At 32.1% G+C, this 72,089-nt stretch overlaps 1 protein-coding gene across 1 annotated transcript; it reads left to right on the top strand.

Annotated features, from left to right (window-relative positions):
- The first annotated feature begins 12,560 nt into the window (after positions 1-12,560).
- LOC139498883 (carboxypeptidase N subunit 2-like) lies at positions 12,561-39,821 on the top strand. The gene is made up of 16 exons (XM_071287470.1): positions 12,561-12,633; positions 18,028-18,225; positions 20,097-20,168; positions 21,318-21,389; positions 22,349-22,420; positions 24,200-24,271; positions 25,231-25,302; positions 27,329-27,400; positions 28,174-28,245; positions 28,557-28,628; positions 29,285-29,356; positions 33,311-33,465; positions 34,283-34,450; positions 36,424-36,591; positions 37,133-37,168; positions 38,109-39,821. Exons 2-15 carry the CDS (start codon positions 18,053-18,055, stop codon positions 37,138-37,140), a joined length of 1,320 nt encoding a protein of 439 aa, XP_071143571.1. The 5' UTR covers positions 12,561-12,633; positions 18,028-18,052; the 3' UTR covers positions 37,141-37,168; positions 38,109-39,821.
- The last annotated feature ends 32,268 nt before the right edge of the window (positions 39,822-72,089 follow it).

The raw sequence follows: 72,089 nt of genomic DNA, 5'->3' as shown, positions 1-72,089 counted from the left end.
CCAAGTAAAAAAAAAGGCCATTGTTACATTATAGTTCGTTTCTGTGTGTGTTACATTTTGATGTTGTGTTTCTGTTGTGTCGTATAGTTCTCTTATATTTGATACGTTTCCCTCAGTTTTAGTTTGTAACCCGGATTTGTTTTTTCTCTATTGATTTGTGAATTCCGAACAGCGGTAAACTACTGTTGCCTTTATTTATGTTCGACTTATGAGATTGAACGCCCCTTTGCTATCTTTGGCCCCTCTAAAACGAACAGCGGTATACTACTGTTGCCTTTATTTATGTTCGACTTATGACATTGAATGCCCCTTTGCTATCTTTAGCCTCTCTTTTACTGTAAGTAAACTACTGTTGCCTTTATTTATGTTCGACTTATGAGATTGAATGCCCCTTTGCTATCTTTTGCCTCTCTTTGACAGTAAGTTTACTACTGTTGCCTTTATTTATGTTCGTCTTATGAGATTAAATGCCCCTTTGCTATCTTTGGCCTCTCTTTTACAGTAAGTAAACTACTGTTGCCTTTATTTATGTTCGACTTATGAGATTGAATGCCCCTTTGCTATCTTTGGCCTCTCTTTTACAGTAATTAAACTACTGTTGCTTTTATTTATGTTCGACTTATGAGATTGAATGCCCCTTTGCTATCTTTAGCCTCTCTTTAACAGTAAGTATACTAATGTTGTCTTTATTTATGTTCGACTTATGAGATTGAATGCCCCTTTGCTATCTTTTGCCTCTCTTTTACAGTAAGTAAACTACTGTTGCCTTTATTTATGTTCGACTTATGAGATTGAATGGCCCTTTGCTATCTTTAGCCTCTCTTTTACAGTAAGTAAACTACTGTTGCCTTTATTTATGTTCGACTTATGAGATTGAATGCCCCTTTGCTATCGTTTGCCTCTCTAAAACGAACTGTATTTACTTCTCAATATATGATAAAAATAAAAGATATTTGATTAACTTCACACGATATCGGAATAGTTTTACAAGAATGAATACAATAACGACTCACAATGTATGCAGACATCACTAATGAATCCACACTCGGTCCAAATTACATGAGTCCTAGACATGACAACTATAGATGTCAATTTGTAATTGATGTAAAATATACTATCGTTCTTTTGTGCATTTTTCCTTTGATATTTTTTGTGATATTTTTTTATATCATGCTACTTGCTTGAGATGGAAAATTATCGCTAGAAACTAAAGAGGCACATGACGTTGCTAATGAAATTGACATAAAATTGACAACGTCCTCATAGGTAAAATAGCGATAAACAGATTAGCATTGGTTATATCAACGGCTTTTCTCGCTTTCGCCGTATACGTACCGACTCAAGCGAGAAAATCAATCTCGTTGAGATGATCAACGATAATCTATAAAAATAATTCGATACTAAGTTAATTTATTCTTTTCAAAATGTGTTATATTTTATCAAAGTTTGTATTGATATTTTTGAAACATTTTGTAAATTGATGGCAAATTTCGCTTTCCCTAATATGCTACAGTTTTCATTTTCTGTTTCTGATTTCAAATAATTGTAATAATTAAAATTGAGAAAGCATGAACAAAATGATATTAAACAATTCATCTAATTTGATGATTTGACAATTTCTTCAATCAAATAATTCATAATTTATTATAAACGTTGAATTCAATAGTGCTTGTTCAAGCATTTATTTGCAATGTGTTACATAGACTTTATTTGCAATATGTACATAAATTTTCATACGTAATAGGTTACATATTTTTTCTATTTTCTTATGATTATTCATACATAGTTTTATATTAGTACGAACCGCTCCTTCTCAGAAAAAGAAATTCGTAAAAACATTTGCCTTGTTGAACCACTGATACGACAGTAAGCATGTGTTACATCCTCGGACCACGCACACACTAGCGTGATATTAAACATATACCATCCCTTCCAACGTGTTATTTCATTAACAAAGCCTCTCTTCAAGTGTTCGGTTGTGTGATCAGTTTTTCCAGTTGTGGTCGTATTGTCAACCATTTAACATGTAAGTAACTTTATACATTTACCTATCTTAACTTATCTTTTATAGCACTCATCATCATTCCCTGCGACATGACACATATGATAACGCGTTCGATCTGTTTTCTGGCCTGAAATCATTCTTAAAAGAGGGACGAAAGATACCAAAGGGACAGTCAAACTCATAAATCTAAAACAAACTGACAACGCCATGGCTGAAAAAGACAAACAAACAACAGCACACACGACACAACATAGAAAAATAAAGAATAAACAACACGAACCCCACCAAAAAACTAGGGGTGATCTCAGGTGCTCCGGAAGGGTAAGCAGATCCTGCTCCACATGCGGCACCCGTCGTGTTGCTTATGTGATAACAAATCCGGTAAATAGTCTAATTCGGTAGGTCACATTCAGGTAAGGAACATATCCGATATCATTTGTGAAACGGTTATTCCATAACGGTCAACCAACTCGTGATGGCGTCCGTAAAATTTACGAAGGGATGATTTCAACTTCACCATTTGGGACTCTTGGTTTAATAGCTTCTTTGTGAGCAGCAACCCTCTATCAAGAAAATCATGATAGGAAATGCAAGCATGGGAATATCGTAACAATTGGGAGATATATACCCCGTATGCAGGTGCTGCTGGAATGTTGCTACTTAGAAATGGAAAGTTCACAATTGGAAAGCTTAAATCATCTCTTTTGTCGTAAAATTTTGTTTTCAACCGACCCTCATTGTCAATTTCTAGATGTAAGTCAAGATATGAGGCCGACTTAACTGTATGTGTAGTATCCTTTATCTCTAGCTCGATTGGATAGATGCGTTCCACATAGTCACCAAATTTTGAATTATTTAGTGAAAGAACATCATCTATATAGCGAAAAGTAGAGTTAAAGGATAGTGCTAACTTCTTATCTTTCTTCCTACGAAGTTCCTGCATGAAGTCAGCCTCATAATAATAAAGAACCAAGTCGGAAAGTAGAGGGGCACAGTTTGTTCCCATTGGAATGCCGACAGTCTGTTGAAAAACACTTCCTCCGAACGTAACAAATATGTTGTCAATCAAGAAATCAAGCATCTTGATAATATCAGTTTCAGAGAATTTTTTGTTCGAATCAGAGTGATCCTTTACAAAGTAGGATTTATCCCTCCCTAAGACAAGATACTTGTATCTACGTTGGCCATTCTTTTTTACGAAGCAAAGCAATACCAACTCTTTCAATTTGTCTTTTAGTTTGGAATGTGGAATACTAGTGTACAGAGTGGAAAAGTCAAATGTTTTAATACTGTTACAAGATGAAAGAGAGTTAGATTGTATGTACTCTGTAAGATCTTTGGACTTTTTAAGTATCCACATCTGATTCACGCCCCCTCTAGAATAGGCAGTTTCACAATAACTTTGAAGCCCGTCTTTGATTGCTGATAAAATAGATGTTAATAATTTAGAAAGAGGTTTCGTGGAGCACTTGGAAGACCCAGCAATATACCGTTGTTTGTAAGGACACTTATGTAGTTTAGGTATCCAATACAGTGATGGCAGATCCAGTTCTTCATCTTTGGTTGAAATTCCAAAGGAACACAGAACAGACCTATGATTATCCAGGATTTCCTCTTTGGGAAGTGTCGTGAGGGTATATGTTGAGTTTCCAAGTGAATTGTTAATACCTAACTCGTTTATCAAGCAGTTAATGTAATGAGTTTTACATACAAAAACGATGTTATTTGGGGCTTTATCTGCGGGGACAACAACATATTTGTCATGGAGGTAGGATAGGTGTTTTGCAACATTTGGGTCTTCAAAGATTGACGTAGCATGGGCATTGATAGACCCATTCAGTTTCTTTATTCTGATTTGTATCAACGACCTCACTGCCTTCATCCATTCGGAAAGAGTGTCTACGTCTTCCCTCTCGCGCTTAGCCCATTGCCTGGCATAATCCGCAACTGAATCCATCAAAACTTCAAAGTTGAATTTCCAATTGATGGATTTAGGCTCACGATATTTCGGACTTGTCGATAACACATTTCGTAGAGAAGTGTTATTAACAATGTTGAGGTCACCGGTAATAACGTGGCCAGCGGGATTATATGTGAATTGGGAACTAGCACAAGTGCAATCGGGAGGTTTAGACTTGAAGTCGTCAATATCGAGATCCTGCAAAACGTGTTTGTAATTGAAAATTTTAGTTGCAATAGGTTTGGTATAGGTATAAGAAATGATTGGTACAGACTGGTTTTTGAAATAAGGAGTTATTTTCGATTGAACTAATTTATGATGAAGGATATTGCCTAAGTTGACGCCATCGATACCTTTGTTGTCAAAGGAAAGATTAAGGAAAGATCTTTTCTCTTTTTTTATCTTTGCCAATGCGGACTGGCTTGAAAAGTCTGTGACTTGCAATATCCGAAATTATAACTGTAATTTTGTATAGGTTTGAATGAGGGTTTGTAACGGTGGATTCCAAACATAAATTGAACAGAGAATGAAGTTTTGAAAGGGGTAATGAATAAAGTTTCGAGCGAATGTGATGAATACCTAACGGCTTTTGTATAAATTGCAGCAATTCATTAATAGATACATCATGCAGAGAAGGTGATGTATTTTATTTCATGCTAAAATCCAAATTTACTCATTACATAATTAACATAAAACATAATTCTACGTAGATTTTCCAATTTATCAAAGGAGTAGGTCCGATAAGGACCGATTTTGGCCTCTAACTTCAGGTTCATCTGACGAAAGATTTTGACCACTTTTTAAATACTTAAGTGTCTATTTCATTTGATTCAATTAGTGTATGTGAAAGATTTTAACTGATTTAGTCATTAAAAACGATCCGTTTCAAGCTCAAATATGAAAAATCTACCAAATATGCCGACAAATGTCAATTTTCAGATGTTTTTTTTGTCAAAAATGAATGTGGCCGCATCCGTGTTCATCCTCAATCTTTATATGTTATGTATTATCATCAAATACAACTTTCATTTCAATACTAAGGATGCACACGAATGCGGCCACTTTCGTTTTACACGAAAACCGTCTAAAATTTAACTTAAATGCTAGAATTGTGAAGATTTCAGTAATTTAGCATGACTTAATGGTGCTAGTACCCGATATATGTGCATTCTGTTGTCAAAAACAGCCCATATTTATGTAGCAGAAGCATTCTACCGTCCAATAAATAACTAAAAAATTACATTTAAACAATTTTGTAAAACTGCTTTATTTTGGGACCAAAAAGGGGTCTTACTGGACCTACTCCTTTCGGCATCTTTTTTATATGTTTTTGGGATACGATTGCTTTCAAGCAATCTGTAGACTTATACCATGGACTCAGGGCTATGCCCTCACGGCAACCGTTTTATTCTAAACATTAAGAAACATCTCAGATTCTAATGATTGCCTTGCTTTAAAAGGTAAAAACATACAAAAGGATTGAACTTAAACAACTTTCCTGTAATGTTCTTCTCATAATCTTCATGTTTGATATTTCCCTTGATTTATATGCGTGTTTTTAACAACACGGAAAATCAGAATTAAGCAGTATTTATATTTAGTGTTTTTATAAATTTAGAAACACGTCGGAGGGAATTCCCCAGTTTTGATAAAATGCGAGAGTTCTCTGAATTCCAATCAATCTATTTCTATCATATAAGAACTGAAATGGAGTTTTTCTTATATGTCACCGTTATGAAACTTATATTTGATATTGTACGCGTATAAAGAAATGGAGAACCATCTAGGTCGTTTAATTATCATTTAATAAACGTTTTTGTCCCAATCACAAGTCAAGCGTTTGTTTATGTAATTATGCGCATGCGTATAGTTTTCCTGACTTCAAGGGGTATCAGATTGAATGGTTGCTCTGGATTCCCCACTCCATTGATAAGTTTGAAACTCATAGGATCCTTTCTATGTCTGTCTGCAATAGAGGGTTATTGTTGTTGCATAATTTTAAATCATATGCATCTTTTTAATTAAAATAAATGTAGTCCACATCTTAAAGGTGTAACTTTAACACCCCTTCAGCCGGAATGGAGTTTTCCATATCATCGTTTCGAGTTGTCTCCCTTCCGTAAGTAACTTCCGTCAAAATCAAAATACGAGAAAAATTAACTCGTTAGATTACGATAAACGTCGTATTATATTAATTTAAACAGAGAAGTGTGTACAAAAAGGAGTCATGCCCACTGACCCAAAGAAAATTAAATATTTAAAGAGTTGGAAATGAGGTTCCTCCTAGGATTAATGGTGATAAGATACGAAGTGAAATACCTTCTCTCACTCTCAGTGACTGCTGTGGAAAATAAACTTGGAATTTATAGTACAAAAATAAACCCAATAAGTACATTGCTCATACACTTGTATACGGAATTGGCTATTTTTAAAGTTGAGTAACTATTCAGATTACTAAAATTACATTTAACATGACTGGCAGTTGAAATAGTTTTGAACATAATACTATCCAGCTACACCAGGGCTGCTAAAAATGCATGAGACTCACGCCTGTTCATGCTTTTTTGCGGCATTATCTCTCGATCAATTGTTGTTTTCTTTGATCTTTTCAATTTTGGCCAAATCTCACGCATTAGCTTTATGAAAAGTTGGCAGAACTGCTATGTACATGTGTCAATGAAAACAATACACCTTATCGCTATTTGTCCCTCATAACTGGATATCGCACAGGTTCCCGTAGAATTTTGACGTCATAGAACAACATATCTGACGCCACAATGTAAAAGTGATTGTTGTATGCGTCAAAAGTTCAAGGGGCCGGGTCAGCCGGGATTAGCGATAAGGTGTATGGCAATCGTATCCCTCAGAGCATTCTGCTCTTTGATTAGATTGTATTCTAAGTGTTGCATTTTTTCCCGAAGTCATTCTTCATACAGTATAGCATGTTATTTTCGCGGGATGTACATTTTCACTTATTTTCGCGGATAGAACAAAATTGCCAAAATAAATTACACCATATTAAAGTGCATATGCAAAGGTATTTATAAAAGTTTTGAATTCGCCAAAACAATAACCGCCAAAATATTTCGTATACCTTATTCAATGGAAATCGCGAAATTTTACACCCACGAAAATAACCCGCTATACGGTATTATATTTACATTTTCATTTGAACAGTTGAACCAAATTTCTTTCTTAACTAAGTTCGTGTGTCAGTTTTTGATCCGTTGATGATAGTCGATAACTCATTTATTGACGTCTCTTTTACAATCTACACTCGAGACAGCACCTTTGCAAATACATTCGTTATCATTTGTTGTGAGGAGTTAACCAGTAGAATGCATACTAAAAATTTTCCTCACAAGATCCTGAACAAAAGTATAAATCGTCATTTACAGTATGTATACGACTTCGTTTTTCTTATATCTTTTATTCAAAAATGATTAATTTCCTTTACTTTCATTTTTAAAACTTTGCAATGAAACAATCACTTCATCACACTTGAATGAGCGACATAACAGAACAAATCACCCATCCGGAGCATCTAAGACTGCATCCGGTGTTTTGTGAGGTTCGTATTGGTCAGTCTTCAATTTTCAATGTTGTGTTTTGTATACTCTTATTTGGCTTTACGTCTTTTTCTTTTTTTTGTTTTTTGTTCTTATAGTGTTTGATAGTTTAAGACCCACCATTTTTTCATAAAATGCCCTGTACCAAGTCAGGAAAAAGGCCATTGTTACATTATAGTTCGTTTCTCTGTGTGTTACATTTTGGTGTTGTGTTTCTGTTGTGTCGTATAGTTCTCTTATATGTGATACGTTTTCCTCAGTTTTAGTTTGTAACCCGGATTTGTTTTTTCTCTATTGATTTGTGAATTTCGAACAGCGGTATACTACTGTTGCCTTTATTTATGTTTGACTTATGAGATTGAATGCCCCTTTGCTATCTTTTGCCTCTCTTTTACAGTAAGTATACTACTGTTGCCTTTATTTATGTTCGACTTATGAGATTGAATGCCCCTTTGCTATCCTTTGCCTCTCTTTTACAGTAAGTATACTACTGTTGCCTTTATTTATGTTCGACTTATGAGATTGAATGCCCCTTTGCTATCTTTAGCCTATCTATTACAGTAAGTAAACTACTGTTGCCTTTATTTATGTTCGACTTATGAGATTGAATGCCCCTTTGCTATCTTTTGCCTCTCTTTTACAGTAAGTATACTACTGTTGCCTTTATTTATGTTCGACTTATGAGATTGAATGCCCCTTTGCTATTTTTTGCCTCTCTTTTACATTAAGTAAACTACTGTTGCCTTTATTTCTGTTCGACTTATGAGATTGAATGCCCCTTTGCTATCTTTTGCCTCTCTTTTACATTAAGCAAACTACTGTTGCCTTTATTTCTGTTCGAATTATGAGATCGAATGCCCCTTTGCTATCTTTTGACTCTTTTTTTCAGTAAGTAAACTAATGTTGCCGTTATGTATGTTCGACTTATGAGATTGAATGCCCCTTTGCTATCTTTTGCCTCTCTAAAACGAACTGTATTTACTACTAAATATATGATAAAAATAAAAGATATTTGATTAACTTCACACGATATCGGAATAGTTTTACAAGAATTAATACAATAACGACTCACAATGTATGCAGACATCACTAATGAATCCACACTCGGTCCAAATTACATGAGTCCTAGACATGACAACTATAGATGTCAATTTGTGGTTGATGTAAAATATATTATCGTTCCTTTGTGCATTTTTCCTTTGATATTTTTTTGTGATATTTTTTTATATCATGCTACTTGTTTGGGATGGAAAATTATCGCTATAAACTAAGGAGGCATGTAGCGATTCTAATGAAATTGACTTGAAATTGACAACGTCGTCAAAGGTAAAATAGAGATAAACAGCACTACAAACTGCTCAGAGTCTGAATTGACCAGTTTTTGTGCTCGACCAGTAAAATCGAGCACACATTTTACTCGACTAGTCTCGATATTGTCAAGACTGTACTTAACTGTACTTAAGTGTACTCGACTAGGTCTCGACTTTACTTAATAAGTCTGATTCAGTACTTGATGATCTTTTTGTAGTCTGAAATAAACTTGACCATGGCTCGACCTGTCTCGACCTGTCTTGACTAGTCTCGACCTGTCTCGACTAGTCTCGACTCAGTCTCAACCAGTCTCGACCTGTCTCAACTAGTCTTGACCTTCAAATTTAGTTTTGACTGGTGTAAATCAGCCCATCTAACTAAATTACATATTGATCTTACACAATTCAAGCTTATTATTTAGGTAGTTTGATTTATTGCTGTGAAATGAAAGAATTTAATTTTACAATATGTCAAAATCAAAATAAAAATTAATATATAAAAATTCAGATAGGCAACTTTTTAAAATCAACTTGGATTTTCATCAAACTATGCAGCTATCTTAGATATATATCAAGCTTACTGAATCCCATTTCATTTAGTTTTTTGTTGTATTGCTGTAAAATTTTAAAATTAAAGTAATCTTGGTAAAAAGAGCAAGGATTTGCAATTCGGACAAAATAGAGATATTACACTTTAAATTTTTGAATAACTTTTTCAAATCAACTTCTTCGATTTTCCTCAAGCTATGCAGCTATGTTAGATATATATTAAGCTTACTGAATCCCAGGTTATTTTGTTTCTTGTTGTATTGCTGTCAAATTTAAGAATTAAATTAATCTAGGTCAAAAAAGCTAGAATTTGCAGTTCGAATAAAATAGAGATAGTACACTTTAAATTTTTTTTATAACTTTTTAAATTCAACTTCAATTTTCATCAAACTATGCAGCTATCTTAGATATATATCAAGCTTACTGAATCCCCTGTCATTTAGTTTTTTGTTGTATTGCTGTAAAATGTAAGAATTAAAGTGATCTTGGTAAAACAAAAAAAGCTAGGATTTGCAATTTGGACAAAATAGAGATAGAACACTTTAATTTTTTTAATAACTTTTTCAAATCAACTTGGATTTTCATCAAACTATGCAGTTATCTTAGATAACTATCAAGCTTACTGAATCCCAGGTTATTTTGTTTCTTGTTGTATTGCTGTCAAATTTAAGAATTAAATTAATCTAGGTAAAAAAAGATAGAATTTGCAGTTCGAACAAAATAGAGATAGTACACTTTAAGTTTTTTAATAACTTTTTCAAATCAACTTGGATTTTATTCAAACTATATAGCTACCTTTGTGAGGAATTAATCTTACTAAATCCCAGGTTGTTATGAAGTTTGGTGTATTGCTGTCAAATTTAAGAATTAATTTAATCTAGGTAAAAAAAAAGCTAGATTTTGCAGTTTTGACAAAATAGAGATAGTACACTTTAATTTTTTTCATAACTTTTTCAAATAAACTTTAGGTTTGGTGTATTTCTGTCAAATTTAAGAATTTTATTAATCTACATGTAGGTAAAAAAGCTACGATATAAGAAATATATCTTTCTTCATTTATAAATGATATTAAATTTTTGTTTTAACCAAAAAAAAAAAGGTGTCTTTTTTAAGATTTCATAACTTTTTCAAATCACCTTAAACAAAATAAACACCTTTTTTTTTGGTTAAAATCATGAACTTTCATGACAATCCTTGATAACCTTTTAAAAAAAGAAATGTGTTCAAAAGTTACAGTATAAATTTATTTTAATCAAATCTTTAAATATTTTTTTGTCAAATTTAATGACATGGCACTATACATGATTTAATTACATCAGTACACATGAGTTTTACAGGTAAAAAGAAAGCCCTACTTTTCTTAAACTCGTGTATTGCTTATCTAGTGAATTAAAAAAGCCTTACGATTGAGATTTAACAGGAAATTGCAACTTTGAATAAATGTTATTTAGAATTTAAAACTCTCTGGTAGATGTGATCTTTTTAATAAGTTTGCCCCAAGCAGAAGGTATTGCTTTATAAATCACCACAAATCAGAAGAACTATTTTAATAATTTCTTTAATGTTTCATCCCTTTTTGATATATTTATATAATATATATCAAAAGGAATAAAACATTAAAGAAATTATATAACTCTTTTATATATACTTTTTCCCAAATTATGAGGAAGGATATATTTCTAATATCGTAGCTTTTTGACCTAGATTAATTAAATTCTTAAATTTGACAGAAATAAACCAAACTAAATAACACCCTATGATTCAGTAAGATCAATATATTGCAAAGATAGTTGTAGAGTTTGGTAAAAATCTAAGTTGATTTGAAAAAGTTAGGAACAAAATTAAAGTGTACTATCTCTATTTTGTCCAAATTGCAAATCCTAGCTTTTTTTACCAAGAATACTTTAATTCTTAAATTTTACAGCAATACAACAAAAAACTTAATGAAATGGGATTCAGTAAGCTTGATATATATCTAAGATATCGGCATAGATTGATGAAAATCCAAGTTGATTTGAAAAAGTTTAAAAAAAAATTAAAGATGCCTATCTGAATTTTTATATAAAAATTTTCATTTTGACATATTGTAAAATTAAATTCTTTCATTTCGCAGCAATAAATCAAACTACCTAATAAGCTTGAATTTTGTAAGATCAATATTTAATTTAGTTAGATGGGCTGATTTACACCAGTCAAAACTAAATTTGAAGGTCAAGACTAGTCGAGACAGGTCGAGACTGGTTGAGACTGAGTCGAGACTGGTTAAGACTGAGTCGGAACTAGTCGAGACAGGTCGAGACTAGTCAAGACAGGTCGAGACAGGTCGAGCCTTTGTCAAGACTATTTCAGACTACACAAAGATCATCAAGTACTGAATCAGACTAATTAAGTAAAGTCGAGACCTAGTCGAGTACACTTAAGTACAGTTAAGTACAGTCGAGACAATGTCGAGACTAGTTGAGTAAAATGTGTGCTCAATATTACTGGTCGAGCACAAAAACTGGTCAATTCAGACTCTGAGCAGTTTGTAGTGCAGATTAGCAATGGGCATATCAACGGCTTTTCTCGCTTTCGCCGTACCGACTCAAGCGAGATCATCTATAAAAAAAATTAAGTTTATTTATTCTTTTCAAAATATATATATTATGTTATCAAAGTTTGTATTGATATTATTGAATCATTTTGTAAATTGATGGCAAATCTCTCTTCCCCTAGTATGCTAGAGTTTTCATCTTCTGTTTCTGATTTCAAATAATTGTAATAATTAACATTGAGAAAGCATGAACAAAATGATATTAAACAATTCATCTAATTTGATGATTTGACAATTTATTTATTCAAATAATTCATAATTTATTATAAACGTTGAAATCAATAGTGCTTGTTCAAACATTCATTTGCAATATGTTACATAGACTTTATTTGCAATATGTACATAAATTTGTATTCGCAATATGTTACATAATTTTTCTAATTTTTTTTATCTTTAGTCATACGTAGTTTTATATTAGTACGAACCGCTCCTTTTCAGAAAAAGAAATTTGTAAAAATATTTGCCTTGTTCAACCACTGAAACGACAGTAAGCATGTGTTACATCCTCGGACCACGCACACACTAGCGTGATATTAAACATATACCATCCCTTCCAACGTGTTATTTCATTCACAAAGCCTCTCTTCAAGTGTTCGGTTGTGTGATCAGTTTTTCCAGTTGTCGTCGTATTGTCAACTATTTAACATGTAAGTAACTTTATACATTTACCTATCTTAACTTATCTCTTATAGCACTCATCATCATTCCCGGCTACATGACACAGATGATAACGCGTTCGGTCTATTTTCTGGCCTGAAATCAATCTTAATAATTTCATGCTAAAATCCAAATTTACTCATTACATAATTAACATAAAACATAATTCTACGTAGATTTTCCAATTTATCAAAGGAGTAGGTCCGATCAGGACCGATTTTGGCCTCTAACTTCAGGTTCATCTGACGAAAGATTTTGACCACTTTTTAAACACTTAAGTGTCTATTTCATTTGATTCAGTTAGTGTATGTGAAAGATTTTAACTGATTTAGTCATTAAAAACGAACCGATTCAAGCTCAAATATGAAAAATCTACCAAATATGATGAAAAATGTCACTTTTCAGATGTTTTTTGTCAAAAATAAATGTGGCCGCATCCGTGTTCATCCTCAATCTTTATATATGTTATGTATTATCATCAAATACAACTTACATTTCAATATTAAGCATGAACACGAATGCTGCCACTTTCGTTTTACACGAAAACCGTCTAAAATTTAACTACAATGCTAGAATTGTGAAGATTTCAGTAATTTAGCATGACTTAATGGTGCTAGTACCCGATATATGTGCATTGTATTGTCAAAAACAGCCCACATTTATGAAGCAGAAGCATTCTATCGTCCAATAAATAACTAAAAGTTTACATTTTAACAATTTTGTAAAACTGCTTTATTTTGGGACCAAAAAGGGGTCTTACTGGACCTACTCCTTTCTGCATCTTTTTTATATGTTTTTGGGATACGATTGCTTTCAAGCAATCTGTAGACTTATAACATTGACGCAGGGCCATGCCCTCATGTCAACCGTTTTATTCTAAACATTAAGGAACATCTCAGATTCTAATGATTGCCTTGCTTTAAAAGGTAAAAACATACAAAAGGATTGAACTTAAACAACTTTCCTGTAATGTTCTTCTCATAATCTTCATGTTTGATATTCCCCTTGACTTATATGCGTGTTTTTAACAACACGGAAAATCAGACTTAAGCAGTATTTATATTTAGTGTTTTTATAAATTAATTTAGAAACACGTCGGAGGGAATTCCCCAGTTTTGATAAAATGCGAGAGTTCTCTGAATTCCAATAAATCTATTTCTGTCATATAAGAACTGAAATGGAGTTTTTCTTATATGTCACCGTTGTGAAACTTATATTTGATATTGTACGCTCATAAAGAAATGGAGAACCATCTAGGTCGTTTAATTATCATTTAATAAACGTTGTTGTTCCAAATCACAAGTCAAGGGTGTGTCTATGTAATTATGTGCATTCCCCGATCCATTGATTAATTTGAAACTCATAGGATCCTTTCCATGTCTGTGTGCTATTAAGGGTTATTGTTATTGCATAATTTTAAATCATATGCATCTTTTTAATTAAAATAAATGTAGTCCACATCGTAAAGATGTAACTTTAACACCCCTTCAGCCGGAATGGAGTCTTCCATATTATCGTTTCGAGTTGTCTCCCTTCCGTAAGTAACTTCCGTCAAAATCAAAATACGAGAAAAATTAACTCGTTAGATTACGATAAACGTCGTATTATATTAAAAACGATCGCAATTTAAACAATGAAGTGTGTACGGAAAGGAGTCATGCCCACTGACCCAAAGAAAATTAAATATTTAATGAGTTAGAAATGAGGTTCCTCCTACGATTAATGGTGATAAGATACGAAGTGAAATACCTTCTCTCACTCTCAGTGACTGCTGTGGAAAATAAACTTGGAATTGATAGTACAAAAATAAAACCCATTAAGTACATTGCTCATCCACTTGTATACGGGATTGGCTATTCTTAAAGTTGAGTAACTATTCAGATTACGAAAATTACATTTTACATGACTGTGCAGTTGAATTAGTTTTGAAAATAATACTATCCAGCTGTACTAGGGCTGCCAAAAATGCATGAGACTCACGCATGATCATGCTTTTTTGCGGCATTATCTCTCGATCTATTGTTTTTTCTTTGATCTTTTCAATTTTGACCAAATATCACGCATTAGCTTTATGAAAAGTTGGCAGAAATTCTGTATACATGTGTCAATGAAAATAATACACCTTATCGCTATTTGTCCGCCATTACTGGATATCGCACAGGTTCCCGTAAAATTTTGACGTCATAAAACAACATATCTGATGCCACAATGTAAAAGTGATTGTTGTATGCGTCAAAAGTTCAAGGGGCCGGGTCAGCCGGGATTAGCGATAAGGTGTATGGCAATCGTATCCCTCAGAGCATTCTGCTCTTTGATTAGATTGTATTGTAAGTGTTGCATTTTTTCCCGAAGAGAACAAAACTGCCAAAATAAATTACACCATATTAAAAGTGCACATGCAAAGGTATTGATAAAAGTTTTGAATTCGCCAAAACAATCAACGCCAAAATATTTCGTATACCTTACTCAAGGAAAATCGCGAAATTTTACACCCGCGAAAATAACCCGCTGTACGGTATTATATTTACCTTTTCATTTGAACAGTTGAACCAAATTTCTTTCTTAACTAAATTCGTGTGTCAGTTTTTGATCCGTTGATGATAATCGATAACTCATTTATTGACGTCTCTTTTACGATCTACATTCAAGACAACACCTTTGCAAATACTTTCGTTATCATTTGTTGTTAGGAGTTAACCAGTAGAATGCATTAAAATTTTCCCCACAAGATCCTGGACAGAAGTATAAATCGTCATTTACAGTATGTATACGACTTCGTTTTTCTTATATCTTTTATTTAAAAATGATTAATTTCCTTTACTTTCATTTTTAAAACTTTGCAATGAAACAATCACTTCATCACATTTGAATGAGCGACATAACAGAACAAATCACCCTTCCGGAGCATCTAAGATTGCATCCGGTATTTTGTGAGGTTCGTATTGCTCAGTCTTCAATTTTCAATGTTGTGTTTTGTATACTCTTATTTGGCTTTACGTCTTTTTCTTTTTTTCTTTTTTGTTCCTATAGTGTTTGATAGTTTAAGACCCACCATTTTTTCATAAAATGCACTGTACCAAGTCAGGGAAAAGGCCATTGTTACATTATAGTTCGTTTCTGTGTGTGTTACATTTTGGTGTTTCTGTTGTGTCGTATAGTTCTCTTATATTTGATACGTTTCCCTCAGTTTAAGTTTGTAACCCGGATTTGTTTTTTATCTATTGATTTGTGAATTTCGAACAGCGGTATACTACTGTTGCCTTTATTTATGTTCGACTTATGAGATTTTATGCCCCTTTGCTATCTTTAGCCTTTCTTTTACAGTAAGTATACTACTGTTGCCTTTATTTATGTTCGACTTATGAGATTGAATGCCCCTTTGCTATCTTTTGCCTCTCTTTTACAGTAAGTATACTACTGTTGCCTTTATTTATGTTCGACTTATGAGATTGAATGCCTCTTTGCTATCTTTTGCCTCTCTTTTACAGTAAGTATACTACTGTTGCCTTTATTTATGTTCGACTTATGAGATTGAATGCCCCTTTGCTATCTTTTGCCTCTCTGTTACAGGAAATATACTACTGTTGCCTTTATTTATGTTCGACTTATGAGATTGAATGCCCCTTTGCTATCTTTTGCCTCTCTTTTACAGTAAATATACTACTGTTGCCTTTATTTATGTTCGACTTATGAGATTGAATGCCCCTTTGCTATCTTGTGCCTCTCTTTTACAGTAAGTAAACTACTGTTGCCTTTATGTATGTTCGACTTATGAGATTGAATGCCCCTTTGCTATCGTTTGCCTCTCTTTTACAGTAAATAAACTACTGTTGCCTTTATTTATCTTCGACTTATGAGATTGAATACCCCTTTGCTCTCTTTTGCCTCTCTAAAATAAATTCTGTGTGTCCAAAATGATATCTTGATTTACCATCATCGAAAATTTTAATATCAGAAAGGTACAAAGTCATTGAAACTTTTGGTGCTTATATTCTAAAGGAAAATAAAAATAATAGCATAATAACTGTATCAACTTTTAATTGCTCATGTTATAGGACTGAGTTTATTTCTTGCATTTATTGCCCGAGGCAAAAAATTCTAGAAGTATCTTTTAACCAAATAACCAGTTTATCTGAATGGCTGTTTTAATTTTTTGTATAATTTATTGTCCTTATGTTCTAAGTTACGGACCTGCGTTTCAGCATATAGGTTGCATTTCTGTAAATACCGACAATGCAATTTCCCATAGGAACTCCTTTTACGGCTAAAACTATAACACTTTAACTATAAAGCTTTGAAAAATGTTTTATCTTAGAACGGAAAGTCCATATGCACTACTGTTTCTTAAGAATATAACCAATCCTCTATGTTCGTCTGTTTCATCATGACGGCGGATATATAGATTTGAGAAGAAGTGGTATAAGTGCCAATGTGACCTCTCCCCATCCAAGTGACCATTTGTAAAAGGTAAAACATATACAAGCACCCACCCATGTCCACTCTGTTATTTTGTATCCATCTGATGAGTTGAGCCTTTTTCAACTGATTTCTATAGTTAGTTTTTGTGTTGTACTGTTTCACCAATGTTCAAGGTCAGAAGGAGGGTTGGAAATGTGATAACATGATTAACCCAGTAACCTTCTGTTTGTATGTATTTTTTGTACATAAATTAGGCCGTTTTTTTCTCGTTTGAATTGTTTTACATTTGTCATTTTGTAGCCTTTCATAGTTGACTATGCGGTTTGGGCCTTGCTCATTGTTGAAGGCCATACGGTGACAAATATTGGTTAATTTTTGTGTAATTTGGACTCTCGACATTTGTCATTTCGTGGCCTTTATAGATGACTATGCGGTTTTGGCTTTGGTCATTGTTGAAGGCCGTACGGTGACTTTTAGTTGTTAATTTTTGTGTCATTTGGTCTCTCGACATTTGTCATTTCGTGGTCTCTTATAGCTGACTATGCGGTTTGGGCTTTGATCATTGTTGAAGGTCTTACGGTGACAATTTTTTGTTAATTTTTGTGTCATATGGTCTCTTATTGAGAGTTGTCTCATTGGCAATCATACCATTTTTTTAAATGGATAGCGGGAGACAATTACCCTGTTGACGCACCTGGTCTCACTGCCTTTGGAAGAGCATTCGATCCACTCAGGGATTTTATAACTTATTTGTCTATTCGTAATCGAATTGCAATATTTAAACAAATGTAAATTACTGTCACCTTTATGTAAATTACCATAGAAACAATATTTTTTTCCAAATCTTTTTAATGTGTTTGAGCTTTTGATTTTGCCATTGCATTAGGGGCTTTTAATTTTGAATTTTCCTCGAAGATCCGTATTTTTGTGATTTTACTTTAATGTAATTTAACATTATGTTTTAGATATAAAGAGAAGAAACTTAGAATCATGATTTTAACAGTAATAGTTATTGTAATCGTCAGCTTACTAGAACACACGTATGCTGTACCATGTATTGGATTCCAAAAATTCACATGTGATTGCACAGGAACAAAAGTCGATTGTAGCTCCAAAGGTTTAACAGCAATACCTGAAGGTGTACCTATAAATACAACAGAGTTGTAAGTATGATATTTAACACTAGCTTCTATTGATTTTTTAGTTACTCATTAATTTGAATAATCTGATAGTCAGCTGTCTATTTAAATTCATGTTTAATTGTGATGGATTTATTTTGGATAAATGACTAATGTTCCTGAATGTGGCGTTTCAAGTTTTATTTTGAAGTCGAGGTTGATGACGATGGAGATTGTTTATCAATCAAGTTTAGTTGAATACTATGAATTCATTAATGTCTGTGAGTAATTATGTTCGTGGATAATATTATATTTATAAATATTATTTTCATGAATATTTTAGCATTGTTGATATAAGACCGCATTCAATCATATCCTATATAAAATGTAACGTGTTTAATATTTGAATTTGTGGTTTGCCCTTACTCATGAAACCCAGAAAAAAACTGTTATCACATTCATCAAAAGGAATTCAAAGTAGGCTTTATTAACTACAAACGAAGCTTTTGTGTTATCTATTCTTTAAATTCCTCATTAAAACTTTTATTTCTCATTTTGATATCACCGACCCACTGATCTCGTAGTAGCGTGTTCGCCACGGCTGTATGATGTCTTGCGTAATAATCCCCGTCCGTCCGTTTCATACCAACGACTATAACATTCGTATTAGCTGCTCTTTGCTTCATACGCTAGACAAAGAAGCAGTTGACCAGACGGATTATTCTCATTTAACATAAACATGAGGACAGTGCGAGATTGAAAGATATGTGGCATTTGAATCAAGGTAAAAAAGAGAGTATTCTCTTGAAATAAGTTTTCAAGAAGAATTTTCGTATAGGATTTCACCATTAACGTACTATTAACTAACGAGCTTTTACCCGTTTCACTAAAAATCTCTTTATCCACATTAGGTCACAATCAACGTACGCAAAAATGATTCTTGACGCGAATGTTGTGAACGAAGTTCAAGAAGCCAGTGTTGTACTCCCTAAATTCATGTTATACTTTATCTGACTAAAGATTAATCAGTAATATTATTTTTAGAATCTTAAGCTACAACAAGATATCAACGGTAGCAGCAAATGCGTTTGATTATTGTGTATCGTTGGAAATCTTCTCTTCCAAGGCTATAATAGGATGACGACTTTCGAATATATTTGTCTCGAGTATCACTAAAGAGATAAGTAATGTCGAAAGGATTATCTAGTGCAATGAGACTGGTACCGTTGATAATATTAGTATGTAACAAACGCTTACTATTCACGTTTTATGTCGGGGAAAATTCTCTCATTTCGTCGATCAAATTGATACGTAAGGAGATACAATTCCACACTCAATCTAGCGTTAAGCAATCGTCTTCAAGCAATTTTCTTTGACGCGAATATATGACTTCATTGCTGAAAATTATTTTCTCATATGAATAAAAGTAAAGGATCTAAGTTATGATTGAAAAATAGTTTTTCAAATATCTCATTTATATTGTACCCAAATTTCCTCGTAGTTAATCAATATTTTTGTTCTTCGAAAAATTGAATAGTAAATGAGTAAAAGTATAAGCAGTTTAACAGACGGATTGTTCTCTAACAACACAAACCTGAAGAGAGTGTAAGTTTGAAAGATATTTATCATCAGTATACCGGTTAAAACAAAGATGCTTTTTCTTTTTTGAATAATATTCAGAAGTTGAAGTTCAGATTAACGTTCTAAGAGATAACCAGTCTTTTAACATTTCACACACGATCTCACTTAATATAATGTGTGTTTATGTCAAAAAAGGCAAAACCGACAAACGCAAAAATGATTCCTGTTGCGGACCTTTCTGATAAAATTCAAGAATCTAATCTGCTAGTGTTACCCTCGCATTAATTATGTGATACTTCATTTTACTAAAGATTAATCAGTAAAATTATTTTTAGAAACTTAAGGAGAAACAGGATTTCAATCATACCAGCAAATGCGTTTGAGGATCTTGTGTTATTGAAATCTCTGTAAGTCTTATTGTTACGATAAAAAAACGAGATAAACTATTTAGAATAATCGAACTCTAGGGTCGACTTTAGATAATTGTTTTTTTTAATTAGCTACTTAAAAGTTTGACAATTATTGTACCTTATCTATCTCTTCATGCAATGCTCTCATTCCTTGTCAGGGGTTTACTTTACATTTGGTTTTTGTGGTTTTATCATTTCTTGAAAGTCTGTATAAGGTTTTCAACCTTCATATAATTTTGCTTGAGTTTTACTTAATTAATGTCGAAATGTGTATCTGGTGGTTTAAAATTGATCACGTGAATATTGTAACTGTGTAACCTACGCTCATATTAGCGTGTCCCTGTTGAGACATTTATCTTCATCCATCGATCAAATAATATACACTAGAAGCTATGCCGGAGCAGAGTATTTTCTGAAATTACAATCAGTCCGAGCTCAATCTAACACCAAGCAAATATCTGCAGTCCACCTTTCTTTGAAAGAAATATAAGACATTAAGGCTGATTTTTTTTTTAAATGCTAAAACAAACGGAACAAAGTCTTGATGGACAAACACAATTTTGAAAATAGCTCATTTATATTGTACCATGCATTCTCCACAAATCATGTCACGATAGAGAACGACCGAAATTATAACTTATTGAACTCTTTGGTCGACATAATGATTTGCACGTAATTTAACATCCTCATCCCGAGGATGGTTATTGCAGTGATGATGTGTGGTGCGGTTGGCCATGACGTACATTAATAATTCGCTAGTTAATCCCTATAGGTATCACCATCTGTTAGAAAATTGATACCGTGAATATTGTTACTATGTTACCAGCGATGACTATTCACGTGACCCGGATGGGACAATTCACTTCTACCATCGATCTAAAAAAAAAAAACAACACTAGAAGCTTTGTCGCAACAGAATATTTTCTTAAAGTACAATCAGTGCGAGCTTAATCCAACTTCAATCCAACGTCTGCAGTCAACCTTTCTTTGAAATAAATATTAGACATTAAGGCTGAGAAAGTTTTTTTTTTCTTTAAATAATAAAACTAAAGGAATGGAGTCTTGACGATCAAACACGATTTTATAAATAGCTAATTTATATTGTACCCTACGTTCTTCACAAATAATTGATACTTTTGTCTTCAGAAATTTGGGTTCAAATCTTTTAAGCAGTTTACCAGGCGGGTTGTTCTCAAAGAACATAAACCTGAGGACAATGTAAGTTTGATAAAGAAATAATTCATGGCAGCCATAGATTTGTTTTCATTTAACCATGGGTTGGGCATTTATATTCGAATATTTTACCCTATGCGTTAGCTGCCATGAATTGTTTCGATTCTAATAGAACAAATGTAGTATTTTGTGAACCGTTAAAGCCCTAAACATACTGTGTTGGCTGTTTCGTTTAACCCAATTTTGATAATATTAGTAACATCATATAATTCAATGATATTTTTTAACCGTATTTTTCACTTATATATTTTCTTCCAATGTAATTTTATTCGTTTTGAAGCTTATAAGAAGCTTTAAAAGCCCCGGTAGTTACATTTGATGTTTTGTTTACGGAAAGATACTTGTGACGTCACCTTGTTTCGTTGCCATGCCAAGAAAATAACATCACTTCGCGGAATTTTTGTTTTATGAAATTTCACCCTGAAAAATTAAATGAAACTTACTCCTTTGTTTATTTTGCTGTACATAAGAGATACATATATTGTATCCGAATCTTGGCCTACGTAAACTGGGGTTTTGATGTCAAAAATTGAAGCAGTAATAAGTTGGTCGTAACGCGGAACAGCCGCTTTTGTGTATTACTGCGTTTGCGCTAACGGTTGACATATTGTGATGTTACTGTTTGACGATAATAGGTTTTCATGTTAGAATAAATATTTATCATTAGGTTAAAACAGATTTTCTTTTTCTTTTTAACAATAAATAGTATTTTTCAAAAATAAAAATTCGGATAGGTTTTTTATTAACGTACTAAGAGCTACCAAACCTTTGCACATTTAACACACAATCTCTTTATCCCCAAAAGTTTATAATTGACATACACAGAAATGTTTCTTGATGCAAACGTTTTGAATAAATTCAAGAATCTAGTAATGTACTGCCTGTACATAATCATGCTATCCGATTTTTTTTACTGAAGATTAATCAGTAATATTCTTTTTAAGAGACTTACAGAAGAACAGGATATCAATCATACCAGTAAATGCGTTTGAGGATCTTGTGTTATTGGAATATCTGTAAGTCTTATTGTTACGAAAAGAACGAGATAAACTATTTAAAATAATCGAACTCTAGGGTCGACATTAGAAATGTGCGTTATAAAACATCCTCATCCCAATGATGCTAATTGCAGTGTTGTTGTTAAAGTTTGGTACCGTTGACCATAAATTACATTAATAATTCGCTAATCAATCCATGTTAGAATCTCCATCCCATCAGCCAAAACATTGATACTAGCATGAAAGTCTGTACAATGTAGAATGATGTATTAGGTTTTCGATTTTCGTAAATATTTTCCTGAGTGGTACTAAATTGACAGTCAATGTCAAAATACGCGTCTTTGGATATAAAATTGATAACTTTGATATTGTTAATATGTAACCAACACTTATATTCGCGTGTCTAGGAGGGTCATTTCCCTTCTGTCATCGATCAAAAATACACCAGAAGCTATACCAGAGCAGTGTATTTTCTGAAATTACAATCAGTCTGAGCTTAATAAACGACAAGCAAATATTGGCAGTCAACCTTTCTTTCAAAGAAATATTAGACATTAAGGCTGACATTTGTTTTTCTTTTAATAATAGACAAAAGGAATGCATTCTTGATTCACAAACATGGTTTTATAAATAGCTAATTTATATTGTATCCAGCTTACTTCTCAAATAATTGATTTTTTTTTCAGTGTTTGTTTGATAAAGAAATAATTCATGGCAGCCGTAGATTTGTTTTCTTTTAACCATGGGTTGGGCATTTATATTCGAATATTTTACCCTAAGCGTCAGCGTTACTAAATATTAATCAGTAAAATTCTTTTTAGAAACTTAGAGAGCAACATGATATCAACCATAGCTGCAAAAACGTTTGAGGGTCTTGTGTCATTGAAATTTCTGTAAGTTTTATTGGTGTAATGAATAACGATAAGAATTATAAATTATCTAAATCTTGGATTAACTTCATGAATTGCATGGCTTTTAACATCCTCATCCAAAGTATAATTATTTTTTATGATGCTTTGAAAGTTTGATGCCCATGACTAACACAAGTAAAACCCCATTTAGTCCCTGTGGATACCAGAAAGCCCTGTAACTAGAACTTTGGAACTGACATGAAAATACGGATATTAGTTTTTAGAATTTGCTATAATATCTTGAAATTTTTTTTTAAATGCTAAAACAAACGGAACAAAGTCTTGATGGACAAACACAACTTTGAAAATAGCTCATTTATATTGTACCATGCATTCTCCACAAATCATGTCACGATAGAGAACGACCGAAATTATAACTTATTGAACTCTTTGGTCGACATAATGATTTGCACGTAATTTAACATCCTCATCCCGAGGATGGTTATTGCAGTGATGATGTGTGGTGCGGTTGGCCATGACGTACATTAATAATTCGCTAGTTAATCCCTATAGGTATCACCATCTGTTAGAAAATTGATACCGTGAATATTGTTACTATGTTACCAGCGATGACTATTCACGTGACCCGGATGGGACAATTCACTTCTACCATCGATCTAAAAAAAAAAACAACACTAGAAGCTTTGTCGCAACAGAATATTTTCTTAAAGTACAATCAGTGCGAGCTTAATCCAACTTCAATCCAACGTCTGCAGTCAACCTTTCTTTGAAATAAATATTAGACATTAAGGCTGAGAAAGTTTTTTTTTTCTTTAAATAATAAAACTAAAGGAATGGAGTCTTGACGATCAAACACGATTTTATAAATAGCTAATTTATATTGTACCCTACGTTCTTCACAAATAATTGATACTTTTGTCTTCAGAAATTTGGGTTCAAATCTTTTAAGCAGTTTACCAGGCGGGTTGTTCTCAAAGAACATAAACCTGAGGACAATGTAAGTTTGATAAAGAAATAATTCATGGCAGCCATAGATTTGTTTTCATTTAACCATGGGTTGGGCATTTATATTCGAATATTTTACCCTATGCGTTAGCTGCCATGAATTGTTTCGATTCTAATAGAACAAATGTAGTATTTTGTGAACCGTTAAAGCCCTAAACATACTGTGTTGGCTGTTTCGTTTAACCCAATTTTGATAATATTAGTAACATCATATAATTCAATGATATTTTTTAACCGTATTTTTCACTTATATATTTTCTTCCAATGTAATTTTATTCGTTTTGAAGCTTATAAGAAGCTTTAAAAGCCCCGGTAGTTACATTTGATGTTTTGTTTACGGAAAGATACTTGTGACGTCACCTTGTTTCGTTGCCATGCCAAGAAAATAACATCACTTCGCGGAATTTTTGTTTTATGAAATTTCACCCTGAAAAATTAAATGAAACTTACTCCTTTGTTTATTTTGCTGTACATAAGAGATACATATATTGTATCCGAATCTTGGCCTACGTAAACTGGGGTTTTGATGTCAAAAATTGAAGCAGTAATAAGTTGGTCGTAACGCGGAACAGCCGCTTTTGTGTATTACTGCGTTTGCGCTAACGGTTGACATATTGTGATGTTACTGTTTGACGATAATAGGTTTTCATGTTAGAATAAATATTTATCATTAGGTTAAAACAGATTTTCTTTTTCTTTTTAACAATATATAGTATTTTTCAAAAATAAAAATTCGGATAGGTTTTTTATTAACGTACTAAGAGCTACCAAACCTTTGCACATTTAACACACAATCTCTTTATCCCCAAAAGTTTATAATTGACATACACAGAAATGTTTCTTGATGCAAACGTTTTGAATAAATTCAAGAATCTAGAAATGTACTGCCTGTACATAATCATGCTATCCGATTTTTTTTACTGAAGATTAATCAGTAATATTCTTTTTAAGAGACTTACAGAAGAACAGGATATCAATCATACCAGTAAATGCGTTTGAGGATCTTGTGTTATTGGAATATCTGTAAGTCTTATTGTTACGAAAAGAACGAGATAAACTATTTAAAATAATCGAACTCTAGGGTCGACATTAGAAATGTGCGTTATAAAACATCCTCATCCCAATGCTGCTAATTGCAGTGTTGTTGTTAAAGTTTGGTACCGTTGACCATAAATTACATTAATAATTCGCTAATCAATCCATGTTAGAATCTCCATCCCATCAGCCAAAACATTGATACTAGCATGAAAGTCTGTACAATGTAGAATGATGTATTAGGTTTTCGATTTTCGTAAATATTTTCCTGAGTGGTACTAAATTGACAGTCAATGTCAAAATACGCGTCTTTGGATATAAAATTGATAACTTTGATATTGTTAATATGTAACCAACACTTATATTCGCATGTCTAGGAGGGTCATTTCCCTTCTGTCATCGATCAAAAATACACCAGAAGCTATACCAGAGCAGTGTATTTTCTGAAATTACAATCAGTCTGAGCTTAATAAACGACAAGCAAATATTGGCAGTCAACCTTTCTTTCAAAGAAATATTAGACATTAAGGCTGACATTTGTTTTTCTTTTAATAATAGACAAAAGGAATGCATTCTTGATTCACAAACATGGTTTTATAAATAGCTAATTTATATTGTATCAAGCTTACTTCTCAAATAATTGATTTTTTTTTCAGTGTTTGTTTGATAAAGAAATAATTCATGGCAGCCGTAGATTTGTTTTCTTTTAACCATGGGTTGGGCATTTATATTCGAATATTTTACCCTAAGCGTCAGCGTTACTAAATATTAATCAGTAAAATTCTTTTTAGAAACTTAGAGAGCAACATGATATCAACCATAGCTGCAAAAACGTTTGAGGGTCTTGTGTCATTGAAATTTCTGTAAGTTTTATTGGTGTAATGAATAACGATAAGAATTATAAATTATCTAAATCTTGGATTAACTTCATGAATTGCATGGCTTTTAACATCCTCATCCAAAGTATAATTATTTTTTATGATGCTTTGAAAGTTTGGTGCCCATGACTAACACAAGTAAAACCCCATTTAGTCCCTGTGGATACCAGAAAGCCCTGTAACTAGAACTTTGGAACTGACATGAAAATACGGATATTAGTTTTTGGAATTTGCTATAATATCTTGAAATTTCGGAATAATTCTAATTTATATATACACTTTATGCAAAGCTCTAATTATTTATCTGAATTCCACTTGATAATTGACAGTTGTTGTTTTATCATCTCTTCCAAGGCTATATAAGGATGTCGACTTTCGAATATATTTGTGTTGAGTATCACTAAAGCATGTAAAGAGATAAGTAATGTCGAAAGGATTATCTAGTGCAATGAGAATGGTACCGTTGATAATATTAGTATGTAACAAACGTTTACTATTCACGTTTCATGTCGGGGAAAATTCTCTCTTTTCGTCGATAAAATTGATACGTAAGGAGATACAATTCCAAACTCAATCTCGCGTTAAGCAATCGTCTTCAAGAAATTTTTCTTTGACACGAATATATGACTTCATTGCTGAAAATTATTTTCTCATATGAATAAAAGTACAGGATCTGAGTTATGATTGACAAATAGTTTTTTAAATATCTCATTTATATTGTACCCAAATTTCCTCGTAGTTAATCAATATTTTTGTTCTTCGAAAAATTGAATAGTAAATGAGTAATAGTATAAGCAGTTTACCAGACGGATTGTTCTCTAACAACACAAACCTGAAGAGAGTGTAAGTTTGAAAGATATTTATCATCAGTATACAGGTTAAAACACAGATGCTTTTTCTTTTTTAAATAATATTCAGAAGTTGAAGTTCAGATTAACGTTCTAAGAGATAACCAGTCTTTCAACATTTCACACACGATCTCACTTAATATAATGTGTGTTTATATCAAAAAAGGCAAAACCGAAAAACGCGGACATTTCGGATGAAATTCAAGAATCTAATCTGCCAGTGTTACCCTCGCATTAATTATGTGATACTTCATTTTACTAAAGATTAATCAGTAAAATTATTTTTAGAAGCTTAGGGAACAACAGGATTTCAACCATAGCTGCAAAAACGTTTGAGGATCTTGTGTCATTGGAAATTCTGTAAGTGTTATTGTTGTAATGAATAACGATAAGAATTATAACTTATCCAAATCTTAGATTAACTTCATGAATTGCATGGCTTTTAACATCATTATCCAAAGGATGATTATGTTTGTGATGCTTTGGAAGTTTGGTGCTCATGACTAACACAAGACGTAAAATGCAATTTATTCCCTGTGGATATCAGCAAGCCCAGTAACTAGAACTTTAGAACTGACATGGAAATATGGATATTGGTTTTTGGAATTTGCTATGATATTTTGAAATTTCGTAATAATTTTAATTTATATATACACTTCATGGAAAGCTCTTATTGTTTGTCTGAGTTCCATTTGATAATTGACAGTTGTTGTTTTCTCATCTGCTCCGTATCGGCTATATTAGGGTGTCGACTTTTGAATATATTTGCCTCGAGTATCACTTAAGAGATAAGTAATGGCGAAAGGATTATCTAGTGCAATGAGACTGGTACCGTTGATAATATTACTATGTAACAAACGCACCTATTCACGTTTCATGTCGGGAAAAATTATATTCTTTCGTCGTTCAAATTAACACGTAATGAGATACAAGTCCAGACTCAATCTAGCGTTAATCAATCGTCTGCAAGCAATCTTTCTTTGACTCAAATATATGACTTCATTGCTGAAAATTATTTTCTCAAATGAATAAAAGTAAAGGATCTCAGTTATGATTGACAAATAGTTTTTTAAATATCTCATTTATATTGTACCCAAATTTCCTCGTAGTTAATCAATATTTTTGTTCTTCAGACAATTGTATAGTAACAGTATAAGCAGTTTACCAGATGGATTGTTCTCTAACAACACAAACCTGAAGATAGTGTAAGTTTGAAAGATATTTATCATCAGTATACAGGTTAAAACATAGATGCTTTTTCTTTTTTAAATAATATTCAGAAGTTGAAGTTCAGATTAACGTTCTAAAAGATAACCAGTCTTTCAACATTTCACACACGATCTCACTTAATATAATGTGTGTTTATATCAAAAAAGGCAAAACCGACAAACGCAAAAAGGATTTTTGTTGCGGACCTTTCGGATGAAATTCAAGAATCTAATCTGCCAGTATTACCCTCGCATTAATTATGTGATACTTCATTTTACTAAAGATTAATCAGTAAAATTATTTTTAGAGCCTTAGGGAACAACAGGATTTCAATCATACCAGTAAATGCGTTTGAGGATCTTGTGTTATTGGAATTTCTGTAAGTCTTATTGTTACGATAAAAAAACCGAGATAAACTATTTAGAATAATCGAACTCTAGGGTCGACATTAGATAATTGTTTTTTTTTAATTAGCTACTTAAAAGTTTGGCAATTATTGTACCTTATCTATCATTTCCTGTAAAGCTCACATGTCTTGTCCGGGTTATACATAACTTTTGATTCTTTGTGGTTTTATCATTACTTGAAAGTCTGTACAATGTACAATGATGTATTAGCTTTTCGAATTTTGTAAATATTTTCCTGAGTGGTACAAAATTGACAGTCAATGTCGAAATACGCGTCTTTGGATATAAAATTGATAACTTTGATATTGTAAATGTGTAACCAACACCTATATTCGCGTGTCTAGTAGGGGACATTTCCCTTCTGTCATCGATCAAAAATACACCAGAAGCTATATACCAGAGCAGTGTATTTTCTGAAATTACAATCAGTCTGAGCTTAATAAACGACAAGCAAATATTGGCAGTCAACCTTTCTTTCAAAGAAATATTAGACATTAAGGCTGACATTTGTTTTTCTTTTAATAATAAACAAAAGGAATGCATTCTTGATTCACAAACATGGTTTTAGAAATAGCTAATTTATATTGTATCCAGCTTACTACTCAAATAATTGATTTTTTTTCTTTAGATATTTGAATGCAAATACTATCAGCAGTTTACCAGATGGAGTGTTCTCAAAGAACATAAACCTGAGGACAGTGTTAGTTTGATAAAGAAATAATTCATGGCAGCCGTAGATTTGTTTTCATTTAACCATAGGTTGGGCATTTATATTCGAATATTTTACACTAAGCGTAAGCTGCCATGAATTGTTTTGATTCTAATGGGACAAATTTAGTATTTTGTGAACCGTGAAAGCCCTAAATATACTGTTTTGGCTGTTTCGTTTAACCCAATTTTGATAATATTAGTAATATTATATTATTCAATGATATTTTTTTTAATCGCATTTTTCACTTATATATTTTCTTTACAATTATTGTACCTCATCTATCTCTTCATGCAATGCTCTCATTCCTTGTCCGGGTTTCACTTTACATTTGGTTTTTGTGGTTTTATCATCTCTTGAAAGTCTGTATAAGGTTTTCAACCTTTGTATAATTTTGCTTGAGTGTTACTAAATTAATGTCGAAATGTGTATCTGGTGGTATAAAATTGATCACGCTCATATTAGCGTGTCCCGGATGAGACATTTCCCTTCATCCATCGATCAAATAATATACACAAGAAGCTATGCCGGAGCAGAGTATTTTCTGAAATAACATTCAGTCTGAGCTCAAGCTAATACCAAACAAATATCTGCAGTCAACTTTTCTTTGAAAGAAATATATGACATTTTTTTTTCAAATGCTAAAACAAAAGGAACGGAGTCTTGATGGACAAACACAATTTTAAAAATAGCTCAGTTATATTGTACCATGCATTCTCCACAAATCATGTCACGATAGAGAACGACCGAAATTATAACTTATTGAACTCTTGGGTCGACATAATGATTTGCACGTAATTTAACATCCTCATCCCGAGGATGGTTATTGCAGTGATGATGTGTGGTGCGGTTGGCCATGACGTACATTAATAATTCGCTAGTTTATCCCTATAGGTATCACCATCTGATAGAAAATTGATACCGTGAATTTTGTTACTATGTAACCAGCGATTACTATTCACGTGACCCGGATGGGACAATTCACTTCTACCATGATCGATCTAAAAAAAAAACAACACTAGAAGCATTGTCGAAACAGAATATTTTCTTTAAGTACAATCAGTGCGAGCTTAATCCAACTTCAATCCAACGTCTGCAGTCAACCTTTCTTTGAAATAAATATTAGACAGTAAGGCTGAGAAAGTTTTTTTTTTCTTTAAATAATAAAACTGAATGGAGTCTTGACGATCAAACACGATTTTATAAATAGCTAATTTATATTGTACCCTACATTCTTCACAAATAATCGATACTTTTGTCTTCAGAAATTTGGGTACAAATACTTTAAGCAGTTTACCAGGCGGGTTGTTCTCAAAGAACATAAACCTGAGGACAATGTAAGTTTGATATTTGTTATAAAAATCAATGTTAAAAAAGAGAGTTTCTTTTTCTTTTTAAAACAATATTCAGAATATTTTAAGAGATTGTTCGTAAAAGAGAGGCGAAAGATACAAAAGGGACAATGAAAATCATGAATTATGCAGTCATTTCAATAAATTTTCTTATTAATTTTTTTTTAGTTTTTCGAAACATGAAGTTTTTTCTACTCCAGACATAGATTGCTATAGGCAAATTTAAAATTTTCAGTTTATTTCTCTTTTGCTTAATATTTGAGTTGGTCTTCCGAGTCTTAGAGTTTATTCGAGCGACACTGAAGAGTTTAATGAAGACAAAACGAGCGTTTGGCGCAAAAGTATTTAAAGCCTGGTATCGTATAGGAGTTTGTCGGTCACTAACACGATGTTTTGGTGTCTCAACTCACAATAGAAATGCTTTCGCGGTCTTAGCTCTTTATATACATGAATAGTCGTAGGATTTGTAAATTCCATACGTTTGTCCTACACCTGTATTGTCTATACATCTTTATTGATCCAATTATAGATTTTTAATTGATTGAATCTTAAGAAGTATAAATACAACTCATATCATGTTTTCATATTAAATGCAAATCAACGAATTCTAAATCCATACAATAAAAATTCCGAATATCGACTAATAACGTATAACAATGTTATTAGCAATGACTTAAAATACATTGAAAATTGACCATTTAATACGATTACATGTGTCTGAGAGCTGGTCATTAATACAGATCTAGTACAGAAAAGCCGGTTAACACAGATTTTTAACTTCTGTTTTTTGGTTCAAAAAGGTGTTGGAAAATGGATGAGTGTATTACGCGAAATATAAGTTTTCAAGATGTTTGATGTTAGAGTTGTTGTTATTTTTCATATGTTATACTATTTTTTTTTCTTTGAGTATATACAATTATGGACGGTACAAAATATGAATTGTCAACAATAAAAGATTATTTCTATGAGGGTGCAGTCTGAAGTGAGAGAAATTTGTAGGATGAACAATTTTTGATATGCATCGGTTCGGAAGGACCACATTTGTTTAATTATACCAAAGGGCCTTTCGAACCATTGAAAATACATGTTAAAGATGATCTTGAACATGTCTTAATGTTGTAAAAAAATATTTTTCAAAACATTTTCGTCAAAGAATGAATGTGTACAACAAATCAAGACTCTTTTTGTGAAGTATTGGTTGCCCTAAAAAGGGCCGTTTGTGAAAGCTATCATCGACACCAGATTGATTTCAAATACATGTTTCTTCGTCACTCCAGTCAACGGAACAGTTCTGACCTCGACCTTGCCATTTTGTTTACATACATCAGTGATGTCATTTTCATGGGAGATAACTCGTGTAAAAATTAAGAGGCTCAAAGGTTTATATAAATCGGTGAATAAAAGGGTAATTCATAGCACATCATTATTTTTTAGGGTTATTCGAAATTCCTTGCATCAAAATGATAATTAGCCCAAATAGTTCATATTGATCCCGTATGAGTCTTCATATAGTCGCGTTTATCTTTAGTCAGCTTTTGGAGGTTATCTTAAGTCATTGATTAATAAAGGTATCATAAAATGGGTGTTTTCGTATAAATCCTGTATTGTGTCCTCGTACAGTCGTATTGGGTCTCGATCAGCTGATTGACACTCGGCTACGCTTCGAGCCAATACTGCTAACAATGACCTAATGCGACTGTACTTATTACTTAATAATAACGGATTAATATTGCTGGTTTATTTTAAGCTTTTAAATGTTTTTATTTCAAAGATTTACGAGCCAATGCGTTAACAACCGTGTCAGCCAATATATTTAGGGCAATGACAAACTTAAGGGCTTTGTACGTATTATTGACTTACTTATAATAGTATAATGATCAAAAGTATATACGACATACATGTAAAAAGAACTGAATTCAAATATACTGGTTTCAGTTTTGTCCTTTTTAAGTCATTTTATTAGATAGAAAAACTTTTGTTTAAATGAAAACCACTAAAAGATACTTTCCGATTCGAGAAAACAAGTGAAGGTCATATTCTGTTAGCATTCGTGTATAAATTTTATTTAGTTTTAAAAAAAAGAGAGAAAAAAACCGGAAGTACGACAGTAGTTTACTGATGTTCAATTCTGTTAAAGCTAGTAAGTAATTTGATTGCAAAGAAAAATGATTATATCGTTATTTCTCGATTAATATGATTTTTTTCTAGCATAAAATCGTCCAAAATTTTCGACTCGCTTCGCTCGGCGGTATACAATCCGCTTTAAGATTTGCGTCCCTTTCAAACATCTTGGATCCGCTTCTGAACAATCACCCGCCATATCAATTTACACTTATTTTATATTTAATTCGTTTCCCTCAGTTTTTGTTTGTTACCCCGATTTTGTTTTTTGTCCATGGATTTATGAGTTTGAACAGCGGTATACTACTGTTGCCTTTATTCATACTGTCAAACTTTGGAATAGGACACAATCAGTTAAATTACAAATCAGACGAATTTGCTGGTATGTTAAGATTAAAGACTGCGAAAAAATTATGTAAGACTCTAAGACATTGACACAATATATTTCAGTGTACTTCATTATTACTTTTAGAAATCTAAATGTCAACCAATTGGTATGTTGCAATATGACGGATTTATTAAAATGGACAGTCCTCCAAACAGAAATTAAAATTTATGGAAAATGCCACGATTTTGTTACAGTTACAAATATCAGAGATTTTGATATATCGAACTGTGCAATTCCAGGTAGGTAATTCAATAGTATTTCCTTGAATTACTGCAATCGTTTAATCAATGAGATCAGTATAATTCACTCAGATACGAAACATACATAGGAAAAACACACATAACAATATTTAAAACAGGAATTATATCATATATTAAGTAATTACAAATCACAAGTGACATATGACCGACAAAGGAATGAAAAGGAGATGAGAAAATTAGCATACCATGTCAAATTGGTTTACTTTTAATAGAGGAAAAACGCATTTGAAGTATTCATGTACACAAGCATAAACTGTATTACAACTCTGATGTCTATGGAATTTCATGCGACTTTCATACAAGTGAGAGGGTTGGCTAGCTATAAAACCAGGTTTGATCCATCATTTTCTACATAGCAAATTGCCTTTGCCAAGTCAGGAATTTGACAGTTGTTTTTCATTTGTTTGATGTGTTTGAGCATTTGATTTTGCCATTTGAGTACGGACTTTCCGTTTTGAATTTTCCTCTGAGTATTTTTGTTATTTTAATTTTTAGGAATGCTGGACAATCAAGATAAAATCACCATAGTAGAATAGTCAGTGTAAACTGATGAGCTCATAAAGATGCAAGACTATCTTCATCAACGTTTTTATGTTACATTCTCTTCCAGGCATCACAGTTAACATTTTAAGAAATCTGGAGGTACAACTATAATTTTGAAAGCCAGTCCAATAATATGAATCAAACTATAGATTAAAACAAATCGATGTTTCAAGAAAATTTTCGTCACTGATATGAAATATATTGCGTATTGCAAGGTTTTACAAGTACATGTAAACTCTTATTATATTTTAAGTTGATGGTCGGTGGAGTTCGTGGACAACAACATCGTGTTCCATGACATGCGGTAATGGCATGACATATCGAAATAGAACTTGCGACAACCCCTCACCTTCTGACGGCGGAAACATGTGTCAAGGTGTCGACAACGAATCGACAGTTTGTAATCTCGGAGATTGTCCAGGTAAATTTTTCTTAAATTGTAAAGAATTCAAAAAGAAATATAAAATTCGCAATCCTGGTCTTAAATATGTTAGATATGTAGTTGCACAGTGAAACAGACTTATCGTCAGATTTATGGTATTAATCAAATGAAAGGCAACCAGAATTGAAGTTGAACTTTCAACGAAACACCACATAACATCTTTAAATAGTTACTGTACCCCAATTTTGACATTTTAACCTACTATGTCTGTTTATTATCCTCACACATTGATGTCAATATAATGGAATTTTATGCGACTGTCATACAAGTGAGAGGTTTAGCTTGCTATAAAAAGCAGGAATATGACAGTTGTTTTCCATTTGTTTGATGTCTTTGAGCTTTTGATTTTGCCATTTGTTAAGGAACTTTTCGTTTTGAATTTTCCTTGAAGTTCGGTATTTATTATATTTTACTTTTTACATATTATCAAAAATCAACAAAGAAATATATTTCGTATAAAGACATTTCTTTATACATCTTGAAAATTGTATTCAAGTTTATAGAGACCATTGTAAAGATGTAGGATAATCGGATTGTCAGTTGGCCAACATTCATAGAAACAAAAGTAAAGATAATAATTTACTAAAACTAAACTGATCAAAATCATACAAAACTAAACACAATTACAACATTTGTTTATAAAGAGAAGATCCATTTTTTATTTAAATTATTTGGTGTGGTTTTAACCAATATTTTTTTATATAATTTCTTAAACTTGACACTCATTAATATTAACGTTCTTCAAATAAAAATCACAAATTCATGGGTATGGTCGCAATGTAGTTCGGTTAATGCGCATTTGGGCCTATTCTAAATTAAAACTTGATGAGATACCAATTTGATGATGATAGCATGGTGGTTGATGCGAGTATTTTTTTTTTCAATTGGGTTTAACGTAACACTCCACTACATATTACATCTGGGTTGCGTTCAATATGATCGGTGCTACGTAGGGCTACTACCGAACGTGTAGCTAGCCTAGCGGTTAAATAGATCTAGATAAACCCAAAAATGTATGTTATCTAGAAAATCCAAAAAGGCGTCAGAAAGGATATAACCCATGACGTCATTTTGATAGGCTAGCTACGTAGCATATCGGTCGACATACATAGATATCTAAGACATAGCGGCTATACTAGCTGCTACGATATTGAAAGCAGCCCTGTCAACTTTTTGATGTTATATGAAGAGGTGTGTTACGTAATAGACGTATACAAATAATTATATAAAGTTGACGTGTCATATTAAATGGTTGATAAAAATCTCTAATATAAATATGAATACCATTGTGCATTCTTGATACTTACTTCGTATATCCGAATTGGAATTTGTTTGATTTTTTATTAATGTACATGTACGTCTTGTGCAAAAAATAAAATCTCCTACATACTATTAAAATCTGAAAGAAACAAAACAAGGGTTGTGTTTTGAGACGTTCATTTATTTCCATTCGAACGGTCGGTCTGTTATTTCAAAATTCAAACAAACATTAAAAAAAATAATAGTTACAATGCTTTTGTTTTGAATTTGGAATAGATGCTTGAATTGTTGCTTCTGATGTCATTTTCATTAAGAACGACAAAACACTAAGACCAAAGATGAATAGATAATTAAAAACAGAACGATAAAACACTAAGACCAAAGATGAATAGATAATTATGGACCACTCTGCCTGAGGGCTTTGGAATCTTAATTTCAATATAATTTCTAAACCAAGATTCAATAATGGATAAAATTGTATTCTGAAACGTTTTGTGTTTCTTAATTACAACATATACAAGATTGAAGTATACACAGCTAATGAAAAAAGGAAGCAGATATGTGTTTGAGCCTAATACAAATAAATCGCAACGTACTTTAGAAAAAAAATGTTTAAATCACCATCACCTTGCAATACTGAATATAAGCCATGTATATTTTTTAACAATATTCTTTATTCTTTTGTATCATAGTTGATGGACATTGGGGCCTCTGGTCGTCTGTGAGATGTTCTGTTACCTGTGGTAATGGCATAGGAATAAGAACTAGACGATGTGACAATCCTGCTCCTTCTGGTGGTGGAAATGGTTGTGTTGGTTGTGATAAGAAAAAAAAACTATGTTCCTTGGGAAAATGTCACAGTAAGTAATATTATAATATTTGAATACCGTTTCTGATGACAGTTGTACTTTTAATTATTGTAGGCATTTACACTATTGCTTGGCATTTACGGGTAAATAGTCAAAGCATTTTTTAATTTTAATATTTTACCAGTCATGTTATAGCTGTACAAAGATTTAACCCATTAAAAGGACATATTTGACAATCCTTTCCGTCATTCAACATTTGTTTTCTTTCTAATCAATAATACGTTCATTTAAAGGACAATGTACCTTTGTTTTCTTACCTTTTTGCTAACGTAAATGGAAGTGCATTTTTAATTGTGAACAAATATCCGGATCCTTGCAGCAAACACATTTCAAGTGATGGAACAGGGTATGGATTCCTTAAAACAACTGAATTGAGGGATATTTTATTGAAGTCGCTACAATACGACTTTAAAAATATAAATCGGGATAAAAATGCAATATATATATATATGTGTGTGTATTATATTTATTATATCTTATTTTGTCTTTTTGTCGTCAATTTCATATAATGCTTACAATTTCTATTTTTCAGAATCGTGAAAAGATGCAGCCAAAAACAAAAAAATAGGTAAATATAATTTCAAATGAATTACTTATATACAATATTTGTATAATCTGCACTTTTTTCGTATTTTTTGCACGTAACATTATTATTTTTTCATCAACTAATAAGTTTTTAGTGTCCCATTTGATCCCTTTGCATTAGAAAATAGTAAAAAAAAAAAAAAAAAAAGGAAAATAATGCTTTCAAAAAAGTACTTTTTTTTGTGAAAAAACGCAAGCCAAATCAATATCTGTTGTATTTTGAAAGGTTCTAAACAAATTGTCATTTTCGATGCCATTAAAAAACATAGGAACTTTTAAGACTATTCTAGTTTTGGCAATTCAGGTTATTTTTGTATGTAAAAGAGAAAAGAGAAATATAAAAAGGCGGAACATACCGATTGGACATTCAAAACGCACAAACAATGAAAACTAATCCTAGTGTTCTTCTTTTTACTTCTGTAAAGTTTTTGAAGTTTTTGAAAATGTGATACTTTGTAAAAAGAATAATTTTAAATTACAAACAAAAATCGATTTTAATTATAATTTAAAGTATCGGATAAAGAAGCCATGTATTTGTTTATTATTTTAACGTTTTGTTTAACATGTTTATGGGTAACAGTATTTATAGGTACCAATGGTCAACGGTTTTTGGACAGTTTTTCGTGTTGAACAAGAGACCTTCACCAATCTGCTATTGTATGATGAGCATTTAAGATCATCCTAGGTTTTTGGAATAGTTCGAATTGCTCGATCCATAGTTTTCTGTTCGGTGTTTTTCTTAATATTTTTTTTTTTTTACCAAGGTGTTGTCAATGTTTCTCTGACTTCTGATTTGTAGTTGCACTTCTCTTTTCAAACATTCAGCTTTAATATAAAAATAGTATACACAAAAATATACACAAACAGTAAATCTTAACAATGACGGTTATAAATATAATTTACAAATTTTCTGTTTTCTGTAGATGGAGAATGGAAGAAAGCAAGAAAATTAAAAAGGAAATCTCATCACAGACTAATGAAGAATATCATGAATTAAAATAAAACCGGAGGAACAATGAATTATGTGTATCACTTGTGGCTGTAAAGATAAATTTCATTTGCTGATTTTTGTTTCTCATAGAATAATTTTTAGGGATTTTAGATGAGATTATAGGGATACATGTTAATATCTTTTTTCTCTCATGTATCACTTTCAGGAATTTGAAATTGCTCTGTAGTGATACATAACAACTGTTTTTTGTTTTGTGTGTTATATATCATTTGAAAGGGGTTCCCCATGAGGTGATAGGGATAATATCAACTGTATTTCTGTCTAATATATAATTCAAAAAGGTTTCTCTTGAGATTGTAGGAATAATATCAACTTGTTTGTGTTTCTCATATATCATTTAAAAGGATTTCTCGTGAGGTTGTAGGGATATCATCAACTGGTTTTTGTTTCTCATATATAATTCAAAAAGTTTTCTCGTGAGGTTGTAGGGATAATACCAACTGCTTTTTGTTTCTCATATATCATTTAAAAGGGTTTCTCGTGAGGTTGTAGGGATAACATCAACTGCTTTTTGTTACTCATATATAATTCAAAAGGGTTTCTCATGCGGTTGTAGAGATAATATCAACTGGTTTTTGTTTCTCAGATATCATTTGAAAGGGTTGTTTCTCATGAGCTTATAGGGATAATATCAACTTGTTTGTGTTTCACATACATCATTTGAAAGGTTTTTTTATGAGGTTATAGGGATAATATTAACTGGTTTTTGTTTCTCATAGATCATTTAAAAGGTTTCCCGTGAGGTTGTAGGGATACTATCAACTGGATTTTGTTTCTCATATATCATTTGATAGGGGTTCTCATGAGGTTATAGGGACAATCTCAACTGTTTTTTGTTTTTCATATATCATTCAAAAGGGTTTCTCGTGAGTTTGTAGGGATAATATCAACTTGTTTTGTTTCTCATATATGATTTGAAAGGAGTTCACATGAGGTTGTAGGGAAAATATCAACTGATGTTTGTTTTGTCATATATCATTTTGAAGGATTTCTCATGATGTTGTAGGGATAATATCAACTGGGTTTTGTTTCTCATATATACTTTTGAAGGGTTGTTTAATATGATGATAAAGGGTTAAATCGTAATTTGTTATTTTTTTCTCATATATTACCTTACGGGTTTCATAAGAGATTGTATGGATAAATGTAAACTGGTATTTGTGTCTCACATATTTTTTTGATGGATTTCAAAACTGGCTGAAAGAAAACACGGAAAACATGCCAACTGCATTTTTATTCAAATATATGATTGTAAACTATCTGAAATAAATGTCAATGTTTTTCCCCCTCATATTTCTTTTTAAGAAATGGATGTTCAGTTGACTCTATCTTAAAAACACTTTTATATATTTGTTATGTGCTATTTTTTCAATAACAATTTTATACTTATAGAAAAATGTGTTTTAAAGGATTCTTTCGGTATGTTTAAATGCATCAATAGAGTTCATTCAGTTTAAAATGTTTATCAATGAGCAATATTTGTCTGAATTTTTTATGATACCTTTTGCTAATATGAAGTTGCGCCTTGTGGCATTTTTTTTTACATTAGTATAGTGCAACTGCTGACATTACTTTTCATTGGAATCATTTAATATTTGGCTTTCGCAATAAATCTTGATAGAAATTTGTAGTTATCTTCTTTTTGTATACAATAACTTATTAATAATAAAATAAAACAATGACCAATCTTACACAACATATAAGGTATACCTAAAGCAATCTTGAACATGTCATATAGTGAACATATAACACTTTCAATAACATATGCTGGCATGAGCATGCCATGTTATCATTAAATAACGCCTTCAAACCATATACTGAAAAAAAATCCATCACAAACATAATATATCGGGCAATTATCACCATACAATATACAAACTATGTTATTCATTTATAATAACGCCATAACAAACATACCACTGATATACTGTTTAACATTTCAACCAACATACCATATACTTCATATTGTAAATACAGAAACTATTGCGTCCATTTATAATTTCTATTTTTGAAGACTGGTCGAAAATGCAGAATTGATTATTACAGTTTCAGGGAAAGTTTAATGCATATGAAGGATTCTGATATAAATAAAAAGTAAAATAACAAAAATATTGAGCATCCGAGGAATATTCCAATCGGAAAGTCTATGACCAAATGGCAAAATTAAAACCCAAAAGACATCAAACGAATGGATAACTATTTTCATATATTTTTGACTTGTAACATGCATTATCTTATGACGAAAAAGGTTTTATGACTAGCTAAACCGCTCATGTTTATGACAGTCGCATAAAAGTCATTTATATTGACAACTTTGTATGAACAAAACAAACAGACATAGTTGGTTAATATGTAAAACAAAAATAGAGGTACAGCTGTCTACAATTGGTTAAGATAGTAATTACTATAACAAATTTAGAAAAAACATACATTAAAAAAGGAAAACAAAGCGGCATACAGACAATACACATTGGCAAAAACGAAAGACACCATTACAAAAAGTTAACATAGCACAATAATACAATGACATGATAGATAAGTACCAAGCTACGTCAAATGGATATTATTAATATAAGACTGAACATTAAAAGTAAAAATGTACCAAGAAAAAAAAAAATAATTTAACAAGTTATTAAGATGATAAACAACGTCAGTTCCTAGAATCTATACTATTTAAACACCATCGCGTAGTATTTGTAAGCAAGGTTTTTGTTTATTCAGATGATTTTTTTTTTTATAAAAAGGACGAGACATTCTTTGCCATACCCTAATTCATCAACTATCGGCTCAGACAATGGTGAAGTTTTACAAAGTCTTAGTAGCAGCTGCAGGCTCTTAAATACGAATTATCATTATTACAATATTCACCCCGTCGCGTTTTTCTCATTGAATCAAAGTAACAGAATACGAAATGAGAACAAAAATACCATTTTCTGCTATTGTTCTAAAGTTTATGCATATTTCATGCATTGGAAAAGCAAGGAGGTTCTATCCGGTTATTATTAGAATTATGATGACATGCTCCATATATATATGAGGTAAAGAAGTTTAATATAGTGAAATGTTGTCGGTTAGCAGGTTTTGATTAAATGTCTGTTAGACGGCAAGGTTTTCTTATTAAAAAGGAGTTTACAATTGATCTGAGATCAAATTTATCGTCCTTTATTCAGAACTATAGTCCCTAGTGTTGAAAGTTTGCTTTTTTTGACACAATTCCATAATTATTTTCTAAAATATTATGCATGGAATAGTAAGCAAAGTAGGAGAATGAAATTACATGATAAACACATTTGGGTGATGAATGTTTAGGTAACTTAGTTATATGGTCCAGTTCAAACATTAGTTTGACCGCGGCTGTCAAACATAATTATTGGACTCCTGATCAATTCAGCGTTGGTAGACTTTCCTTTAATATGTAATATCATTTGTCGCAAAATTAATACAGTACACTGACGAAAAAAAAATGAGATCTAACAGATTTTGTTTTTTGTTCTCTCGTTTTTTTCGTTTTGTCTTTAAGAGATGTACTATAAAATAAATATTCTCGCGCAAGTATAAATGTTAAAAAAGATTCGGTATATAAAGGCAACAGTAGTATACCGCTGTTCAAACTCATAAATCCATGGACAAAAAACAAAATCGGGGTAACAAACTAAAAATGAGGGAAATGCATTAAATATAAGAGGAGAACAACGACACAACACTACAATGTAACACACACAGAAACGGACCAAGCATCAGACAAAATCCAACGAGAATAACAAATATAACATCAAAACCAAATACATGAATTTGGGATAGACAAGTACCGTGACACGTCTTATCGCAATGTGAATTTACACTCAAAAATAAGAGAAAACAAACGACGCAACGTTAAAATGTAACACACACAGAAACGAACTATAATATAACAATGGCCATATTCCTGACTTGGTACAGGACATTTTAAAAGGAAAAAATGGCGGTTTAAACCTGGTTTTATGGCATGCCAAACCTCCCCTTTATAGCCATGTGAAATATAACATTAAAATGACAACTCAACACCACAGGACTACAATATAAATACATTGGGGAATACAATTGACAAAGAAACACACGAACATCAGCCAACAAAAGGCATCAAGTTGAAAATTTTTAATATGCCAGAAGTGCATTTTATCCACACAAGATCTACTAGTGATGCCCAGATACAAAAGTTTGAAAGCCGAAACAAGCACAAAGTCGAACAGCATCTAGGACCAAAAGATCAAAAAAGTTGTGCTAAAAACGGCCAGGGTTTTCTGTTTGTTACCAGAACATCCTTATTATTTAGAATAATTGGTATAATTGCAAATGAGACAACTCTTCAAAACAAACCAAATGGCACAGAAATTAACAACTATAGGTCACCATACGGACTTCAACAATGAGCAAAGCCACTACCACATAGTCAGCCATGAAAGGCCCAGAAACGACTAAATTTTAATGTAAAATAATTCAAACTAGAAAATTTACGACCTAATGGATGTGCAAAAAAATGAACTAAAACAAATATATTTCTTAGAGTCAGTTGGCCTGCTGTTCATTATGGAAAGTATTACATATGCCTAGCTATCTCGAAATTTAGCAAAGAATTAAAGTTGGTAGTTAAGTATATCGTCAAGTATTCGGAATTCCGATAGGGAATAACTGTGCACCACTTATTTAAGACCTGTTCCTGCGTTGTTGTGAGCTACCATCTATGCCTACAATAAAAAAAGACTCATCGAAACAACATCTGATTAAAAAATGTAATAACACTTGTTAATATTTGGATGATATATTGGCTCTCAATAATAGTGACTTCAGTATTTTTAGTTAAGAGAATTGTCCTGCCGAACTGGTTTTGACTTAAGCTAATACTGACAATGAACACTGCCCTTTCCTGGATCTTGATGTATGTGTAAAACGAGAAGCTTTATACCAGAATGTATGATACAAGAGATCATTTTTCATTTCCTATTGTTAATTATCCATTTTTAGATGTTATTTTGTTATATATCTGAACTTGTTCGATTAGTTCGCTTATGTCTATTGAATAATTATCACAACCGGGGTTTTTGATATCATTAACTAGTAAAAACATTCATTAAACTTTATCATTGGCACAAATACATCATTCGTAAATATAAATCAACATGCAGACATCTTATGCGTTTAGTTATTTCGCATCCAACCATTTATGATAATATTCTTTAAAAAGCACAAAAATGTCGACGTTTACTTCAAAAGCTAACCAAACCTTTAAACACACTTATTCGGAAGGGATATTGTGACAATACTGTTGTCAGTTAATTAAAGATTTTTGTATTAATATTGATTTACTCAGGGGTCTTTATATCGGAAATAAACACATTTAATTATAAAACTAAAACCAGTTGTTGGCATGATACGGGTTATGTTCTTCTCATATATTTTATAGTGTATGATTCTAAAACCCCAACGAGAGGAATTGTGCTTGACTTCATTTGATGACGACATGATTTTTTCATCCGTTAAAATTAGGCTGGAGCTGACATGTCAGCAACTCTTAGTTCTTCTTTGTTAATGTTTGTATCATTATCATTGTCATTTTACTTTCTTTTGTTACCTATTCTGACATTGGACTCAAACTTCTTTTAAACTTACTTTTATTGTGTGTATAAACTATGTGTATATTGTGTGTTTGTTTATTCTTCACTTGCTAGAGGGACAGGGGATGGTCGCATTTTTGCACCTGGCCCAAGTCAGGAACCTCGGGCCTTTGTTAGTCTTGTAGGTTTTAATAATTTTAGTTCATGTATGTTTTTTTTGTTCAGTATGACGTCCATTTGCACTGAACGAGTACACGTTTTTATTTATATGCCATCTGAGGCCCACCTGAGGTGCAGGATTTTCTTGCTGCATTGAAGACCCATAGGTGTCATTCGGCTGTTGTATGCTCTTTGGTCGGGTTGTTTCCTTTTTGACATATATTCTATATTTCTATTCTCGAATTTATAATTGAGAGTTCTTCGTTTTGCATAGAAACTTGCTAATACTGAAGATCGTTTATTGGCCTTAAGATTCTATTGTATTTGCCGATTCGTAGACTCATTATCATTTATGTTCTACAATAGTTATTAAACAGAATGTGATGCATCCTTTCAAAGATTAGATATGTACATGCATTATGGCTATAATTCCGATAGTTATTCAGTAACGATAAGAAGGAAATGGAAATGGCAGTAAAAATCTTCAAAAAAAAATAAGATGTGGTAAAATGTGGTCCATGGAAAAAGACCAAAAACCAGTATATACAACACACAACATTAAAAACTTAAGACTGAGCAACAAGAACCCCTCTTAAGGTGGTATGGGAGTCTAAAATAAAAATGATAGAATATGTTCATACTTTGCCAAAACGTAGTATCTTTTGATATATGTTGAAGAATATAATAAAAATGATAGGTCATCGCGCATTTTCTCAAGCTACAGGACGTGAAAAAATGACACATTTTGTATGGATTATACAGGAAAAAACACCATTTTGTGATTAGAAACTAAACAAAATGATAGCATTGTTAAATACTTAAGGAAAAGATGGCTTTCAAACAATGCTTTGAGAATATCAAAAGAAAAGATAGGGTCACCGTACGTTTTTTCCGGCTAAAATACAAAATAGGAAAATTTCATGTAGAATCCTTCAGAAAATGCACTGTTTATGAGTACCTCCCCTTGAAATACCAATTTAAAAAAAAAAAAAACCAAAACTAATCAACATTTGCAAAAGTATTAATACATGTATTTGTAAGTTTTATTCTTATAAGTTGGTTCTTTTAAATGAAAATTCACATTAAATATCTGCATTCCTGCATCACATTTTGCTAACTTGATAGAACATATGGACCTTTTGTTCTCTGTTTTTTACAATCCAAGATAGAGGAAGACACCCATACCACCTTAAACATTGAATTGAATTTTGCCATGTCATTGGTGAAGAAAAGTCAAAATACAAACTGTTTTCCCAAATACAACCTGTATATTCTTATAAATTAAAACATATTCACAAACTTGTACTTGCATTGCCATTCGGTCATTACATTTTAGTTTATATAAGATATGCTTGATCAGAACAAACAATTATTTAACATATATGTAAAACTATCGTGAATCTTTAATGAATATACAAAAGAAATAAATATAAGAATCGCATGATTATGATACAGAAAGAGACCGAGTGAATCGTCAATGATACATTTTGATCGGTTAACGTGCATTTTGTGAGCTTAAGGGTATACGATACAGTTTTGATCCTGTATTTTATAGTTTGATAAAAATTTCCATACAGACTATTTTTTACCTGATTAAATAAAATATGTAATAAAAAATATACCTCCATGTGCTACTTTTTGAGTAAAATGAGGTCGAAATTTTGTATATTTGCTCAAAATTCGGATTTGTTGCAGTATTTTCCCTGTCGAAATAAAGACACAACTTTTTTATTTTAAAAGATTAACACAAACTAGTTTTTAATTCGTTAAATAATTTGTAATTTCTTTATTTTATATGTATCAATGTTATTCAGAAATAATTCATATTTATCAAATGTTCATGAATGAAGAAAAAAAAATATTTTTTGCTTCTTACGTTATTACACCAAATGGCATTGTAAAGAGGGGTTCATGAACTCGTTCAAGTTAAATAAGTTTGAATGATAAAAATCATAATCCTTCGTTTTTAATTCATTTTTCTATTGCATACATTTATAATAATTAAGAGCTGATGAACTCAGTGTATGATAAATATATATTTCCGGTTATGGAATACATTCTTTAGTATTTATTTCCATATTTTTCTAGAAATTCACAATTGCATTTTTGTAGTATAATTATTGTGTCTGTACTAAAAAAAGGTGTTTCGGTTATGGTCGTGTAGACCTAGGCTTATCCTCATCAGGTATCCCTAGCCTATTTGTTTCCTCCTTTGTAATATGTAGAATAGTTCAAATTTGATTTCTCTTATGAGGATACGACACCTGTCCATACGTTTTAGTTCTTTCTTTCTTTTTTGTTTTTATCTGTTTTTTGTTATTTATTTCTCTCTTTATTTAAGCAGTTCTGTAACTTTACTGTGTGTGATATTTTTATCTTTTATTTGATTTTATATGATCACATTATCTTCCATTTTAAAATTCGTTAAATATTCTTTTAGATTTTTATGTCTTTTGTACGCAATAATCGGTGGTTTTGGAAACAAAGTCTGATCTATATCTTTCTACTTTTCTGATAGAAGGCCTTTTTCGTGATAGCCTTTTTTGTTTTTTTCGCTCTCTTAAAGTGTCTGTTAGCCATGCTTACAGATCGGAGGAAATCGCCAGAAGGCAGTGTGCAATTCATTTCTTGATGTAATATTGATTCTTTATCAAGCCTGTATGAACTCACCAACCAATCAGATATCAGTTACTCATTATGAAACTAAATAAGGGGAAGAGGAGAACATCCCTCCTCGTTATTGCAACCAATCACCATTCATTGCTTTATAAACTGACACGTATACCAGATGCATTTTGACAATTTGACTTTTTAATTTATCAGACAATCAAAAACCATACATTTTTGTTTTGCAAATCTCAGCACTTTCTAATCAACTAATTCCTCTCACTAAAGAATCTCTGACGTATTGGTTTTTACATTTACTTTTCTAGTATTATGTATGTATTACAACTGTAACATAAATTGACATTATTAATCAACCCTTAAACCTTTCGGTAAAGATATTTTTCAAATTTAATATCTATTATGACAGAAATACAAAACACATTATCAATGCACTATTGCTATTGCCGATAATAACCGTTGCATTTAATTATAATGTATTAATTATGACCACTTATCGTCAACAAATATCAAAAATTATCTTTGATGGTTTTATTTCTCAACTTTAAATAAAGATATATTTGATCAAGCTTATCTTAAACTAAAATTTAATGACCGAATGGCAATGCAAGTACAAGTTTGTGAATATGTTTTAATTTATAAGAATATACAGGTTGTATTTGGGATAACAGTTTGTATTTGGGATAACAGTTTGTATTTGGGAAAACAGTTTGTATTGTGACTTTTCTTCACCAATGACCTGGCAAAATTCAATTCACTGTTTAATGTGGTATGGGTGTCTTCCTCCATCTTGGATTGTAAAAAACAGAGAATCAAAGGTCCATACTTTCTATCAAGTTAGCAAAATGTGATGCAGGAATGCAGATATTTAATGTGAATTTTCATTTAAAAGAACCAACTTATAAGAATAAAACTTACAAATATTAATACTTTTGCAAATGTTGATTAGTTTTGGTTATTTTTTGTTTTTTTTTAAATTGGTATTTCAAGGGGAGGTAACTCATAAACAGTGCATTTTCTGAAAGATTCTACATGAAATTTTCCTTTTTTGTATTTTAGCCGAAAAAAACGTACGGTGACCCTATCTTTTCTTTTGATATTCTCAAAGCATTGTCTGAAAGCCATCTTTTCCTTAAGTATTTAACAATTCTATCATTTTGTTTAGTTTCTAATCATAAAATGGTGTTTTTTCCTGTATAATCCATACAAAATGTATCATTTTGTCACGTTCTGTAGCTTGAAAAAATGCACGGTGACCTATCATTTTTATTATATTCTTCAACATATATCAATAGATACTACGTTTTGGCAAAGTATGAACATATTCTATCATTTTTATTTTAGACTCCCATACCACCTTAAGAGGGGTTCTTGTTGCTCAGTCTTAAGTTTTTAATGTTGTGTTTTGTATACTGGTTTTTGGTCTTTTTCCATGGACCACATTATACCACATCTTCTTATTTTTATTTGAAGATTTTTACTGCCATTTACATTTCCTCCTTATCGTAACTGAATAACTATCGAAATTATAGACATAGTGTATGTACATATCTAATCTTTGAAAGGATGCATCACATTCTGTTTTATAACTATTGAAACGAAATGGGGGTCCCTTGGAATGGAACTTGTTTTCCCTAAAATTGTGTGATGATGTTGTTTAAACCTTACCGTTAATTGACTGTTTTTATTATATATTTCTTGCGTTACTATGTTTGTTAACTTTTTATTATTCTTGTCCATGTTTTTACAATCGGAACACCTGTGAATTGTCTACTTCAAATGAAGTACACCAATGACGTCATAACCTATTTTTGTTATGACGTCGGCTCTGGCTTTGGTAATTTCGGTAAATGGTAAGCCGAAATGGTAAATGGTAAGCCGAAATGGTAAATGGTAAACCATTTCGGTAGATTGGTTTACCTAAGTATAAATACGGTGGAGAAAACAGATAAGACTTTAGTACGACATTACCCTGGGCAAGTAACACACGCTAATTCCAAGCGATTAAAATATACATGTACCGAAACCATTTACAGGACTATTAAAGTAGTAACCAGACTATTTCCGTGTAATGTGGGCTTGTTAGTTCCTTTTAAACAAGTGAGAAACGTTATCTTTTTACATTAAATTCAATTTACCATTTGCCGATTACCAAGCTATAGTTCGTAAACTTTCGAGATATATATATATTTCCGCTATCCATTTTCTTTACGATATTCTAATAAAGTAAGGTATTTATTTGTTAGACTGGAATACAGTTAAGTTATATACTATTTGTATGAATGTGGATATTTAACCATATTAAAGTTAATACAAGTTGATTTTTATTTAACGAGTCTGTTATTCTTACAAAAACCTTAACAGAACCAAACTAAGATCTACCAAAATACCACTAAGTACCACAAAACCTATACAGAACCAACCTTAGATCTACCGGAATACCGCAAAGTACCACGATACCAGAGTACCACGCTACCAAAGAAGGGTCGCCAGTTATAACTTCAGTTCATATATACTTATCCATGTTATAAAACATATTCTTATAGCAAAACACTAAGGATTACCCATTTATAGTTTAACATCAAAGCCTGACCGCTCGGTTTTCGTTACACTATTGTAGAACATAAATGATAATGAGTCTACGAATCGGCAAATACAATAGAATCTTAAGGCCAATAAACGATCTTCAGTATTAGCAAGTTTCTATGCAAAACGAAGAACTCTCAATCATAAATTCGAGAATAGAAATATAGAATATATGTCAAAGGGAAACAAGCCGACCAAAGAGCATAACACAGCCGAAGGACACCTATGGGTCTTCAATGCAGCAAGAAAATCCTGCACCCGTAGGTGGGCCTCAGATGGCCTATAAATAAAAACGTGTACTTGTTCAGTGCAAATGGACGTCATACTAAACTCAAAAACATACATGAACTAAAATTATTAAAACCTACAAGACTAACAAAGGCCTGAGGTTCCTGATTTGGACCAGGTGCAAAAATGCAACCATCCCCTGTCCCTCTACACATAGTTTACACACAATAAAAGTAAGTTTAAAAGAAGTTTGAGTCCAATATCAGAATAAGTAACAAAAGAAAGTAAAATGACAATGATACAAACATTAACAAAGAAGAACTAAGAGTTGCTGACATGCCAGCTCCAGACCTAATTTTAACGGATGAAAAAATCATGTCGTCATCAAATGAAAATCAAGCACAATTCCTCCCGTTGGGGTTTTAGAATCTTACCATTATAAAATATATGAGAAGAACATAACCCGTATCATGCAAACAACTGGTTTTATAATAAATGTGTTTATTTCCGATATAAAGACCCATGAGTAAATCAATATTAATACCAAAATCTTTAATTAACTGACAACAGTATCGTCACAATATCCCTTCTGAATAAGTGTATTTAAAGGTTTGGTTAGCTTTTGAAGTAAACGTCGACATTTTTGTGCTTTGTAAAGAATTTTATCATAAATGGTTGGATGCGAAATAACTAAACGCATAAGATGTCTGCATGTTGATTTATATTTACGAATAATGTCTTTGTGCCAATAATAAAATTTAATGACTGTTTTTACTAGTTTGTGATATCAAAAACCCTGGTTGTGATAATTATTCAACAATACATAAGCGAACTAATCGAACAAGTTCAGATATACAACAAAATAACATCTAAAAATGGATAATTAACAATAAGAAATGAAAAATGATCTCTTGTATCATACATTCTGGTATAAAGCTTCTTGTTAAAGACAAATACATCAAGATCCAGGAAAGGGCAGTGTTCATTGTCAGTATTAGCTTTAGTCAAAACCAGTTCGACAGTAAAAATACTGAAGTCGCTATTATTGAGAGCCAATATATCATCCAAATATTTACAAGTGTTATTACATCTTTTAATCAGATGTTGTTTCGATGAGTCTTTTTTGATTTTAGTCATAGATGGTAGCTCACATCAATGCAGGAACAGGTCTTAAATAAGTGGCGCACAGTTATTCCCCATCGGAATTCCGAATACTTGACGATATACTTAACTAGCAATTTTAATTCTTTGCTAAATTCCGAGATAGCTACACTAGTAACCCGAATTTAACTTGATCGGACAAAAACGTGTTAACGCTATTTAAATGAGATTGATCGTTATTTGATAAAGATTGACAAAAATTAAAAATTATATTTAATTCATTTCAATTCATATCAATTCATTTTAACGCCAGTCAAATAGATTTCTCTGCAGTCGATCAATTGAAATCAATTTAGTGGTTAGTTGCGTCAAACTAATAGGCCACGCCCCTGTTAAGCTATTTCAAACATGCATTAATTCGTTTTAAACATGGATGAGACCCGGGCTTTTTACAGGTAACTCACTCAAGCAAAACGACCTCGATGTATCTATCGTTTGGGCAGAATCAATTTGCGCCAATTGCAGTTTTTTGTTTCAAACTTTAAATGCGTACAGTCTTAGTAAAGTCGCATGTTTCACAATTTAATCAAGCGAATGAATAATAGGGCGCCCGAATAATACACGTGACATGTTCATGTATAAGGAATTAAAATAAAAACATTAAAATATATATGCACACGCGGTTTAAAAATGCAAAACTTGTGAATCTGTTGAAAATAAAATAGTTAGATATATAACATGATTTTGATTTGCTCAAATGCACTAGATCTTTATCGCATATATACATGCGTTTCAAAAATTGCCAAGTTCTATGAAAACTCGTGGCATGTGAGTTACGTGTGGTCCTTTGCAACTATTTACAAAACTTTATGTATTCCGGTATATTTACCGTTTCTCTTTTTTCTGTTTTACTATAATAATTCTTTATTCCGTAAGAAAATATACAGCTCATAGGATCAAATACATACACAAATTATACAGTTTACTATATTGTACTCGAATGTAAATGTAGACACGGAAAACTACACAGAAATTATTTATTGTGTACATAATTTAAATCGATGTATTTCATATTTTCGGTATTGACTGTAAAAAGTGCTTGAGTGCAGTATGAGTGAAATACAGAATTAACTCTACCTTTTTTATATTTCTTTATTTGAGAGGTAAGCTGCTGGCCAAGTTTCACTTATTCTGTCGCAAATCATTTACTTCAATAACCAATCAATTGTATTCTGAAAGAAGTTGATTTGTTCTCTGTACGAATACATGAAATATTTCTCACTGAACGTTATGTTTGCAATCGATGATCAAATACAAATCTACAGTATTTATATGAAAGAGACTTAATAATATATTTTTTTTTATTATTATTCTACATATATTTGAAGGGTCGAAATAATCAGTTCTACAAATGGATGTTATTTAAAGACTTGAAAGGAGTAGGTCCGGTAAGACCCCTTTTTGGCCCCAAAATATAGCAGTTTTACAAAATTGTTAAAAATGTAAACTTTTATTTATTATTTGAACAGTAGAATGTTTCTGTTACATAAATATGGGCTGTTTTTGACAATACAATGCACATATATCGGGTACAAGCACCATTAAGTCATTCTAAATCACTGAAATCTTCACAATTCTAGCATTTTAGTTAAATTTTAGACGGTTTTCGTGTAAAACGAAAGTGGCCGCATTCGTGTTCATCCTTAATATTAAAATGTAAGTTGTATTTTATGATAATACATAACATATATAAAGGTTGAGGATGAACACGGGTGCGGCCACTTTCATTTTTGACAAAAACCATCTGAAAAGTGGCATTTTTGGCATATTTGGTAGATTTTTCATATTTGAGCTTGAATCGGATCGTTTTTAATGACAAAATCAGTTAAAATCTTTCACATAAACTAATTGAATCAAATAAAATAGACACTTAAGTGTTTAAAAAGTGGTCAAAATCTTTCTTCAGATGAACCTGAAATTTGAGGCCAAAATCGGTCCTTACCGGACCTACTCCTTTTACAATTATGAAGTGCATCCATGAAATTTTTATCGACGCACCAACCTTTTCCCTTTCATCGTGCATAGCTCATTTTCCGATTCACTTAAGGTTTCTAACGATCTTCTTACTTGTTCATTGCATTCTAAAATTAAAATCCTACACAAATTGCAAAAAAATTTATTCTCCGGCTAGACTGCGTAAAAGATAAATATTGCTTTGTCTGTGTATACACAATGTTTTGAAGGCCGATATCCAGTTTGGCTAAAAAAGAATAAATTTGCGCCAAAAGTTAATTACGCGAATTCTTTTTTTTTTTTTTTTTTTTATCACTTTATCATAAAAACTGCAACATTCATTTGCGCCAATAAAACACTCATTTAATTGTGCAAATATTATAGACTTGTTTTCAAATGATTCTTCTTAGAGCACTGAGGAGGTCCTTTTCGGTATTTACATGTAGGTTCAGAATTCGCAAACTGAAAGGGCCTCCTTAGTGCACTTAGACTGACAAAAAAGTGCACTAGGGACCTGGTGGAAAGATAGAATTGACACAAAAAGCATGGCATACGGAAGGAGAAGTACATAATTTCGAATTTTAGTAATTATAAAGTTATTTAACAGTTGAAGTAAGTATTATAATGTTACATGTACGTGTAAATATGTTAATAGTTTGGGCAATAGTTTCGAGGTAAATATGACACAATTAATAAAATTGAGAATGGAAATGGGGAATGTGTCAAGTTCCATTTATTGGCGCAATTAATATTATAAAACAGAAGAGATGAGCGCTATTCAAACGTTTACAATATGACAAATTACACCTAACCGTTTTCACAAATCAGTAATTTTTTCACCCGGGGATATACACCTGCCAGTAATCTACCTTCAGTAACTTTACAATACCCAGCCGTGTCATTTCCGTATATTGTGCATGTAGATATCACGTGTTATACATGTATATACACCAGAAATACCCATTCAAGTGATTTTTAATTTCAGAAGAGCTCCATATCGGGTACATCATGTACATAAACATAAAATTACAATAATATGAAGAAAAAAAAATGTTGTTTTAGTAAATGCACCTAGGTATGTATTTGTACACTTATGTTAATTCGTTATTTCATGTATCTTTTTTTTGCTTCAATTACTTTTTTGTATCTTATTGACTTATTCGTAAATCGAAAAAAACGCACAAATCTGAAATGAATCGTAAGCATGGCATTGAACATGTTGAATGATTTCTCTAACTCAAAACTAGTTATACATGTACATGTAGATGCCTCTGAAATTATATTTTTCTCGTTGAGTTGCTTGTCCATTAATTGACGTTTACGCTATATTCTTATGTTCGGTATTTGTGAAAACCGCTCATCTATCAATTTTACAAGAAATATAATACTTGTAAGTCATGAACATTGAAGTTTAACTTGCTATCATTTTTTCGTATACGCACAAACATAAAATAAAATGAAACACCTTAAGCTGGGGTCACACATTCACGATTTTTACTACCGTCCTCGACAGGACCATTCCCGATAAAAAATTTATCAAAAGTCTGATCAAGATCCTGTGAATCGTGGATGGAAATTCAAACTTAAATCAAAATTTGTAAAAAAAAAATAATTTGATCGCGACAACAATCAGATAGTGTTCAGGAAGCGACGATATTCAACCGTTTCTAAACGAATTAGTACCGACAATCCCGTTCTGATTCATCCGCTTCTAACTCGATTTGTATTTTTCGCCAGGTAAAATTCGACCGAGTATGTCACGACTTCTTCCCGACTCTACCGAACGTAATCCGACAGAGATCAGACAGTGACCAGACAGTGAACCGACGCTGACGGGAGATATCCGTTAGAAAACTCTCGGCATATTCGGGATGATCAGGTACTGACGGAACGTAATCCTATCACAGTCCGCTCTATCGCATTGCAAACGGCTTTGTCTGGTCTCAGTCGTATTGTATTCTCAACGGTAATTATCGGGACTCTGACGTGGGTATCATTGATTAATTTCGTATTAATAACGGGACAGTTTCGGAACGGTTTCGGCAAAAAACGGTTCGCAATCGACAAGATCTGGATGCAATCTGGACTCAATCGGCAGAAAAACAAATATGAAAAATTACTCCAGATCATTCCCGTTCCACAAGACACCGTCCAGAATATACAAGACATTGTTCGGAATTCGATCCGATACAGCAGAATCTGTCACGACATAGCCACGATTTTAATCCGACTAGACAAAATCGGGTGAGTTGTCCCGAATGTTACGGGACGCACCTAACTGTCGGGGTGCTTTGCCGAACTATTCGGACCCTTCCCGACCCGTAAGAATCTGTTACGAACTAACACGACTGTGTTCAGACAATGATAGAACATTCCAGATAATTGAGGATACTAATCCGACTTTTTCACTTTTCGTGTCGTATTGCTGTCTGATCTCAAACGGGAGCAATAATCGGCAATGTGTGAACCCCGCATTTAAGCGGTTTAAATTATGCAGTGCATTTTGAAAATATAGTTTTAAAAAACCGGTTATTTTTGTTTCATACTTTTTCTATCCCTTTTCTTAAAAATTAGGACACGTGTCACTGGTTAATATAGAATATAATTAACGGTACGAATTTTCTTGTACCAGATGCGCATTTCGAAAATACATGTCTCTTCAGTGATTAGAATTTGAGCTGTTTTATAAGTATATATGATGGTGCCTCGTTTTAAGGGATTGGAATTCTTTAAAATAAATTTGTCTATTCATCCATAATTATGTTTTTGTTAAAATACACTATAATTTCACTTTTTTTTAAATGACAACTTGTAATTACCGGAAGATTTGCAGATATTGACCCCCGTGCGTTTGGATTAGCATTAAACTGTTCCTGTATTTTTATAAGAAATACGTTATAACACAATTTTGACTTGTGCACGTATATATATGCATCTATAAGTCCAAGCATGTGCATACAATAATGCATGTATGTATACGCATGAGTTTCTCGCTACATTGAAGACCCGTAATATAGGCCGTCCTCTTTTGTCTGCTCTATAGTCGGGTTTTTGTCTCTTTTACACATTCCCCATTTCCATTCTTAATTTTGTAATATACGACGGTATATTGGGGAGCGTCTAAACACCACCTAGGCCGCTTTGGTGCACTAAGCTCAAGAAAGTGCACTAAGCCTATGATGGGATGGTGCTATGAATGTAAAAAAGATACCATCGGACGCTGTTTTTCATGATGCCCGCGTCACACTGTCCCGATTTTTACGCCGATGGCAACACGATTATGGAAATTTTCAAAATCGGGACTGATCGTATCCAGATCGGACTATTCGTAGTGCCATCTTTAACCATCGTAGAACCATCGGCCACTTTTTTTAGCCTTCGGGGACAACTTCGGGAAGGGTTCTAAATTTTTTAACATGTTAAAAAATCCCCGAAGGTGCGTCCGATGTTGAGGGTTCGTATTGAGTTCGTATCACCATCCTCACCATCGTAATGTCACCGGGAATGCATCTTTGATCATTGTATTGCATTCGTGTTTCCATCGTTTCCATCGGGCAGTTTTGACATTACGATGTCTACACGAATGAATCACGAAGCTACCCGAAGGTCTTACGATGGCAACACGACTTCGTGAAGACCTCGTAATCTTGTCGTGATGCCATCGAATAAAAGTACGAAGGTGACACGATGGAACTACGACGGCAATTAATCCAGCTAAATGTAAGTTAATTTTCGCGCTTAAATACATTTAAAGTGCCATGCGCGATATGCACTGGTCAGTCTAATACGATAGTTAAGAAAGACGTTCACAAAACATGGAGCTCATATCATATGATTCTATGAGAACAAGAAAGGCGACAGTGTTGTTTCTATTAATTCAAATGGAACAAGAAGAGCAGGTATTACAGGTTCAGGATTTACTTTTACAAATAAAATATTATTTTTTGTCAATTTTTCATATCAAATAACATAATGAAAATCATAAACGCGCCTCGTATACCAACACTGCAGGTACACGTATATAGGGAAACCAACTTTTTCTTCATTATTCTGATTTTTTATGTATCGTCTGAGTTGTTGTCACACGAATGATTACTCCATAAACATTTTGTTTTCTATATGTCATATTTTGCCGCATTTGTTGCTTTCCCCACATCCTTCCTTTATTCTGTATTATTATGATATTCTCCTGGAAATAAAAGGGATCAACGAACCCATTACCGTACCTTTAAGATAGATCAGTAAACATGGGTATAACTATGGGTGATTATTCAGACTAGTGCAAACATTTAACAGTTCAAACAAGGCAATACCGAGCGTGGCATCCCCTCGTATGTAACATGTTGGGGACAAATATGGACACTATATTTGTATATGACACATGCAGAAAATGGTAAATTGAATACGCATATTTGATACATAAACTATTTTTTTTAGAAATCAACCAAATTAGTCAGTAACTGGAAATACCCACGGTCTTCCGTCTTCCGTCTTATGATTAAACCAAAAATAAAATGTACAATATAAGGGAGCTACCATTTGATTTTTATGGGGGGGGGGGCTAGGATGAAAAATTTTAGCTGTAATCTCTGTCCTGCCTTTTTATTTTTCACTCTGTTCGGTCCTGCCTTTCTTTTTAGTTTATCCTGACTTTTTTTTACCTTAAATTGTCGTCCTGACTTTTTTTTTACAAGTGTCTCATCCTGCCTTTTTTTTTACTCAAAACTCCTGTCCTGCCTATTTTTTTCAAATTTCATCCTAGCCCCCCCCCCCCCCCCCCCCCCCCAATAAAAAAAATCAAATGGTAGCTCCCTAATGTATATTCAATATTGATCAAACAATTTAAAACGCGTGATGCCTTCGGCATATAATTTAAATGCATCGTAAGCTGTACACGACATCTTTTAGACATCGTATGGCCATCGCGCCATCATCGTAAACCATCGTGTAGCTTTCGTGATCCATCTTGTAGGCTTCGGCTGAGATATGAAGCTTAGATACCGTCTTCTGTTAACCTTCGTATGTCCATCTTTTGCTATCGTATATACTTTCGGCACCCTCGTATAGACTTCGTTATTCATCGTACTGGCTTCGGTCACTTTTGGGTATTTTAACGAGATCGGGACCAACTTCGTACGAACTTACAATTTTCGCATTCGGGTGTCCATCGTATATAAAAATCGGGACAGTGTGACGCGGGCATGAAGATAATGTATCTGATTTTTTAGTCATTAGAAATTGTAGTTAAGCCGTAATTTTGATTTTTTCTGTCATCAAAAATTTTGTCCGACGACACGTGCCAGTAATTAACCAGGTAATAAAAACACTGATCCATGCAGAAATAAAGACACGGCTTCCACCTTTTTGTTTGCCGTGTTATATAATTGTTTGTTTTTGTAGGATTTAAAACAAAACTTTGTATTTCTTTCTTTTTTGTGTGTATTTTTTTTATAGGTTAATTATTTTGACTTTATGATACTTTTTTGGGTGTTTTTAGTCAAACTTCATTGTAATTCGAAGTTGATGATTTTTGTAAAACGATTGTTTTAGGTGGTGTTTGTTTCGTTGTATTTGTAAAATTGTATGAAAGATTGGTTTGTCCTATAATAGAATACGGAGCAGGTATATGGGGTCAAAAAACATATTCCTGTATTAACTCTATACATAATAGGGCTTGTAGATTTTTTTTCTCGGAGTACGAAAATATGCACCAAATGCTGCAGTTACGAGAGACTTAGGAATACCACCTATTTTTTATATAAACAGTGGAAAAGTATTATTCGTTTGTGGTGTAGATTGACTAACATGAGCTCAAATCGGTTAAATGCAAAAGTTCACAAGTGGGCTGATAGTGTGAGTATTAAGCATAAGTGTGTTAAAAACTGGATTTTCTTTAAAAAAAAAACCTTCTAGCTAAATTCAAGTCATTTATCGTGTGCTGAAAATATGGACACTAACTTTGTAATTTTTTTATGTCAAAATTGTTCCTGTAACAAATACCATGTACATGTACATATATGAGGCTATGAAAGTAAATAAATGGAGTTTACAGAAATAAAGATGATAATGGGATAAGCACTTTTAATTACAGAATAAAGAGATGAAAATATAAAGAATAGATTAAATGATTCATGGTTGCTTAACGACCAGTTACAAATATTACATTCTACCCCTCCATGTTTTTGTCCATCTGATGAGTTAAGCCTATTTAAACTGATTCTTATAGTTCGTTTTAATGTTGTACATGTACTTTTATACTACTGACCGAGACTAGGGAGAGGATAGGGAGCCCGCTAACATGTTTAACCCCGCCACATCATTTATGTATGTGCCTGTCCCAAGTCATGAGCCTGCAATTCAGTAGTTGTCGTTTGTTTATGTGTTACATATTTATTTTTCGTTCATTTTTTTTTTTTGTTATATAAATAAGGCGGTTAGTTTTCTTGTTTGAAATGTTTTACATTGTCATATCTGGGCCTTTTATAGCTGACCATGCGGATTTGGCATTGCTCATTGTTGAAGGCCGTACGGTGACCTATATTTGTTAATGTCTCTGTCATTTTGGTCTCTTGTGGACTGTTGTCTAATTGGAAATCATACCGCACCACATCTTCTTTTTCATATTCTTGTGCTTTTAAAATGCCCATTATAGACATACAAATGTATCATGCTACATTAAGCTTAACATTTTAATTTAACAATTTATATATTTATTCAATAACGACAATGTTGCTGCAATAGGTGCCAAAAACATCAACAATATTTTATTGAAAAGAAACGGCATTTTATTTCACTTGTTCTTAAAGAAAAAGATGTTTAATATCATTTAGTATACGGACACTGTAAATTTTCAATTTAAATGAGTAAAAATTTGTTTATATTTATATATTGTGTCTTATACGTCTCTCATTTATCTTTTAAAGATTGATGCATACAACACAAATGTTTAAATGTTTTGTTCAGTTCTGTGATTCTCATTTTATGTTTGTATGTGGTGAGACTTTGAAATAATAATAATGATAAAATATTGAATCTAAAAATATTCAGAAACTATACACTTTTCTTAAATTTATACTTGAGTCAGAAAATTAAAACCAGCAGTGTCAAAAATATTTTTTTAAGCTGACAAATATTTTACACTCAGCGGCATTCAATAGCATTGACATACTATATAGCACAAATCGCATTATACATGTACATATATTTTGGAAATCTTATCAGTAATCTCTCTATTGAAGATGTTGAAATCTATGTATTATAATTATAGTATTACGCTTATTAGGCAAATTCATATTCTACAAAGATATTTTCAATCATTTTAGTTTTGATAAATACCATTACAAATAACATATTTGTCTCAGTCTCCTGTGTAAGGATATTCGATTGATATAAAACAATAAACAATTTAAGGTCGTCAGGTAAATGTGGATTACGGATTAAGATGTTAGATGTCAAACTTGAATTAACAAACTGAGGTGAATTTAACCCGAATATGTAGTTTCTCTTCAACAGTGTTTTAATTCCAAGTTCCTTATTTTCATTTAAACTAAATCAATTATATAGAATGATAGAAAGATTCGGAACTAAAGATAGTCACAATTAAAAATGTATTTTGAAAAAAAGACAAAAACCGCCAGATCATATCTGATTTAAATCCAGGGTCCGTATATGCATCTTCTGACATCAGACTCAGACTTCTCTTGAACTGAATCTTAATGTGCGTTTTGTTATGCATTCACGTTTCTACATTGGCTAGAGGTATAGGGGGGGGGGGGGGGTTGAGATCTCATAAACATGTTTAACCCCGCCGCATTTTTGCGCCAGTCACAAGTCAGGAGCCTCTGGCCTTTGTTAGTCTTGTATTATTTTAATTTTGGTTTCTTGTGTCAATTTGGAAATTAGTATGGCGTTTATTATCACTGGACTATATATATAGTATATATTTGTTTAGGGGCCAGCTGAAGGACGCCTCCGGGTGCGGGAATTTCTCGCTACATTGAAGACCTGTTGGTGACCTTCTGCTCAATGTTGGTTTTTTTCTTTGGTCGGGTTGTTATCTCTTTGACACATTCCCCATGTCCATTCTCTATATTACAATGGTACGTAAATTCAGATTTTATCCGAAAAGACGGATTTTTCTACATGTTCTACAAAAAATTTGTACAACTATTGAATATTGTAAATGTTTAATGTCCATATCTAGATCGAACTTGCTTTGCTTCGTCGAAAGTACGAATATAGAAAAATCACAGATTTATATTACAACTAAAAGGTCCTAGAACAGTTGCAGAAATCATCAGAATTTGTTTATTGTTAGTTATTTGTACATGTATAACTATAATGCGAACCCGAAGTTGTGAAATAGCAACTAAGCGTGAATTCTTTGGAAAAGCGACGGTTCTATGAAAACCTATTGTCAATTTCAAGTTCTGTTTCGACATCATTATAATATATGTCACTGGACGTTAAAATTTAATCCTTTATTTCGTCTTCGTCTTCGTCAAATAGTGCTGTTGGTTTCTGCCGAAAAAAATCTTTCAAAAAGTTGTAACCTTTGTAACTTTTTCAGATAATTTGACCACATGACAAGAAATTATACAATAAACATTGGTCACGCACGATAGATTCTGACACAGGTTTGTCGAATAGGCCAGTTGATTGGAGGAAAGTTACCAAAAACCACACCTACCTTTAACTATTATCCAATCAAACGCCTTTGACATAAACATAAATAATGCATGGGTAATATTACAGAGATTTTGAAAAAAGTTGAGACTCTAAATTCTAACTTAAAAGTATAGATTAATGCTCGTAATGCATTTTCGCAATTAATATTAAATTTTAAACATACTTTCACCTATCTAGTGAGGAAAAAATACAAATTTAAATCCGTCTGCACTGTTTGTGATAAATGGGTGTCAAAATGTATTAAACAAAAACCTAAAAACCAGTTTCAAGAAGAATTCTTTGCTTTTATTGCAGAATCGCATAAAACATAATGTTGTCGTATTTTCAAAAAGAATCATCAATTTGAAAACTACTTTTCCTTTTTACCTTTCTAAATTCATATATTACCATGATTACGCAGATATAGATGTGGTAGTTGCCGATTGAGTCTAGAAGGTGTCAGGATTTACACAGAGAAGAGAGAATATGCCGTCTCTGTGACTCAAACAACATTGATGACGAGTACCATTACATTATGAATTGTAAAACATTTAAACTATAGAAAAAGAAGGAAATGTTCAAGGAACTACTGTTAGCCAAACCCTTATATCTTTAAAGCTGTTCAACAGTTAAACTCATCAAATATTGTATTATTAGAAAAACTATGTAAAAGTTATAAATGTGAAAGTCAGTCCTCCAAGTTTATTTAATTGTATCGTTTACACATGCATGTAATAATTTTACCTTATAGTTATGTTTATGCATGTTATTGATAACTAGCAATTGAAGTTTTATGAGAAATAAAGTATTCGTATTCCTTTAAACCATAAATTACAGTACACAAAGACAGCCTACGGGTAAAGTACAAGTGAATATATCACAAAGATCATCCGTACGCGTCCCTGTAAATGCAAAACTCTGGATTTTCTATGATAATTACCCGAGAGGTTATAAAAGATCTAGAAAAGACTTCAAAAGGTGTTTGCCAAAAATGACTTGAAATAAAAGATTTGTGTGTAGACGAGTTACAACATTGCATAAGCATGATTAGAAAATTTGAACAAAAAATGTAAGTGCACATCTTTCTAGTGGCGAAAAACACGCATATCGAGTTACGTAGACGAAAAAGAATAAGTACATTCATAATGATTATGATGTAAATTCACGAAATTATAAGGTTATAATTAGAAAACAATCTAAAACACGATTCGTCATTCCCCATGTTTATAGATTAAAACAGAATTATAATTTTAATTCTTAAATTAAATTCTGAAATTCAAAAGGAATGTTTCTGATACTTGACAGTTCAGCGAACACTATTACATGAAATGCACGATGATATTGACCGAAAACAAAGGTGAAAGATTCAAATTGTAAAATCAGCCGCTGAACGGTAGAATTTCTATCAATCATTCAACGATAAAAAAAAAAAGACTATTGAGTGTAAAAGTATGATAGAAATACTTTTAATTTATTGAAATGCCTGTTAAATTTTTCCAGTCATTGGTTACTAGTGATTGTCAATCCATATCGATATTTCATAGCACTTTTACAAATTCTGAAAAAAATAAAATAAAAATATAATATTCCCATGGGAAAATATATCTTCCCATGAGAAGAAATTTGTCCCGCACAGTGTTTAACTCCCAAAAAAGGGAGTCTAACCAGCAAAGAAATGCTTTATCATCTGTAGATTGATTTTTATATATGAAACGATGTGTATTGATTTTACTTGGTTCAATGTTCAGTGGCAAGTATTTTATATATGCGCAGGTCCTGAGACAGAAAATCCAATTACTCATTCACTTATGGTCTTCAAAAATAACGATTGCGGGATGATGGACAGGAAGACTTCAAACGTAACAGTGTGAACTAGCTGTCAGAAACTTAAGTACTCTCAGATCCTTTCTTGCTATTGTCGTTTTGTTCTTCTGGTAAACAAGTGATTCTTTCATTGTTGAAGACTCTCTAGCGACTATAAAGATGAACAGGAATAAAACGCTGACCATTGATAATTTGTATTGTTGTTAAGCTCTGACTTTGTGTTCGATAAGGTCCCGTGGACTTTTACTCCATATTCCTTTATTTTCTATAAATGCGTCTGTCTTGACAGTAAGTTGACACGACTTAATACAAGTTAAACCCTTAAATGTAAGACACCAGATGAAAATACTCAAAAAGGAGAGCCAGTTTGGTATTCTGTAAGGTTAGAGTTCAATTCTTCATGAAGAAACGACTATATGTTTTCTGTATTCAGCATAGAATCATATCTTCTAAACTTTTTTTTTCGCACAATGTCTGGATATTGGTGGACATGCATCATTGCGAAACCAGACATTTACAAATGAAAATGAATACTTATACTATAGCCATTTAGTAGGAAAGTAAATGCACAAAAGACAAGTAAATCAGAAACATGCATGGATCACGCAAAATTATGCAAGGGCGACACCGGTACCGGAGTAATGGGAGTTTGCTTCTTGCAAGACATTCGCCGTGAAAACAATTTGATATGAAGACAAGCCTTTGTTTCAACTTTGTTTTAAAATTTCAAACATGAGGCTGTTACGGCCAAGGTCAATGTTCTTAAGCAACCGTTACACATATTTTTCTTTCATTTTGCTGTTAGCTTTTTGATATAAATTTTTACATATTATAGACTATATATATTATGATTCTTTTTTTTCAATTTCAGTTAAACACTATATCTGATTTGCTTTTAAATAAATTTTTACATGTTTAAATGTCTTTTTCTTTTTCTTCATCTTTTTGAAACCCTGGTTTTGTATTACCACTGACCAGTTCAGTAAAGAAACAGCTGACTCATGTTTGCATAAATGTGTTTTTAACCAATCTAACATGCTATTATTTCCTTATTTTTTATTCCGTGTCTATAGATAGTCTTCATCGGGGAGGCAAGATTTATTTTGTCTGTTAGTTGCTTGGCTAGCGTAAGCTAATCGATTTACCTCACATTTTGAAGTTGGATGGAGATTGTTTTTAAATAAATGCCGTACCTTTGTACTTTGGTTTCCTGTCGGATTTTTCTCAATTTTAAATTGGAAAGTTTTAACATTAGTTTTGCATAATTATTATTTTTGACTTGCAAATGAACGATTAATAAATCTATTCCCATGTGTGCTAGCGAAATGTCTTTAGTGTAATCTCGGAGTGTAATTTTTATTTCAACTTTTACGTTTGCATCAGGACGACCTAAAACACGAAAACTTTCTTTTTTTTTAAGAATGGCATTCGTTACTTCAAACAAAGATCGCTTTTATCTTCTTTTTTTGCAGTAAAAGACCGGTTTCTTTAAAAAAATCTTTCATACAATCGACTGAACGAAGTATAAGCTTCGGGAAGGTCAAGGATTATAACATATTTTTCGTAATTCTGAAAAATTCAATGGTCGAATTGAAGCTTAATACCTACAAAAAAATTTCAATGAGCGAGAAGACTTTCATTTTAGTAATCTCTGGTGTATTTATGATGGCTTGGTTTGAAGCGAGAACAGACGAACTATGCTTACTAGTGCTGCATAAAAAAACATGAGGATATGGTTTGTCCTTTATTACAAATTTGACTCCAATAAGGATATTTTTTGTCTCATAGAAAAATCGGTATTTTTTACCGATAATTTATTTTTCGATTTTTATCGGATATAATAGTTATTTTGAAAAATACAAACCGGATAAATATTTATTAAAGTTTCGTATGCATCATAAATCAAGCTCCGGTAACTTTTGACTTGTTCTAATATAAATAGTAATGATTTTCATCGGAGAAAAAGATAGATATTTTTGTCGTGATTGGAAGAATCGTAAAAGTGTTATTTTTCTGAATTCTGTTTGTTTAATTGGACATCGTAGAGTTTTACTTTGATTTCTTTTTGCCGAACTGGACTTCTTATTGTGTATTGATTTGAAACATGAACGCGGACCTCGATGAGAACACCTGGATTGAAAGTTTGCAAACGTTCCGACCAATGAAATTCATTTTAATATGTAACGAGAGCACCTAGATGGAATATTTTATCTATACTACAATCAGTTTTAACTTAGAAATTTTCGCTCAAATATATAGGAAATAAAATTATATGAAAGCAACAATGCAGAATGTTTCTTTTCCATTTTTTGTTTTTTTTTAACAAATTGAATGTTTGTGTTCATTTCAATTTGGTAAGTAGACTTATATTAAATGCCCAAAACGTAAAGGTATGTTTTCTTTTAAAACATTAAAAAACGTAAGAGTATGCCGACAAATAGCCTGTCAAGGTCGTTAAACTTAAATCAACTTACCCATCTTTATCGCAGACTAAAATTTATCTCATATATACATAATACATCTTCATTTATTACAAGTACGTCAGGGTGCATGATAGCACAATAATCTTTTTACAGAATCGTAAGAACAATATTTTTGTTTGATATTTGTTTCTCTTCCACAATTAACGCCCGATTTGGCAAGTGACCGGTATTACAATTTAACACAGTTTTAAAAGTTCAGTGGGCTGCTACTTCATTTAGAATTTTGAGCATGCCTTTCTGTTTGTCATATTCAACGTCAACATTATCTTCGTCAATTTTATTATTCAACAATATCTTGTTTTTCATTACAAGCTTTTCCAAATATCAATATACAGCAAGAGAATGACTATATGTTGCTTCCCGGAAATATAAGACACATCAATTTAAATTATTTATACTGCACTCGTTCTATTTGAGCAGTCAAAATGCGTTGACTGTATATTTCTATGTCATATACAGTCACTGACCCGATATCACTTTTCCTCATGAATATTTAAATAGAAATTGCCGAAATAATATTGAATTATTCATACGACCTCTTCAACCTGTTCTTGTTTCAAATGCATACAACGATGGGTGGAAAGACTCAACATTGTTTCTTTTGCAATTATTGGGAAAACATATTTAATTTGCTTATATTTTTTGTTTGCAACCTATAAATCATTATGTTTTATGCTTATGGTTGATATTTAAGTCCATACTCAAACGATTTCGTTCACCATCGAGTGTTGGTTTCAACAGGTAAATGTAAATTTCATGGTGTTGTATATTTCTCCGCGAGCATGAGGTCTTTTTTAAGGGTGTTTCCCCTAATATTTAAATCAAATGAATAACCTTAACGCATTAAACAACAATTGAAAATGTTTTTTTTTTAGATTGCAGTATAAAGACAATAATAGTGCATTGACTTGACATATCAACGATATAAGGATTCGGCCCGTTTCTAAGCCTCATCCTTATATCGTTGATATGTCAAGTCAATGCACTATTATTGTCTATGTACACAATAAATAATTTCTGTGTAGTTTTCCGTGTCTAAATTTGATTTACGAGTACAATATAGTAAACAGAAAAAAAGAGAAACGGTTAATATACAGGAATACACAAAGTTTCGTTACTATATAGTTGCAAAGGATCACACGTTACTTACGATAGATACATCGAGGTCGTTTTGCCTGAGTGATTTACCTGTAAAAATCCCGGGTCTCATCCATGTTTAAAACGAATTAATGCATGTTTGAAATAGCTTAACAGGGGCGTGGCCTATTAGTTTGACGCAACTAACCACTAAATTGATTTCAATTGATCGACTGCAGAGAAATCTATTTGACTGGCGTTAAAATGAATTGATATGAATTGAAATGAATTAAATATAATTTTTAATTTTTGTCAATCTTTATCAAATAACGATCAATCTCATTTAAATAGCGTTAACACGTTTTTGTCCGATCAAGTTAAATTCGGGTTACTAGTGCTAGGAATATGTAATACTCTCCATAATGAACATCAGGCCAACTGATTCTAAGAAACATATTTGTTTTTAGTTCATTTTTTTGCACATACATTAGGTCGTTAATTTTCTAGTTTAAATTGTTTTACATTAGAATTTAGTCGTTTCTGGGCCTTTCATAGCTGACTATGTGGTAGTGGCTTTGCTCATTGTTGAAGTCCGTATGGTGACCTATAGTTGTAAAATTTCTGTGTCATTTGGTTTGTTTTGAAGAGTTGTCTCATTTGCAATTATACCAAATCTTTTTTTACATTTATACTAGCGCGAGAACATTTATATTATAGTACATCTCTTAAAGACAAAACGAAAAAAAAACGAGAGAACAAAAAACCACAAAACACAACAAAAAACAAAATCTGTTAGATCTCAATTTTTTTCGTCAGTGTACTGTATTAATTTTGCGACAAATGATATTACATATTAAAGGAAAGTCTACCAACGCTGAATTGATAAGGAGTCCAATAATTATGTTTGACAGCCGCGGTCAAATTAATGTTTGAACTGGGACATATGACTAAGTTACCTAAAAATTCATCACCCAAATGTGTTTATCGTGTAATTTCATTCTCCTACCTTGATTACTATTCCATGCATAATATATTAGAAAATAATTATGGAATTGTGTCAAAAAACCAAACTTTCAACACTAGGGACTATAGTTCTGAATAAAGGACGATAAATTTGATTTCAGATCAATTGTAAACTCCTTTTTAATAAGAAAACCTTGCCGTCTAACAGACATTTAATCAAAACCTGCTAACCAATTTGAGAATCGACAACATTTCACTATATTAAAAACTTCTTTACCTCATATATATGGAGCATGTCATCATAATTCTAATAATAACCGGATAGATACTCCTTGCTTTTCCAATGCATGAAATATGCATAAACTTTAGAACAAAAGCAGAAAATGGTATTTTTGTTCTCATTTTCGTATTCTGTTTCTTCAGAAATTTTTGCGAGATTTTGTCAATGACAAAAACGCGACGGGGTGAATATTGTAATAATGATAATTCGTATTTAAGAGCCTGCATCTGCCACTCAGACTTTGTAAAACTTCACCATTGTCTGAGCCTTTAGTTGATGAATTAGGGTATGGCAAAGAATGTCTCGTCCTTTTTATAAAAAAAAAAATCATCTGAATAAACAAAAACCTTGCTTACAAATACTACGCGATGGTGTTTAAATAGTATAGATTCTAGGAACTGACGTTGTTTATCATCTTAATAACTTGTTAAATTATTTTTTTTTTCTTGGTACATTTTTACTTTTAATGTTCAGTCTTATATTAATAATATCCATTTGACGTAGCTTGGTACTTATTTATCATATCATTGCATTATTGTGCTATGTTAACTTTTTGTAATGGTGTCTTTCGTTTTTGCCAATGTGTATGTTCTGTATGCCGCTTTGTTTTCCTTTTTTAATGTATGTTTTTTTTTTATTTTTTATAGTAATTACTATCTTAACCAATTGTAGACAGCTGTACCTCTATTTTTGTTTTACATATTAACCAACTATGTCTGTTTGTTTTGTTCATACAAAGTTGTCAATATAAATGACTTTTATGCGACTGTCATAAACATGAGCGGTTTAGCTAGTCATAAAACCTTTTTCGTCATAAGATAATGCATGTTACAAGTCAAAAATATATGAAAATAGTTATCCATTCGTTTGATGTCTTTTGGGTTTTAATTTTGCCATTTGGTCATAGACTTTCCGATTGGAATATTCCTCGGATGCTCAATATTTTTGTTATTTTACTTTTTATTTATATCAGAATCCTTCATATGCATTAAACTTTCCCTGAAACTGTAATAATCAATTCTGCATTTTCGACCAGTCTTCAAAAATAGAAATTATAAATGGACGCAATAGTTTCTGTATTTACAATATGAAGTATATGGTATGTTGGTTGAAATGTTAAACAGTATATCAGTGGTATGTTTGTTATGGCGTTATTATAAATGAATAACATAGTTTGTATATTGTATGGTGATAATTGCCCGATATATTATGTTTGTGATGGACTTTTTTTCAGTATACGGTTTGAAGGCGTTATTTAATGATAACATGGCATGCTCATGCCAGCATATGTTATTGAAAGTGTTATATGTTCACTATATGACATGTTCAAGATTGCTTTAGGTATACCTTATATGTTGTGTAAGATTGGTCATTGTTTTATTTTATTATTAATAAGTTATTGTATACAAAAAGAAGATAACTACAAATTTCTATCAAGATTTATTGCGAAAGCCAAATATTAAATGATTCCAATGAAAAGTAATGTCAGCAGTTGTACTATACTAATGTAAAAAAATGCCACAAGGCGCCACTTCATATTAACAAAAGGTATCCTTAAAAAGAAATATGAGGGGGAAAAACATTGACGTTTATTTCAGATAGTTTACAATCATATATTTGAATAATTCTTATATAATTTGCATATCTATAAATACTTGAATTGGATTGGTCAATTAGAATTTTTCTCCAAGTTTACACTTCGATAAACCATGTTTCCGAAACTACGTTTGTAATCTATTCATGATCGATACACAAGCTTGCAGTGATCCCGGGATTTTCAGCAAACTGAGATTTAAAAACAATTGCATAACAGTTGTGACTATTCTAGTGCATACATGTATATAACAAAAAAAGAAATAAATTTAACGCACTAATGCTTAAAAAATGTATAAAGATAAAATTTAATAAAATTCCGCGAAACTTCATGAAGGATTTAGCGAATTGTCGTCATGGCAAAACACGACGTCATACGAATGGAAATTTTCAAGGGAAGATTATTTCGTTACGTGTACGCTTCAAATTCGAATAACATTTAATTAAAATAAAGTTTTTGGGGTAGGTGCTATTTCATTTTAGATTCCGTGTTATTTATCGGACATTTATTGTTTTAAGAAAGTCAAGATGGCGGCGTACTCCTTAGTTACGACTTGCCATTGTGCTTTTGATGGTAAATATATATAGTAGTCATCAACAATAAATAAAATCGCAAATGTTTGGCTGAAGAATTATAAGGATTAAACACATTTTTTCTCGGACTTTTATTCAGTTTGTGAGTTAATCGCCCCGGTTAACACATCAATAACCTCTAGAAAAAATGTGTTTAATCCTATAATAAAAATGCAGTTGGCATGTTTTCCATGTTTTCTTTCAGCCAGTTTTGAAATCCATCAAAATGATATGTGAGACACAAATACCAGTTTACATTTATCCATACAATCTCTTGTGAAACCCGTAAGGTAATATATGAGAAAAAAATAACAAATTACGATTTAACCCTTTATCATCATATTATACAACCCTTCAAAAGTATATATGAGAAACAAAACCAAGTTGATATTATCGCTACAACCTCATGAGAAATCCTTCAACATGATATATGAGAAACAAAAACCAGTTGATATTATCCCTTTAACCTCATGAGAACTCCTTTCAAATGATATATGAGAAACAAAAACCAGTTGATATTATCCCTACAAACTCACGAGAAACCCTTTTAAATGATATATGAGAAACAAAAACCAGTTGAGATTGTCCCTATAACCTCATGAGAATCCCTTTGAAATGATATATGAGAAACAAAAACCAGTTGATAGTATCCCTACAACCTCACGAGAAATCTTTTAAATGATATATTGGAAACAAAAACAAGTTGATATTATCCCTATAACCTCATGAAAAACCCTTTCAAATGATATATGTGAAACACAAACAAGTTGATATTATCCCTATAACCTCATGAGAAACAACCCTTTCAAATGATATCTGAGAAACAAAAACCAGTTGATATTATCTCTAAAACTGCATGAGAAACCCTTTTGAATTATATATGTGAAACAAAAACCAGTTGATAGTATCCCTACAACCTCACGAGAACCCCTTTCAAATGATATGTGAGAAACAAAAACCAGTTTGATATTAACCCTAGCAACCTCACGAGAACCCCTTTCAAATGATATATTAAAAACACAAACAAGTTGATATTATCCCTACAATCTCAAGAGAAACCCTTTCAAATGATATATGAGAAAAAAACCAGTTTGATATTAACCCTAGGAACCTCACGAGAAACCCTTTTAAATGATATATGAGAAACCCAAACAAGTTGATATTATCCCTACAACCTCACGAGAAACCATTTTAAATGATATATTAAAAACACAAACAAGTTGATATTATCCCTACAATCTCAAGAGAAACCTTTTTGAATTATATATTAGACAGAAATACAGTTGATATTATCCCTATCACCTCAAGGGAACCCCTTTCAAATGATATATGACACACAAAACAAAAACAAGTTGTTATGTATCCCTATAGAGCAATTTCAAATTCCTGAAAGTGATACATGACAGAAAAAAAATATTAACATGTATCCCTACAATCTCATCTAAAATCCCTAAAAAGTATTCTATGTGAAACAAAAATCAGCGAATGAAATTTATCTTTACAGCCACAAGTGATACACATAATTCATTGTTTCTCCGGTTATATTTTACTTTATGATATTCTTCATTAGTCTGTGGTGAGATTTCCTTTTTAATTTTCTTGCTTTCTTCCATTCTCCATCTACATAAAACAGAAAATTTGAAAATGATATTTATAACCGTCATTGTTAAGATTTACTGTTTGTGTATATTTTTGTGTATACTATTTTTATATTAAAGCTGAATGTTTGAAAAGAGAAGTGCAACTACAAATCAGAAGTCAGAGAAACATTGACAACACCTTGGTAAAAAAAAAAAATATTAAGAAAAACACCGAACAGAAAACTATGGATCGAGCAATTCGAACTATTCCAAAAACCTAGGATGATCTTAAATGCTCATCATACAATAGCAGATTGGTGAAGGTCTCTCGTTCAACACAAAAAACTGTCCAAAAACCGTTGACCATTGGTACCTATAAATACTGTTACCCATTAACATGTTAAACAAAACGTTAAAATAATAAACAAATACATGGCTTCTTTATCCGATACTTTAAATTATAATTAAAATCGATTTTTGTTTGTAATTTAAAATTATTCTTTTTACAAAGTATCACATTTTCAAAAACTTCAAAAACTTTACAGAAGT

The sequence above is a fragment of the Mytilus edulis genome, chromosome 12, assembly GCF_963676685.1.
Source record: "Mytilus edulis chromosome 12, xbMytEdul2.2, whole genome shotgun sequence".
In the NCBI taxonomy this organism is placed as follows: Eukaryota; Metazoa; Mollusca; class Bivalvia; order Mytilida; family Mytilidae; genus Mytilus; species Mytilus edulis.
This window is presented reverse-complemented; position numbering and strand designations above follow the sequence as displayed.

What these genes read in the sequence shown, in the direction of transcription:
- LOC139498883 (XM_071287470.1), top strand. Translation starts at nt 18,053, where the DNA reads ATGATTTTAACAGTAATAGTTATTGTAATCGTCAGCTTACTAGAACAC. An exon ending in AACATAAACCTGAGGACAAT is followed by an intron (nt 24,272 to 25,230) that starts GTAAGTTTGATA and finishes ATTCTTTTTAAG; the next exon opens with AGACTTACAGAAGAACAGGA. An exon ending in CTTGTGTTATTGGAATTTCT is followed by an intron (nt 28,629 to 29,284) that starts GTAAGTCTTATT and finishes TTTTTTCTTTAG; the next exon opens with ATATTTGAATGCAAATACTA.